We start from the raw sequence: 72089 nt of genomic DNA, 5'->3' as shown, positions 1-72089 counted from the left end.
CTATATGATGTAACACTGATATCATGAAGAGATTAATGATTTCAGATAAGAATACTTATGAAAATATCTTCAGAATATGGAGGATATTTATAATGAAAAATACGATGATATATTGGGATTTCTAATATCAATGGATGATGAAGAAGATTTATCCATAAAGGTTTAGATTCGGAAGCAAGGTATTCACTAAGGATTTCATCAGAAACAGAATCATTTGGATTCTTTGACGTCAAACTTATTCTTTGCGATTTGTCCACGGCGTTCTTCATAGTTTCGCATAATCTGCTTTTCGGTACTAAATTTTCTATTGAATATTTCCAATATAATGATACACAGGAAGCACGAAGAGGTATATAATTTCGGACGAGAATATTTATGAAAATATCCTCAGAAATATCGAAGATATTGATGATGATATTTTGGAATTTCTAAGTTCGATGGTTGATGGAGAAAGATTTTCCGCAAGATTTTAACATGACTTTGGAGCAAGATATTCTCTAAAGATTTCAACGGATCAAGATTTATCTGAGTTCTATGAATTTAGGGTATGTTACTTGTATTTCTCCTTGGTTTCCTTTATGGTTAGCTCAATCCGTTTTCTAGTTCCAACTTTTCTGAGTTTTTCCAACATACTATTCTTTATCATCAGACTTCTGATGATTAAGGTCGTTTACGGTTGCCTACGGTTTTTGCTGCTTCATTCAGCTTTTTCAACATTCAGAGTATTGATTTGTAGACTGAGTGCTTTTCAGAATTTCAGAATGAAAAATCATAATTCTAAGAAATAAATGTTATACATATAACTGTTGATGTAGATATGCTGTGAGTTTTTAAAGTACTGATTTCTGATTCTCGGTTATTAGTATGGCAGTTCTAGTTACAAGATGCGGATGAGTATATGATAGGGTTTCGATGAATAAATATAATAATCTATCAGAGGGATTTAAGCCAAGAAGCAACGAGGTTACTGGTACATCTGCTGGTAATATGGTGGAATATAAAAGAATTCTCCGATATCAAAAGGGTAATTGTATATATCAGGATTATAGTAAGGTTACTTCGAATGAAAAGTCGAAGTTGACTTGCTGGAGCTGTGACAAAATTGACTACTTTAAAAAGAGATCGCAAAGTTATTTTTGCTAATAAATGCCAAAGGATCTGACGCGGCTACGTGTTAAACTTTTACTCAGTTGTCGAGAGTTTCTCAGGTGAAAAGTTATATGCATCAATCTTTTCTTCCGTAGGTGAAATGCGGTTGGTTTATCCTCTCGATTGAGGTGTTTTCAAGAATTACGAAAGGTTTGGACGCAGATTGTAATCGTCAAGATACAAATGAGGTTTTAGGGTGAAATCAAGTGGCAAACTTGAAGATTTGTTTAGTTTCATATGTTATAATCAATATTTTAATTCATTTTAATTGTCCAATGTTAGTAGTCCTCGATTGATAGTCCACAGTTAGAAATTCAACAATTTATATATAATTTAATATATAATATTCGAATTAATCAATACGTATCGTGACCCGTATTCGTCTCAGACTCGATCACAACTCAAAGTATATATATATATATATATATATATATATATAGATGGGTCGATATGATATGTCAAAACATTGTATACGTGTCCCGATATTTAAAATGCGTAAATAACAGAATGACGATAAATAAAGTGCGTAAAATAAATAACAGAAATTAAATGACGATAAATAAAATTGCGAGAATGTAAATTGCGATAATTAAATTGCGATAAATAAAATGTAACCAGTTAGCTAGGAACAGTTAGCTAGAATCTTGTTAGCGTGGTTTCTTAACAAAATTTCATATTGTTAATTAGTCTGTTTCTAATCAATTTTTATTGTGTCCATTATTTCTTCATTATGCCATTTGTTGGACTCTGATAACTCAAAATCTAAATTTGAAATTGGATGAATATGGTTATTCTGTGGTGAACGGATTTGTATATCGGTGGATGTAAATATGATAGTAAATGATTTGTTGAATCAGATTCGAAGAATGTACAGTGTAACTTATTAATGTGAAATTTAAATAATCCTCGGGTATTACCTACCCGTTAAAATATTTTTACCATTAAAAATCAGGTTCGTGAATCGACCAGTGGCCAAGTCTTACTTCCCGACGAAGTAAAAATCTGTGAAAGTGAGTTATAGTCCCACTTTTAAAATCTAATATTTTTGGGATGAGAATACATGCAGGTTTTATAAATGATTTACAAAATAGACACAAGTACGTGAAACTACATTCTATGGTTGAATTATCGAAATCGAATATGCCCCTTTTTATTAAGTCTGGTAATCTAAGAATTAGGGAACAGACACCCTAATTGACGTGAATTCTAAAGATAGATCTATGGCCTAACAAACCCCATCCAAAGTACCGGATGCTTTAGTACTTCGAAATTTATATCATATCCGAAGGGTGTCCAGGAATGATGGAGATATTCTTATATATGCATCTTGTTAATGTCGGTTACCAGGTGTTCACCATATGAATGATTTTTATCTCTATGTATGGGATGTATATTGAAATATGAAATCTTGTGGTCTATTGTTACGATTTGATATATATAGGTTAAACATATAACTCACCAACATTTTTGTTGACGTTTAAAGCATGTTTATTCTCAGGTGAATATTAAGAGCTTCCGCTGTTGTATACTAAAATAAGGACAAGATTTGGAGTCCATGTTTGTATGATATTATGTAAAAACTGCATTCAAGAAACATATGTCGATGTAATATATTTCTATTATAAACCATTATGTAATGGTTGTGTGTAAACAGTATATTTTATATTATCATTATTTGATAATCTACGTAATGCTTTTGAAACCTTTATTGATAAAATAAAGGTTATGGTCGTTTTAAAAATGAATGCAGTCTTTGAAAAACGTCTCATATAGAGGTCAAAATCTCGCAACGAAATCAATTAATATGGAACGTTTATAATCAATATGAACGGGACATTTCACCTTCGGACCATCAAAGTCCCGTCGTTACACTGGACTATCCCAAAACCCCCCAAGTACCCGAGCCCCACCATTGGACTCATCACTACAACACCGTACACTATACATATAATATAATAACTAGTTTTCGAACCCTCGCTTCGCGCCGGGGGTTCATCGTGTAGTGACCCGAACTTTTCCATGTTTATATATATTAATTGAGATTGATATTTACATGATTAAATGTTTCCAACATGTTAAGCAATCAAACTTGTTAAGACTTGATTAATTGAAATAGGTTTCATATAGACAATTGACCACCCAAGTTGACCGGTGATTCACGAACGTTAAAACTTGTAAAAAACTATATGATGAAATATATATGGTTATATATATAGTTAACATGATATTATGATAAATAAACATATCAATAATTATATTAACAATGAACTACATATGTAAAAACAAGACTACTAACTTAATGATTTTGAAACGAGACATATATGTAACGTTTATCGTTGTAACGACATTTAATGTATATATAGGAGATATTCGTACATCATAATATCATGATAATATAATAATTTAAAATCTCTTTTGATATTATAAACATTGGGTTAACAACATTTAACAAGATCGTTAACCTAAAGGTTTCAAAACAACACTTACATGTAACGACTAACGATGACTTAACGACTCAGTTAAAATGTATATACATGTAGTGTTTTAATATGTATTTATACACTTTTGGAAGACTTCAATACACTTATCAAAATACTTCTACTTAACAAAAATGCTTACAATTACATCCTCGTTCAGTTTCATCAACAATTCTACTCGTATGCACCCGTATTCGTACTCGTACAATACACAGCTTTTAGATGTATGTACTATTGGTATATACACTCCAATGATCAGCTCTTAGCAGCCCATGTGAGTCACCTAACACATGTGGGAACCATCATTTGGCAACTAGCATGAAATATCTCATAAAATTACAAAAATATGAGTAATCATTCATGACTTATTTACATGAAAACAAAATAACATATCCTTTATATCTAATCCATACACCAACGACCAAAAACACCTACAAACACTTTCATTCTTCAATTTTCTTCATCTAATTGATCTCTCTCAAGTTCTATCTTCAAGTTCTAAGTGTTCTTCATAAATTCTAAAAGTTCTAGTTTCATAAAATCAAGAATACTTTCAAGTTTGCTAGCTCACTTCCAATCTTGTAAGGTGATCATCCAACCTCAAGAAATCTTTGTTTCTTACAGTAGGTTATCATTCTAATACAAGGTAATAATCATATTCAAACTTTGGTTCAATTTCTATAACTATAACAATCTTATTTCAAGTGATGATCTTACTTGAACTTGTTTTCGTGTCATGATTCTGCTTCAAGAACTTCGAGCCATCCAAGGATCCATTGAAGCTAGATCCATTTTTCTCTTTTCCAGTAGGTTTATCCAAGGAACTTAAGGTAGTAATGATGTTCATAACATCATTCGATTCATACATATAAAGCTATCTTATTCGAAGGTTTAAACTTGTAATCACTAGAACATAGTTTAGTTAATTCTAAACTTGTTCGCAAACAAAAGTTAATCCTTCTAACTTGACTTTTAAAATCAACTAAACACATGTTCTATATCTATATGATATGCTAACTTAATGATTTAAAACCTGGAAACACGAAAAACACCGTAAAACCGGATTTACGCCGTCGTAGTAACACCGCGGGCTGTTTTGGGTTAGTTAATTAAAAACTATGATAAACTTTGATTTAAAAGTTGTTATTCTGAGAAAATGATTTTTATTATGAACATGAAACTATATCCAAAAATTATGGTTAAACTCAAAGTGGAAGTATGTTTTCTAAAATGGTCATCTAGACGTCGTTCTTTCGACTGAAATGACTACCTTTACAAAAACGACTTGTAACTTATTTTTCCGACTATAAACCTATACTTTTTCTGTTTAGATTCATAAAATAGAGTTCAATATGAAACCATAGCAATTTGATTCACTCAAAACGGATTTAAAATGAAGAAGTTATGGGTAAAACAAGATTGGATAATTTTTCTCATTTTAGCTACGTGAAAATTGGTAACAAATCTATTCCAACCATAACTTAATCAACTTGTATTGTATATTATGTAATCTTGAGATACCATAGACACGTATACAATGTTTCGACCTATCATGTCGACACATCTATATATATTTCGGAACAACCATAGACACTCTATATGTGAATGTTGGAGTTAGCTATACAGGGTTGAGGTTGATTCCAAAATATATATAGTTTGAGTTGTGATCAATACTGAGATACGTATACACTGGGTCGTGGATTGATTCAAGATAATATTTATCGATTTATTTCTGTACATCTAACTGTGGACAACTAGTTATAGGTTACTAACGAGGACAGCTGACTTAATAAACTTAAAACATCAAAATATATTAAAAGTGTTATAAATATATTTTGAACATACTTTGATATATATGTATATATTGTTATAGGTTCGTGAATCAACCAGTGGCCAAGTCTTACTTCCCGACGAAGTAAAAATCTGTGAAAGTGAGTTATAGTCCCACTTTTAAAATCTAATATTTTTGGGATGAGAATACATGCAGGTTTTATAAATGATTTACAAAATAGACACAAGTACGTGAAACTACATTCTATGGTTGAATTATCGAAATCGAATATGCCCCTTTTTATTAAGTCTGGTAATCTAAGAATTAGGGAACAGACACCCTAATTGACGCGAATCCTAAAGATAGATCTATTGGGCCTAACAAACCCCATCCAAAGTACCGGATGCTTTAGTACTTCGAAATTTATATCATATCCGAAGGGTGTCCCGGAATGATGGGGATATTCTTATATATGCATCTTGTTATTGTCGGTTACCAGGTGTTCACCATATGAATGATTTTTATCTCTATGTATGGGATGTGTATTGAAATATGAAATCTTGTGGTCTATTGTTATGATTTGATATATATAGGTTAAACCTATAACTCACCAACATTTTTGTTGACGTTTAAAGCATGTTTATTCTCAGGTGAATATTAAGAGCTTCCGCTGTTGCATACTAAAATAAGGACAAGATTTGGAGTCCATGTTTGTATGATATTGTGTAAAAACTGCATTCAAGAAACTGATTTCGATGTAACATATTTGTATTGTAAACCATTATGTAATGGTCGTGTGTAAACAGGATATTTTAGATTATCATTATTTGATAATCTACGTAAAGCTTTTTAAACCTTTATTTATGAAATAAAGGTTATGGTTTGTTTTAAAAAGGAATGCAGTCTTTGAAAAACGTCTTATATAGAGGTCAAAACCTCGCAACGAAATCAATTAATATGGAACGTTTTTAATCAATAAGAACGGGACATTTCAGTTGGTATCCGAGCGTTGGTCTTAGAGAACCAGAAAATTTGCATTAGTGTGTCTTATCGAGTTTGTTAGGATGCATTAGTGAGTCTGGACTTCGACCGTGTTTTCTTTAAAAATGATTGCTTAACATTTTTGTTGGAAACTATATATTTTTAACATATGAATATTATGTGATATATTAATCTCTTAACGTGTTTGATATTATGTGATAGATGTCTACCTCTAGAACAAGTTCCATTGACTCACCTAATAATAATGAAGAGTCAAATGTAACTTGGAATGATTTGTGGACTGATTCACAAGTTCCCGAAGAAGAACCGGAAGAAGAGTCGGAACCGGAAGAAGAATCGGAACCGGAAGAAGAATCGGAACCGGATGAAGAAATAGAACCGGTGGGGGAAATAATAAAACGGTTAAGTAAAAGAAAATCCTCAACCAACCGACCAAAGTTAATTATGGTCAATGGTGTTTCCGCCAAGGAAGCAAAATATTGGGAGGATTACCAATTCTCCGATGAATCGGATTCCGACGAGAATTCCGATGATGTTATAGAAATTACCCCAACTGAATTTAAAAAGGCAAAAGAAAATAATAAGGGAAAGGGCATAAAAATAGAGAAATCTAATTCCAACCCCGATGAACTTTATATGTATCGTCAACCCCCGAAGTCCTTAAGTTGTAACAATGACCCGGGAACCTCTAAACCACCAGGTTTTTCTAAACCAATGTGGACAACGACGGCTCGTATTAGGGGAACATCATATATCCCTAGAAACTTGGCAAAACGAACCAAAACCGAAGAAGAAGAAACGAGCGAGTCGGAATAAGATAGTTGTATTCGTGTGGTGTAATATATGTAATATAGTGTTCTTATGCTTTATGATATATGTAAAAATTGCTTGTATTAATAAGTATTTTTTTTATGAATCTAACTCTTGTCTATTTTACAGTTTAAAAACACAAAATGGATAGACAACCCAATATTTTAAGAGACCTACCCGGAGACATGATTGATGAAATCTTGTCTAGAGTCGGCCAGAATTCTTCGGCACAACTATTTAAGGCGAGATCAGTTTGTAAGACATTCGAAGAACGTTCCAAGAATGTCTTGGTTTATAAGAGACTTTCGTTTGAAAGATGGGGGATATCACATTGGGAAACCCATAAGTTACGATGTGTTTACTTTGACGCATATATTGCGGGGAACCCAAATGCTATTTTACGCAACGGGTTAAGAAATTATTTTGACTCAATATATCCGAATATTGGACTTCCTGATTTAGAAAAAGTGGCTAACATGCAACATAAAGAAGCATGCTATGCTTACGGATTAGTAATGTTCGCTTCTCACCAAAGTGAGAACAAGAACATCGGGCTACAACTATTAAACAAAACGTTTCCACAAGTAACGGAGTCGGTAATTGGGGTAAGAAATGAGGTTTTTAGATTATTACGGGACTGTTGGACATTACGTAACCCTCGTCCCTTTGATGACGTTACAACACGCTGTCTTATCAACGGCCATAACGGTTATGTTGCACAAGACCAAGGATGGGAAGTAGTCCTAGTAAAACCAGAATGCATGACTTGTTTCTGGACGTATGAATTACGTGTCTTTATTGCCTTTGCTGAACGACTTGTGTACTAGCTAGAATTGTCTTCACAACTATCTTGTATCAAAGTTATTGTGTGCTATATTTCATGCTTTATGTAAAATAAGCGGTATTGTAAGTTTGTAAAATATTGTATAAAAGTTTGAACGCAAAATATTATTATAATCAGTTTTTCATATAGAATTGTAGTAGTTGAATTGTATATTAGCTACTAAGTATGAACTTAACGGGTAGGTACTACCCGAATTTAAACTTATAAAACGCTAATATGAAGAAAAAGCTTTTATAAATGAGTTCATATTATGCTACGAAATACTATTAACTACTCTTAATATTCTGTATGATTAACTTGTTCCATTTAACTATTTTGAAGGAAATGGCACCGACTACTCGACACACCGTGAATATGAATGAAGAGGAATTCCGTACTTTTCTAGCTTCAAACATAGCCGCAGTACAGGCTGCGCTACATACCAACAATAACCTTGGATCTGGCAGTACAGGAAATCGTGTAGGATGCACCTACAAAGAATTCACTGCCTGCAAACCTTTGGAATTTGATGGAACCGAAGGACCGATCGGATTGAAACGGTGGACCGAGAAGGTTGAATCGGTGTTTGCCATAAGTAAGTGTACTGAAGAGGACAAAGTGAAGTACGCTACGCATACCTTCACAGGTTCTGCGTTAACATGGTGGAATACCTATCTAGAGCAAGTAGGACAAGATGATGCGTACGCACTACCGTGGTCAGCATTCAAGCACTTGATGAACGAGAAGTACCGTCCCAGAACCGAGGTCAATAAGCTCAAGACAGAACTTAGAGGGTTACGAACCCAAGGATTTGATATTACCACGTACGAAAGACGATTCACAGAATTGTGCCTATTGTGTCCGGGAGCATTCGAAGATGAGGAAGAGAAGATCGACGCGTTTGTGAAAGGATTACCGGAAAGAATCCAAGAAGATATAAGTTCACACGAGCCCGCCTCCATACAACAGGCATGTAGAATGGCTCACAAACTAGTGAACCAGATTGAAGAAAGAATTAAAGAACAGACTGCTGAAGAGGCCAATGTGAAGCAAGTCAAAAGAAAGTGGGAGGAAAACGGTGATAAGAATCATCAATACAACAACAACAGCAATTACAACAATAATCGCAACAATTATCCCAACAATCGCAACATCAATCACAACTACAACAAACGGCCCAACAACAACAACAACAACAACAACAACAACAACAACAGCAACTACAACAATCATCCCAACAACAATAATAATCGCAACAACAACAACAATCAGAAGCAGCTATGCCAAAGGTGTGAAAAGAATCACTCGGGGTTCTGCACCAAATTTTGCAATAAGTGTAAAAGAAATGGTCATAGCGCGGCGAAGTGTGAGGTCTACGGACCAGGGGTTAATAGAACGAAAGGAACAAATGGTGTCGGAACGAGTAATGGCGGAGCAAGTAGTGTTGGAGCAAGTTATGCCAATGTAGTTTGTTATAAATGTGGAAAACCAGGCCACATTATTAGAAATTGCCCGAACCAGGAGAACACGAATGGACAAGGCCGTGGAAGAGTTTTCAATATTAATGCGGTAGAGGCACAGGAAGACCCGGAGCTTGTTACAGGTACGTTTCCTATTGACAATAAATCTGCTTACGTTTTATTTGATTCGGGTGCGGATAGAAGCTATATGAGTAGAGATTTTTGTGCTAAATTAAGTTGTCCATTGACGCCTTTGGATAGTAAATTTTTACTCGAATTAGCAAATGGTAAATTAATTTCAGCAGATAATATATGTCGGAATCGAGAAATTAAACTGGTTAGCGAAACATTTAAGATTGATTTGATACCAGTAGAGTTAGGGAGTTTTGATGTGATAATCGGTATGGACTGGTTGAAAGAAGTGAAAGCGGAGATCGTTTGTTACAAAAATGCAATTCGCATTATACGAGAAAAAGGAAAACCCTTAATGGTGTACGGAGAAAAGGGCAACACGAAGCTACATCTTATTAGTAATTTGAAGGCACAAAAACTAATAAGAAAAGGTTGCTATGCTGTTCTAGCACACGTCGAGAAAGTACAAACTGAAGAAAAGAGCATCAATGATGTTCCCATTGCAAAAGAATTTCCCGATGTATTTCCGAAAGAATTACCGGGATTACCCCCACATCGATCCGTTGAATTTCAAATAGATCTTGTACCAGGAGCTGCACCAATAGCTCGTGCTCCTTACAGACTCGCACCCAGTGAGATGAAAGAACTGCAAAGCCAATTACAAGAACTTTTAGAGCGTGGTTTCATTCGACCAAGCACATCACCGTGGGGAGCTCCTGTTTTGTTTGTCAAGAAGAAAGATGGTACATTCAGGTTGTGTATCGACTACCGAGAGTTGAACAAACTTACCATCAAGAACCGCTACCCACTACCGAGAATCGACGACTTATTTGATCAACTACAAGGCTCGTCTGTTTATTCAAAGATTGACTTACGTTCCGGGTATCATCAAATGCGGGTGAAAGAAGATGATATTCCAAAGACTGCTTTCAGAACACGTTACGGTCATTACGAGTTTATGGTCATGCCGTTTGGTTTAACTAATGCACCAGCTGTGTTCATGGACCTTATGAACCGAGTGTGTGGACCATACCTTGACAAGTTTGTCATTGTTTTCATTGATGACATACTTATTTACTCAAAGAATGACCAAGAACACGGTGAACATTTGAGAAAGGTGTTAGAAGTATTGAGGAAGGAAGAATTGTACGCTAAGTTTTCAAAGTGTGCATTTTGGTTGGAAGAAGTTCAATTCCTCGGTCACATAGTGAACAAAGAAGGTATTAAGGTGGATCCGGCAAAGATAGAAACTGTTGAAAAGTGGGAAACCCCGAAAACTCCGAAACACATACGCCAGTTTTTAGGACTAGCTGGTTACTACAGAAGGTTCATCCAAGACTTTTCCAGAATAGCAAAACCCTTGACTGCATTAACGCATAAAGGGAAGAAATTTGAATGGAATGATGAACAAGAGAAAGCGTTTCAGTTATTGAAGAAAAAGCTAACTACGGCACCTATATTGTCATTGCCTGAAGGGAATGATGATTTTGTGATTTATTGTGATGCATCAAAGCAAGGTCTCGGTTGTGTATTAATGCAACGAACGAAGGTGATTGCTTATGCGTCTAGACAATTGAAGATTCACGAACAAAATTATACGACGCATGATTTGGAATTAGGCGCGGTTGTTTTTGCATTAAAGACTTGGAGGCACTACTTATATGGGGTCAAAAGTATTATATATACCGACCACAAAAGTCTTCAACACATATTTAATCAGAAACAACTGAATATGAGGCAGCGTAGGTGGATTGAATTATTGAATGATTACGACTTTGAGATTCGTTACCACCCGGGGAAGGCAAATGTGGTAGCCGATGCCTTGAGCAGGAAGGACAGAGAACCCATTCGAGTAAAATCTATGAATATAATGATTCATAATAACATTACTACTCAAATAAAGGAGGCGCAACAAGGAGTTTTAAAAGAGGGAAATTTAAAGGATGAAATACCCAAAGGATCGGAGAAGCATCTTAATATTCGGGAAGACGGAACCCGGTATAGGGCTGAAAGGATTTGGGTACCAAAATTTGGAGATATGAGAGAAATGGTACTTAGAGAAGCTCATAAAACCAGATACTCAATACATCCTGGAACGGGGAAGATGTACAAGGATCTCAAGAAACATTTTTGGTGGCCGGGTATGAAAGCCGATGTTGCTAAATACGTAGGAGAATGTTTGACGTGTTCTAAGGTCAAAGCTGAGCATCAGAAACCATCAGGTCTACTTCAACAACCCGAAATCCCGGAATGGAAATGGGAAAACATTACCATGGATTTCATCACTAAATTGCCAAGGACTGCAAGTGGTTTTGATACTATTTGGGTAATAGTTGATCGTCTCACCAAATCAGCACACTTCCTACCAATAAGAGAAGATGACAAGATGGAGAAGTTAGCACGACTGTATTTGAAGGAAGTCGTCTCCAGACATGGAATACCAATCTCTATTATCTCTGATAGGGATGGCAGATTTATTTCAAGATTCTGGCAGACATTACAGCAAGCATTAGGAACTCGTCTAGACATGAGTACTTCCTATCATCCACAAACTGATGGGCAGAGCGAAAGGACGATACAAACGCTTGAAGACATGCTACGAGCATGTGTTATTGATTTCGGAAACAGTTGGGATCGACATCTACCGTTAGCAGAATTTTCCTACAACAACAGCTACCATTCAAGCATTGAGATGGCGCCGTTTGAAGCACTTTATGGTAGAAAGTGCAGGTCTCCGATTTGTTGGAGTGAAGTGGGGGATAGACAGATTACGGGTCCGGAGATTATACAAGAAACTACCGAGAAGATCATCCAAATTCAACAACGGTTGAAAACCGCCCAAAGTCTACAAAAGAGCTACGCTGACATTAAAAGAAAAGATATAGAATTTGAAATTGGAGAGATGGTCATGCTTAAAGTTGCACCTTGGAAAGGCGTTGTTCGATTTGGTAAACGAGGGAAATTAAATCCAAGGTATATTGGACCATTCAAGATTATTGATCGTGTCGGACCAGTAGCTTACCGACTAGAGTTACCTCAACAACTCGCGGCTGTACATAACACTTTCCACGTCTCGAATTTAAAGAAATGTTTTGCTAAAGAAGATCTCACTATTCCGTTAGATGAAATCCAAATCAACGAAAAACTTCAATTCATCGAAGAACCCGTCGAAATAATGGATCGTGAGGTTAAAAGACTTAAGCAAAACAAGATACCAATTGTTAAGGTTCGATGGAATGCTCGTAGAGGACCCGAGTTCACCTGGGAGCGTGAAGATCAGATGAAGAAGAAATACCCGCATCTATTTCCAGAAGATTCGTCAACACCTTCAACAGCTTAAAATTTCGGGACGAAATTTATTTAACGGGTAGGTACTGTAGTGACCCGAACTTTTCCATGTTTATATATATTAATTGAGATTGATATTTACATGATTAAATGTTTCCAACATGTTAAGCAATCAAACTTGTTAAGACTTGATTAATTGAAATAGGTTTCATATAGACAATTGACCACCCAAGTTGACCGGTGATTCACGAACGTTAAAACTTGTAAAAAACTATATGATGAAATATATATGGTTATATATATAGTTAACATGATATTATGATAAATAAACATATCAATAATTATATTAACAATGAACTACATATGTAAAAACAAGACTACTAACTTAATGATTTTGAAACGAGACATATATGTAACGTTTATCGTTGTAACGACATTTAATGTATATATAGGAGATATTCGTACATCATAATATCATGATAATATAATAATTTAAAATCTCTTTTGATATTATAAACATTGGGTTAACAACATTTAACAAGATCGTTAACCTAAAGGTTTCAAAACAACACTTACATGTAACGACTAACGATGACTTAACGACTCAGTTAAAATGTATATACATGTAGTGTTTTAATATGTATTTATACACTTTTGGAAGACTTCAATACACTTATCAAAATACTTCTACTTAACAAAAATGCTTACAATTACATCCTCGTTCAGTTTCATCAACAATTCTACTCGTATGCACCCGTATTCGTACTCGTACAATACACAGCTTTTAGATGTATGTACTATTGGTATATACACTCCAATGATCAGCTCTTAGCAGCCCATGTGAGTCACCTAACACATGTGGGAACCATCATTTGGCAACTAGCATGAAATATCTCATAAAATTACAAAAATATGAGTAATCATTCATGACTTATTTACATGAAAACAAAATAACATATCCTTTATATCTAATCCATACACCAACGACCAAAAACACCTACAAACACTTTCATTCTTCAATTTTCTTCATCTAATTGATCTCTCTCAAGTTCTATCTTCAAGTTCTAAGTGTTCTTCATAAATTCTAAAAGTTCTAGTTTCATAAAATCAAGAATACTTTCAAGTTTGCTAGCTCACTTCCAATCTTGTAAGGTGATCATCCAACCTCAAGAAATCTTTGTTTCTTACAGTAGGTTATCATTCTAATACAAGGTAATAATCATATTCAAACTTTGGTTCAATTTCTATAACTATAACAATCTTATTTCAAGTGATGATCTTACTTGAACTTGTTTTCGTGTCATGATTCTGCTTCAAGAACTTCGAGCCATCCAAGGATCCATTGAAGCTAGATCCATTTTTCTCTTTTCCAGTAGGTTTATCCAAGGAACTTAAGGTAGTAATGATGTTCATAACATCATTCGATTCATACATATAAAGCTATCTTATTCGAAGGTTTAAACTTGTAATCACTAGAACATAGTTTAGTTAATTCTAAACTTGTTCGCAAACAAAAGTTAATCCTTCTAACTTGACTTTTAAAATCAACTAAACACATGTTCTATATCTATATGATATGCTAACTTAATGATTTAAAACCTGGAAACACGAAAAACACCGTAAAACCGGATTTACGCCGTCGTAGTAACACCGCGGGCTGTTTTGGGTTAGTTAATTAAAAACTATGATAAACTTTGATTTAAAAGTTGTTATTCTGAGAAAATGATTTTTATTATGAACATGAAACTATATCCAAAAATTATGGTTAAACTCAAAGTGGAAGTATGTTTTCTAAAATGGTCATCTAGACGTCGTTCTTTCGACTGAAATGACTACCTTTACAAAAACGACTTGTAACTTATTTTTCCGACTATAAACCTATACTTTTTCTGTTTAGATTCATAAAATAGAGTTCAATATGAAACCATAGCAATTTGATTCACTCAAAACGGATTTAAAATGAAGAAGTTATGGGTAAAACAAGATTGGATAATTTTTCTCATTTTAGCTACGTGAAAATTGGTAACAAATCTATTCCAACCATAACTTAATCAACTTGTATTGTATATTATGTAATCTTGAGATACCATAGACACGTATACAATGTTTCGACCTATCATGTCGACACATCTATATATATTTCGGAACAACCATAGACACTCTATATGTGAATGTTGGAGTTAGCTATACAGGGTTGAGGTTGATTCCAAAATATATATAGTTTGAGTTGTGATCAATACTGAGATACGTATACACTGGGTCGTGGATTGATTCAAGATAATATTTATCGATTTATTTCTGTACATCTAACTGTGGACAACTAGTTATAGGTTACTAACGAGGACAGCTGACTTAATAAACTTAAAACATCAAAATATATTAAAAGTGTTATAAATATATTTTGAACATACTTTGATATATATGTATATATTGTTATAGGTTCGTGAATCAACCAGTGGCCAAGTCTTACTTCCCGACGAAGTAAAAATCTGTGAAAGTGAGTTATAGTCCCACTTTTAAAATCTAATATTTTTGGGATGAGAATACATGCAGGTTTTATAAATGATTTACAAAATAGACACAAGTACGTGAAACTACATTCTATGGTTGAATTATCGAAATCGAATATGCCCCTTTTTATTAAGTCTGGTAATCTAAGAATTAGGGAACAGACACCCTAATTGACGCGAATCCTAAAGATAGATCTATTGGGCCTAACAAACCCCATCCAAAGTACCGGATGCTTTAGTACTTCGAAATTTATATCATATCCGAAGGGTGTCCCGGAATGATGGGGATATTCTTATATATGCATCTTGTTATTGTCGGTTACCAGGTGTTCACCATATGAATGATTTTTATCTCTATGTATGGGATGTGTATTGAAATATGAAATCTTGTGGTCTATTGTTATGATTTGATATATATAGGTTAAACCTATAACTCACCAACATTTTTGTTGACGTTTAAAGCATGTTTATTCTCAGGTGAATATTAAGAGCTTCCGCTGTTGCATACTAAAATAAGGACAAGATTTGGAGTCCATGTTTGTATGATATTGTGTAAAAACTGCATTCAAGAAACTGATTTCGATGTAACATATTTGTATTGTAAACCATTATGTAATGGTCGTGTGTAAACAGGATATTTTAGATTATCATTATTTGATAATCTACGTAAAGCTTTTTAAACCTTTATTTATGAAATAAAGGTTATGGTTTGTTTTAAAAAGGAATGCAGTCTTTGAAAAACGTCTTATATAGAGGTCAAAACCTCGCAACGAAATCAATTAATATGGAACGTTTTTAATCAATAAGAACGGGACATTTCACATCGGAGGTTCGGTTTTCAATGTATTTTATTGCGTTTAGTTTGTAAAATTATTTCGTGGCTAACGATGATGTCGTTCAAGCGCAACTCGAGTCGAACTAAAGGTATAACCCATGAAAGATTTAAATGTTATTTTAAATTAACAATATATGTGCATCTCCGCGTTTCGCTATGGAATTGTCGACTTTTAAAAATTTAACGCAAAATCAATGTGTATGAAAAGTAACCCAAATATTTAGCATTTTTTAAAAAGCGTCCGTTTTGCGTATAGTTAGTGACATTGTGTTCCTAAAATTATTTTGAGTTTAACGATGGTGTCAGAAAAATTTAACTTGTTGCGAGCGAGAATATATGACCCGTTGAATATTTGGGTGGAGTTTATTTAAGATTTTTTTATGAAAATGATTATTTGACACTTTATCCCCCCTGTTTGGGGGGTCGATTTGAATTTTTGAAAAATTTGTGGGGAGCTTTGTTGGTGAAATGAAATTTAGTTAAAATTTAAAAGGAAAAGAAGCTGAAAAGTAAAAATACCCCTAATTACTATTCATAACTTTTGTCTATTAGATATATGTATAATATAATATGCATATATGTACGACACAATAACAAGTCAACCTACTCCCTAGGTGACTAGTAGCAAAACAACGTCCAAGCCTGCCTACTTACATGAGGCACTAACTATCTAAGGCAATAATTTACACACGAAATAAGGCCCCGCATAATCACACTTGGACAAACACAAGTCCTAGTTAGTTCACCTATTTGCTAAGGAACTAACTGTTCCAAGTCCGACCCGTATTCCTACAAGTCTCGCACACAATATGTCCACAATTCAGTCTAAGTCTATGCACCTATCTCAAAGTCACGTAGATTCCTTAGACCATGCTCTGATACCACTTGTAACAACCTCAACCCGTAACACGAGAAAACACACATATCTTTTTTTTTAAACAGTTTAGAGCCAGACACATTTACGCGGCGAGCAAATGTCCGCGCGGCGCGCCTTATAACACAAAACAGGATCAACAACATTTTAAGGCAACCGCCAAATTTTCCAACAAAGAAAATTTCATTAAACCAATACTAGTTTAACGACGTACAAAGTCAACGTACAGCAAATGTATATAAATTTACAAAACGGTTCCGACAACCCATACAACCAAACAGTGTATATTCGACCCAAATATACATTTAGACGAGTTAGGACTTTATAACCCAACCCGATACCTAGAGCATAATTTCGGGGATTTACCAAGTCCCCAATCTACGTCCGAATATCCAAAAGCTACCCCATCAAGCTCAAGCAACCCAAAAGCAACTAGTCTAGCAACTAGTAGTCTTCTCCTTAACAAATGGTACCTATGAAAAGGTAACAACAACGAGGGATAAGCTTACGCTTAGTAAATGCAATAATTATACATATACATATATAATCTACTTACTTGCAAACACTTACACAATACTACTTACACGCTAGCAATTTATTTAGCATACCATCACAAAGTATAAGGCTAAAAGTGTCCAATACACCGCAACCTAGCATAACCAATAGCATATAACCAATAAAATATAATATGCTAATACTATTAACACATAACCATGGTTAACCATAACACACACACACACACACAAGGGAACGGCACTCGCACAATGACCGTTGGTACTTGCACAATGACCGTTAGTTTACACTAACCCCCATAGGTGGACGATCACACTTACTGAACCACCCTTCACGCACATGTGGTCTCCATTGCACAAAAGAGTAGTGAATCCACATGAATGGATAACACTATAGTGAATCCTCACGCTCGAAATACACTAATCACGAGCCCGCAAACAAATAAACTAGTGAACCCTCACGCTCGGGTAACACTAACCACGCAACCCGCAAGTAAACAAACTATATGCACACACACACACACACACACACACACACACACACACACACACACATATATATATATATATATATATATATATATATATATATATATATATATATATATATATATATATATATAATCATTCCATTCACCTTGGAATGCCCGCACAAGTCATGCATAACATGATCTTCGTCCTCATATCCAAGCAAGCAACCACCTATATCACACATAAGCACAATATACACGTAAATATACATTCGCTAAAAGAGAATCCGACACAATCATCCCTTAGCCGAGGGATCACACATTGCTCGCCAAAACCAGACCATTTAACACCTAATGGACACAAACCAATTACCACTTCGGGTGGTAATTCAAATCCACTCTACAAAGTACAATTTAACCCAAATTATACTTTACACCAATTAGACCAACCTGGGTCCCGACACTACATTACTACTTAGGTAGTGATCATTTCAAACCGTCATTTACACCAAAACTACAACACTTGCAATATTGACCAATATTACACTTGACCTCCTTTGACTTATGTCAAATTCAACCCAAAATCACTAATGGCTAGTGATTAGGCCTTAATCCACTAATTAATAACATAAACCAAGTACTTAAGTACTTATTACACCAACACTATCCTCAAACTCTAGTTTGACACCAAATCAAGGTCAACACCCATTTTGACCAACAAACATATTCTTAAGAACATCTAAATCACTAACACTTACAACCTAGTGATTAACACCTAAACCATGAAAAATATTTTCAAATTCGTAATTTAACCCTAAACCCACAATAATCGGGTTTACTTGCACAATACATACAACGAAACCCCCAATTTCATAAGAAATGGGGTTTATAACCCAACACTAACTCAAACCCTAACTAAAATGGAAATTAAACAACACAATTCGGATTAGGGTTTACCTCAAGCATCAATAAGAAGCCTAGAGGCTAGACACACTAAAATGAACTTCAATTTGGGTAGACATCACCATCTTCATCTTCCATTAAAGCTTTCTCTCTCTAGAAACCCTTATCTCTCTCTCTAGAGTTTGATTGGTGAAAAATGGGATCTAGATCAGTTTTGGGGTATAAAACCCGTCCACAGGTGAAAAGACCAAGGTACCCTCTTTAAATCATTAAAATAACGAATGCTAGCTACTATTGCGCGCCGCGCAAAAATCCGCGCGCCACATGCTACAAAGTGAAATGAAGACAACGCGTTACAATATGCACACACACACACACACACACACATATATATACCCCGTCGTCATGTAATGACGTAAATGTTGCGCGGCACGTTACTAATACATATGCGGGCGTATCTTTGTTCTGTGGTCCACACCACCTACATACGAATTAAATTGTATAAATAAATATATATTATAAGAAATATATAATTACAAATACCTAATTTATAGAGTAAAAATAATATACCTCGCACCATACGGTGTAGTAAGCCGAGCATCCGATTGAAAGTCTATATCTCTACGGAGAGTTGGCACAAGGGTTGAAATTCTTGCATACTGTCAATGTTGTACAAAAAGCATCGCACCATTTTTTACCTTGTTGTCCTTATTCTCATCGGCACGAGACAAATTTCTATAAACTTGTGCGAAAACTGCACTACCCCAACTCAAACGGCCCTCGAGACTAAAGTAGAGGAGGTTATACATAAAGCTCAACGGGATATTGGTGGAATTAGTGTCAAGAAATAGAACGCCACCAATTAGAACAAACATGTATACTCTAGCCGGTTGTTGGTGAGACTCGACATTGTCTTTAATGGGCTGATACAACTCAGTGATTAAAGTGTATACTTTTATTTTTCCAGTTTTTTAAATCCGCCTCACCAATATGGATCCCTAAATAGTGTACAACTAGAGGAACCCATTTCAGATCACTCATATGGACATCATGCAACATTTTAGTTGCTTCTTCTACCCAAATTTACAAATTAATATTAATATAAATATATATACCGAATTAATTAATATATAATATACAATTAATAAATAATATACGGAATTTAATAACAATAATAATAATAATAATAATAACATACAATTAATATATAATATATTGATTTGATAAAAATAATAATATACATAATTGTAAGTTCTGCGTTTTTTAGTAGTCGGTAAGTGGAATGTATGCGTCTCCAGGCACCACCTTTCAGCAAAAGCTGAAATAAGTGCGTGATCTACTTTATGGTACCCGATTTTAAAAACTAAACCTAAAATCGTTGCTTGAATGTAATGGTGGACCCGTAAATCTATATCTTCGTTTCGAAGACTTTTGATATGATCCCAAAAACCCTGATCACATCTTCCTGGTCTATTTTGTTCACCCGTAATCTCACCTGTAAAAATCCAACAGGTCCTATGACTATGAGACTGTTGTGATTGTCAAAAAAGCGAATCGTTGACCGAGACCGATATAGCGTTAACGAAATCCATTGATTTTTGAAAATTCGGAAGGAAATTTAAGTTGAAATTGGTTTGATAATGTGTTTAACCGAGCTTCAGAAGGCTGGTTTATGTTTTGTAGCAAACCGGCATTAGGAACGCCGGCCTGCAACGTTGCCTTTTTTTATTGGTTCGTATTTCGAATATGGATCACTATGATCAGTGCTATTAAAGGGAACGGTCGGACAACCTTTTGTGAGGAAGCTGCCATTATGAACGCCGGTTATCCAGTGGCATATCCAGTGGCAACTGAAAAAGTATAGCCGAGTGTGCGAGTCGGCATTTCAAATGCTGGTTTGGGGTGACAAGTGGCGAACCGGTATTTGGAATGCCTATTATACTATGTTTATAAATTATTTTTTTCCAAATACTATTTTTGTTAATCATATTCGACTTTATACCAATAGGTAATTAGAACAATCGGACTACAATATTGAAAAAAACAAATTACATAATACTTGACACACTAAGCCCGCGCGACAAATAGATGAATCAGAAAGAAAATAGATGAATCAGAAAGAAAAAAAATCTTTTTTTTTGGTGTTCTTGGGTTCTGTTAAGGAGAAAAAAAAGGAAAGAAGTAAAAATTTTAGTCTAGTGAAAGTTTTGTCTAACTTTTTTCTTGAGAAGTTCAGTTCCTTTCAAATCGAAAGAATCTCGCTTCCTTCCTTCCTTTACATTTTTTCACCGAATTTCTTTTAGTTTCTAATTTTTTTTTTTTTTTACTCTGGAACAGAGCTTTAGGTCATGTTTGGTTGCAAGAATGTTTTTTGAAAGGAATGGAATATGTCAAAGAGAATTGGAATCTGAAGGAATTAGATTTGATAAATTTCATGGAATGTGAAGATGTGTTTTTATTGACTTGGAATGAAATTGAATTGAATTGAATTTTATAAAATAACTAAAAAGTTATACATAAAATTTTACATTTTCAATTTTCGTTTTCATTTTCAGACTCGCGTTTCCAATTATAGTGTTTAAAGATTAGCAAATAGAAAATGCGCGACGAAAATGCTCAACGAAAACGTGCGTCGAACACGCATGTCAAAAACGTGTGGCGAAAACGTGCGACTGAAAACGCGGGTTGAAAAAACGCGACGAAGACGCGCTTAAAAAACGCACTACGAAATGCTCTTCGAGAACGCACGACGAAAAGCGAGTTGACATGTACGTAAAATATAAACGTAAATACATGTGAATATTTTGAATTTTCATAAATTCAATGTTAGAAGGAATTTACATCACATCTAGAAGGAGTGAACATTCCACATACGAAAGAATATCTAGATTTCAAGAAGTTAAATTCTTTTAAAAATATGTCAACTAACTTAACGGAATGATCTAAAGAATTTAATTTCAATTCCATCAAACTTCCTTAATAATTTCCTTAATATTCCGTGAACTAAACAGCCTTAATTTATCAATTGTTTTGTATTTCTTCAGTCCCCTTATTTACTTTCTAAAAAACTGAAAGAGGCTGCTCTATTTAATTTTTAATTGCTTTACTCTCATCTCATCCCAAAAGAAAACTCAGAGAATTCATTGTTCAAAATACAGTTTTCTAATGATGTCTTTTAGATTTATATAAGGCCCTCTTCACATTAAAAAAAAAAGGTGAAAAAGACAATCTAATGTTATTTCCAATGTAACTACTTTTCAATTATTAGATGCTACAATATTTTTTTACTCGGTACAAGTCAAGACTCCCAGGAAAAAAACATTCCACTTTGGGTTTCATTTTTATCAATGTGTTTTTCATCAACCAAACTAATAAAATTATTTTTCTTGATTATAACATTTTAAACCAAGTGTATGTATATGTAATTAGGGTTTATTGAAATCTTGTGAGATGGGAAAGAACAAGTATTTGGATTGGACAAGCAGATCAATTATGTCTTCTGGAGCTGACAGAGTTCCCTTAATTAAAAAAGATGTAAGCTTTAATCTTTCTTTATTCATTCTTCATCTTTGCATTTCTTGCTCTAACCCTAATTTCTTAAAAAAAAATCATGTGTGTTGTTAAGTTGTACTTAAATTCCGTCTATTTTTTGAGTTGGGTTCATGTTGAATTGTAGAAATTTCTAAGTGGAATCTCAGTTATTGGTTTTTGTTTTACAGAATTGAAGTAGTAAACTAATATAAGTATAAGTTCAATGAAGCTGCAAATGTAGGATTTTTAATAACGGTGTTAAAAAGATAACACAATGTATTTCAAGTACCTTTTGAGTTGCATTCTGCTAATATTTGTATATGATCAGCAGTTTGTTCTTGAATGAACATTTTTTTAGTTTGTTCTTGAATGAACATTTTTTCTTACAGCTAGATTTCAGTTTGGGAAAATTTGTTAGTATGTGTCTGTGAAGTTAGTGTATCATATTTATGATTGTAGGTAAAACGAAAGGATAACGATATCGGGCCGTCAAATGGTCCAGCAAATGATCTCGAGTATGGAGATGCTGTACAGGTAACAATTGTTATAATATTATGTTTTGTTTCTTTTGCCAATCAATATCTAACGAAAAATGATATTAATTTTCTTATCTAGGCTGCAAATGTTGGATTTACAAGGGTTATACTTCTGGTAAGTAAATAATTTTGTAAAACGAGCAAGGTTGCAAAAACTCCTACTCAGGGAATACTCGGTTGGGACTTTTTAAGGAGTAATCGGAAACTGGGGAAGTACTCGGATGTTGACCAATTTTGACTTTGACCGATTTTGACTGAGTTTTGACTAATTTTCCCACTAATTCCGAGTTTTGGACGATTTTCCGAGTAATCCTGAGTTTTGACCGAGTTTGACCAAGTGTTTTCCGAGTACTCCCTGAATTGCAAAAACCAAGTACTCGCCGAGTAATTCCGTGAAAACGATGAGTATTATATCTATACGTGCCCACGTTAATAAATCGTTTTGTAAGATTTAGTAACTGTTCTTGTTCATACATTACAGGCAAAGCCTGATGCAGGGACCCTCATTGTTGCCACCATCGCGTTATTGATCGCTTCCACCTCCAGCCTCCTCATTGTACGCATTTTCTCATTTAGCAGATTCATTTTTCGAAAACTGTATATTTAGTATTATTGAATTATATAGCTTATAGAACTTGATATTAATAGATTATAGTTTTCGTTACCAGCCATCGTTCGGTGGGAAAATTATCGACATTGTTTCAAGAGATATAAAGACTCCCGAAGACCAAAGTGATGCTTTGAATGCCGTCAAGGACACCATATTAGCCATCGTGTTGGTGGTGGTCGTTGGGTATGTTTCTTCTTATGTAAAAACTGTTATGCATATCATTCGGTCAAACTCGGTCAAACACGGTCAATCTTGTTTGAAAATCGGTCAAAACTCGGTCAATACTCGGTAAATAGTCAACAATTGGTCAAAACTAGGTCAAAATCTTTCAAAGTTAAACTTGGTCAACATCCGTGTATTCCCTAAAAAGTCCCGACCGAGTACTCCCAGAGTAGCAATTTTTTGCAACCTTGATTTTATGATTGTTTATATAACCTTTTGGTGATAGTTCATTGTCAACAGCACTCAGGGCATGGTTATTTTCGTCCGCTAGTGAACGTGTTGTTGCTCGTTTGAGAAAGGATTTGTTCGGCCACCTTATGCAGCAGGTAAGTTACTTCATGGTTGTTGTGTGTGTGTGAATATAGTATTATCTTAATGTTGCTTAAAAAAAAAGGTTGATCAATATTACCCGTTACCAACCCGCCCATTTTGCACCTGTTTGTGCAGGAAATAGCTTTTTATGATGTCACTCGAACAGGGGAATTACTGAGTAGATTATCTGAAGACACACAAATAATAAAGAATGCTGCAACCACTAATCTATCTGAGGCACTACGAAACGTGACGACTGCTTTTATTGGTCTCGGCTTTATGTTTTCATCTTCTTGGAAGCTAACACGTAAGTTTCATTTGCATTATGATTTATATAATGATGTAAAGTAATTTAATTTAACGATTATATATTTCGTTTTTGGTTCATGTTTTATGTAGTGCTGGCTTTGGTTGTTGTGCCAATAATATCTGTAGCAGTGCGCTATTTCGGAAGGTATCTTCGAGAACTATCCCATGCAACACAAGCTGCAGCTGCAGTTGCTGCATCAATTGCAGAGGTTAGTGTCTTTTTAATCAACCTCTCTTTTTTTTTTTTTTTTGTTAAGTCTAGAAATTTTAATATGGGCGGGTTGGGTAACGGTACAAAACGATAAATTTTTATAGTATGGCTCAGAATAAACCAGGTTACGTTGTCCGGCAAGCATGTAGTTCTCACTTTCTGGTAATTTTTCATAGTCATTTAACGTGTTATAACGATTATAAAAAACAATGTATTACAGTAACTATATAAATTTATGATTTGGGAGGTTGTATAGATTTTAAATTACTTTTGGGCTACTTTCACCACATTTGACTTGTTCAACCCACTTGACCCGCATTACAGTTAACTACGTCCCACTCAATGAATATTTATATGCAGGAATCTTTTGGGGCCATTAGAACAGTGAGATCGTTTGCACAAGAATCATATGCGATTTCGAACTACTCTGAAAAAGTTGACGAGACGTTAAATCTCGGGCTCCGTCAAGCAGTGAGTCTTATTTAACCATATTCCATCTTTTAGTTTTGTACTTTAATCAAAGTCCTAATTTTAAAAAAATTTATATTTATATTTACATGACAGAAACTTACGGGTATCTTTTCGGGTGGTATGAGTGGTGCATCAACGTTATCAGTAATCACCGTCGTAATTTACGGAGCTTACTTGACTATAACCGGCTCAATGACAGCTGGCTCTCTAACATCTTTCATTCTCTACAGTCTCACGGGTTGGTAGTTTTAATATTATAACTTCCAAGTTGAATTTTCTTTATTCTTTTTTTTTTTTTTTTAATTTCTAATGATACATTAATTGAGCATGTGATTTGCAGTTGGATCTTCGATATCTTCGTTATCGGGTTTATATACAACCGCTATGAAAGCTGCCGGTGCAAGTAGGAGAGTTTTTCAGCTTCTAGACCGCGTATCGAGCATGACTAAAGCTGGGGACAAATGCCCCCTGGGGTTGGTCTTCTCTTTTTCTATTTCTTGTATTAAATTACTCGACGAGTACTCGGTCAAACTGTGTCAATTCGGTTAAATCTCGGTCAAACTTGGCCAAAGCTAGTGATTACTCGGAAAATCAGTCCAAACTAGTGATTACTCAGAAATTCGGTCAAAATCAGTCAAAAATTGGTCAAAGTCAAACTTGGTCAACCACCCCGGTACTCCTCAAGTTGAGATTTTTGCAAACTTATCATATGATTGGTTTCTCACTGTTTTCAATAACTTTTTTAAATTTCAGTAATCCAGATGGCGATGTTGAACTAGATGATGTTTGGTTTGCTTACCCGTCTCGCCCTAATCATATGGTACTTAAGGTAAACAAATTCATAAAATTTCATGTCATATTCTCGGTCAAAGTCAACACAGTTGATATCCGATTGTTGACCTAATGAAATAAATTGTTGTCGTGTTCTAGGGGATAACGTTGAAACTGAGACCCGGTTCAAAAGTGGCACTGGTTGGACCAAGTGGTGGTGGAAAGGTAATGCAGAAATCGTTACTTTTGTCTCGTTTATTCTTTAAGCCATTAAATTTTGATGACTGATGTGTTTTTGCACAGACCACCATAGCTAATTTGATCGAAAGATTTTATGATCCGGTGAACGGAAAGGTTTTGCTGAATGGGGTTCCGTTACCAGAAATATCACACGAGTTTCTTCACAAAAAGGTAACGTACCCTTCAAATATTTCATACATTAATGTAGATTCTTATCTTCAAGAGTGATTTGAACTTCGATTTTTCCGTTTATATAGATTAGTATCGTGAGCCAGGAGCCCGTTTTGTTCAACTGTTCAATAGAAGATAATATTTCTTATGGTTTTGATGGCAAAGCCAGCACTTCGGATATCGAAAATGTTGCTGTATGTTTTCTTTTCCGCCCTCTTCCATTTTAGGGTTGTTCATTGGTTTGATTTTCGGTTTCTTCAGTTTTAAAGATTTTGTAGCCAAAACCGAAAACCAAAACCGAAATCGAGTTTAAATTTCAAAACCGAAACTGAACCGAAAACCGAATCCGAATTTGAAAAAATTATAATTTAACCAAAATAATCACAACAAATTGATTATAAATTTGACTTTTGATTTTAAAATCCGATATATTAATATTAATAATATAATATATTATTAGTTGAATTCGGGGTCAGATTACTCGCCCTTCCCGGGTAACCCGTACAGGGAAAAACTTACAACTTTTTATATTATTAGTTGAATTCGGTTTTTGGTTCAATCGAATTTGAAATAAACCGAAAACCAATCCGAAAACCAAATTCAAATTTGAAACCGAAGAGAAAACCGAATTCAAATTCGGTTTTTTTTTTCCGGTTTTCGGGTCAATCGGTTTTAAACCAAATATAGAACACCCCTATTCCATTTTATCTGTTCTTAAGCTTAGTATTCGAACTCGGTACGACAGAAAATGGCGAACGCTCACGATTTTGTGTCATCATTTCCCGAAAAGTATCAAACGGTAGTAGGAGAACGTGGACTGAGATTATCGGGAGGCCAAAAACAACGAATAGCTATTGCTAGAGCACTCTTAATGAACCCTAAAGTTTTGTTGTTGGATGAAGCCACTAGTGCTTTAGATGCTGAAAGCGAATATCTTGTTCAGGTGCCCCTAAATCAACCCAAAAAGCACACACTCTCTCTCTCTCTCTCTCTCTCACACACACACACACACACACACAAACACATACACTGTTTCACGCATTTCTCGAGACGTGAATTAATTTGGGTATCTGTGTTTTTGTATGAATAGGATGCAATGGACTCTTTAATGCGAGGAAGAACAGTTCTTGTGATCGCACACAGGTTATCAACCGTAAAGAGTGCAGACACTGTAGCTGTGATATCTGATGGACAGATTGCTGAAAGTGGGACCCACGAAGAGCTTCTTAACATGAACGGAATTTACACAGCACTCGTAAGGAGACAGTTACAAGTTCCCGTAAACGCTAATTCGTAACTTCGATTGCAAGAGTTAACCCGAGTACAACTGTAAGATCCATCAAATGTATCTTATTATCATAACTTTATCCGAGGGCTCAATGTAATCTCTTGCTTTACACACACACACACACACACCATATACAACGATCGTGTCAAAGGGGGTTTGTACAATATACAATTTAATGATTAAAGATTCATCCTTTATAAGTTAATCCGATTAAAGTTTACATCTTTTTGGAAACTGAATTACTATAATTTGATTTTGCTGATTCTTGATATTGTGCTGCAAGTTTAAGGCTTTTAATGACGTCGCCCATGGATGGTCGTTCGGTGCTTTTGTCAGCCAAACATTGTTGAGCTATCTTGATGAACCCTTTCAAGCTTTCGGTTACTATTTTCCCCTTTAACGTTGGATCAATTACCTTTTGTAATGTCCCTCTCGTAACGTTGCTCTTTACCCAACTTCGTAAAAACACTTGATCTCTTTTAAGCGTGTGATCTTCGAGTTTTCGACCACATAGTACTTCAAGCAACACTAGACCGAACGAGTAGACGTCAGATTTGTCTGTCGGGTTGGTCCCGTTTGCAAACATACATTCGGGATCCAAGTAACCTAAACAGTTCCCGAGAACCGCGGTCAGATTATCCGAAACCGCATATAACGGGCCAACCTTCGAGAGCCCGTAATCGGAAACTTTTGCGACCCATTTCTCGTCCAAAAGAATGTTTCCCGGGTTGACGTCTCGGTGAAGGATACTTGACCCGCAACCCGTTTGAAGATACTCCAAACCTTGTGCTGCGTCGATGCATATTTGCAGCCTTTGATTCCAAGTCATCGGGTTAGCATTTTGGCTGTCGTAAAGATGACTACGTAAACTACCGTTTACCATGTGTTCGTAAACAAGAATGATCTCGGTTTTTTGGTAGCAGTACCCTATTAACGAAACTAAATTAGGGTTTCGGAGCTGAGACAACATCTCAATCTCTTTACAAAAATCAGACGAAAAGTCTGTTTTTTTCGACCAATTCTCGATCATAAACTTCTTAAATCGCTTCATGATCACAACTTTATTCCCCGAATCGATGTAACCTTTGTACACAATGCTGAAATCACCAGTTCCCACTATCAGATTCTCATCGAAATCGTTTGTGGCTGCTTGAATCTCTGAAAGAAGAAACTTTCGACAATAGTCTTCGTACGTTTTTGAACTACTTATCGAAACGAATGAGTCCGTTTTTGTGCTTTTTACGCCATTCCAAAGCAAATCCCATCTCCAACTTTTCAATCTTTTCGGCTTCAGACTCTTTTTACTCGAATTCGTTGTCTCTTTCGGAGACGTTAAAAATTGTTGATCTGATCTTTGTGAATAAGACATTGTAGATTCTTCAGGTAGTACCCAGTCTCCTTTTTCTTGCAGCTCAAGTGCAAATTCAAGGCCCGAGATTACGCTTGCCATGCTAGGTCTTCTTTTCGGTAGATTCTCCAAACATTTTTCCGCTAATTCCGTAAATACATTCAAACAACGACGAGAGATTTCACCTTGTAAACATGGATCGATAATTTGATCAAGTTTGCCCTCTCGAATACTCTGTCTTGCCCATATCGCAAGACTACGTTGTTCTTCCTCAAGCCCAGGATCAACTGCGGGCCGTCCACATAAAACTTCAAACAACACCACACCGAATGCATACACATCGGATTTTCTCGAAAGTTTACGTGACAAAAAGTAGTCCGGATCCAAATATCCAACCGTGCCTTTTATGTTTGTACTAACATAAGATTTCACTAACATTTGTGTCGTGTTCTCCACTTTCGACAGTCCAAAATCCGAAATCTTACCGACAAAATTCTCATCCACTAAAATGTTAGACGTTTTGACGTCCCGATGAATGACTCCGTGATTAGTTCCCGTATGTAAGTAGTCTAGCCCACGGGCTGCACCGATGCAAATCTTGACCCGTTGGTCCCACGAGAGTGGTGGGAAGTTTCTACTATCGGTCCCACCGAGCCTAAAAAGATGCTCGGCGAGCGTCCCATTTGGCATGTACTCGTAAACAAGGATCATTTCGGTTCCATCATCGCAATAACCGATTAGAGAAACGAGATGATTATGTCGAAGCCTCCAAATCATTTGAATCTCCATCCAAAACTCAAGAGCTCCTTCGTGTGATCTTGAACTCATTCGTTTTATGGCAACCGTTCTTTTACCATCATCAATCACACCTTTATACACCTTCGCAAATCCTCCCATACCTATCACCATTGACTTATCGAAATTGCGGGTTGCTGCAAGAATTTCGGAAATTGAGAAACAACGACAAGAATCATCCGATGATGATTGTGATTGTGACGATGATGTCATGTTCTTCTTCTTACCGAGCTTTTCTTCCCAAAACCATCGTTGAATGTACACAATGATGTTCAACGCAGTGATTAAAACAATAAGTTTTGTTGCAATTGCATTCAGAGTGCCTAAAGCTGGAAACTTTGGCATCCAAGAAGATGACTTTTTTCGTTCTATATACGGGTTTGAACCCGCAAGACTATCGTCAGGGTTGCTTAGTTTAAACACTTCTAACCCGTTTAACTTTCCTTCGATTAACCCGTTATTCGAATACATAACGATCGAAAGATCAACTTTACCATTCCTTTTATCGCCTCTCATCGGTACTACATAATCTTTATAAACTGCAACCCCATACCCGCCAGCCCATTTGGCGATATCAACGTTTTTCTCAACTATCTGATCGTTGAACATGATCTCGAATTCGTTATGACTAATCTTACTTTTCGTAACGGGTTCATGTTGACAGAAATGGAGCCTCATTAGGTACCTAAATCCTAAATCAACAGGCAATCTCCAAGTAAACGATGTTGATTTCTTGATGTAAGATGATCTTGTGGACCAGGATGTTTGATAAACTTTAAGAGGTGCCAAAAATGTTGAAATGTTTGTGTATTTAATCATACTTGTAGCATGATACACCTGAAAGTTTTTGTTTTTCTCCAAATGGTAATCCGAATCTTTTGACCATCGTCTGTACATGCCTGTATCTTCGATTGGTGAAACCGAACTTCCCCCGATGTTCAACCGATGAACTGTCTCGAGCGCCGTATTGTTGTCAATATAAAACTTATACTTTTGAGGGTTAACAACATTAGCTCCTGGCTCATCTGCAGGTGTGTAATAGAGACCAGATGGCATCGAAATAATTTCGATTCCATTCACAAATGCGTATGCATTACTATAAGACGGAGAGATATTTATGGTCAGTTGTTGACCATATTCGACGCTCACACAAAACTCTTTAGAGAAAGAGATAACGCCTAGTGATCGGGCAGTTAACGAAGCACTGAAGTTGTGTAAGAGTTTATATGAGCCGGCTTGTACGGTAAAGAAATCGATAGATGTTTCAAACCCAATGTAAAAAGCTGGGTTGAAGTGTAACCGGATGAATTTCGGGCCGGGCTGGACTTGAAAAGTGTAGAAAAATGGAGAATGAGAAGCTCGAGCCGTTAAGTATGGAACTGGATCACCCGAAAGTGATGTATGGACCGCTCTCGTGCTCATCGAGTTTCCAGCTTGCTTTCTTGAAAGGCCAAATTCGGGACCCACGTCACCTGTCCATTCTCGTCCGTCGAGTGCAGACGAATTCCCACTCGAACCACAGTTAACCGCAATGTCTTCTGTTGGGTAATAAGGAGCTGGTAAGTTCCCATTAACACTCAAAACAAAATGGATGCACACTAAAATGAAATGGTAATAAGACATTTTATTTTATGTCTGTGTAGGATGATTGAAGTTTTTGAGATTATGAAGTTACATTATTGAAATTTGAAAATAGATCAAAATAAGGAATATAAATTCTAGTAAGGTAATGTGAAACTGTCAATAGAATCAATTGGTCAACAAACTAGTTGAATAAAACAGACATGTCAAGCACAACTACATAAATAATGTCTTACACATTCACAAATTACACGTTTGTTTGAAAGTTTGCAAGAAAAATGCATGTATCCAGAATTCCAGATGCAGCATGTTTTTAGTGGGGGCACTGTAATTCAAATTTAAGGATAGGATATGAAACAAGGAGGCGATTTGGGAGTTTAATTATGTTAAATTTCATGAAATATTAATTCCAATATCTGGTCCAATCAGGCACGGAGCTTGAAGATTGACACGAAGAAGGCCAAATTAAATCAAGTAAAATATGTAGTGTTGTACGAGCCTTATCATGTTCATCTTTTGTACTTCTCGCTGAATAGTTTTCTTTACGAAAACGTTTTTCGTTTTTATAAAGTTCTCATTATATATATATATATATATATATATATATATATATATATATATATATATATATATATATAGTGAAAGGATCCCTGAAGAACTCTCCTATGGAGAGAACCCAGCGAACCACTGTGATTTTACCAAACATCAAAATCAATAAAATTGAAAGTTAAAATCGATTGAAACAAGATCCTAAGGCAGCGATTATCAACTTCCTTGAAGGATTATACTCCAAATCATCATCGAATTCCTCAATTTCATGATGAACAGTGTCGAATGATGAAGATGAACTGCAACTTTGATTTTTACGATTCAGTTGTTTTCAGACCTTGAATCCTTCACAAAATCTTCTAGCCGCTGCTAATGGAACAAGGTAACATCAATTTCAAACATTAATTCGATTGATTTAAGAATCTGCACATTCGATTGAGTAGGTGAATTTTGTAGATGAACTCAATCTCTGTGCAGATTGAACTCAATCTGTGTGCAGATTGGGTTCAATCTGTACGAAGATTGAGTTCAATCTGCATACAGATTGAAGATCAACCTGCAACAGATTGAATGTCATATGTTGATTTCATATGGTCGATCAATGCACATTAAATAAGCTCAATCTGCAAGCAGATTGACTCAATCTGCACGCAGATTGACTCCATCTGCACGCAGATTGAAGGTTAGTCTGTGCAGATTGAACTCGATCTTCGCTGGTTCTCTTGGTTCTCTACTACCTTTAGTTCTCCATGGATCCTCACCCTATATATATATATATATATATATATATATATATATATATATATATATATATATATATATATATATATAAAATGAGAACATGGGTAGTTATGTAATTTTACCATGCTACATTTTAGGCTCTGAAGTTTTATAATTATTTAGCCCAAAAATTCATCCCCCTTTATCACCATCTGTTTAAACATATATAGTTGAATCTAAAATTTCATCCGTGAAATTTGTTATCAATCATGTTTGCATTTCAATTTAAAATTTTAACGAAGCAAATGAAGCATATTAATCAAATCGGCCATTACAATTAATTCTTGGAAAATAAGGATGCATGAATGACATTGTACGTTATTTACCCATGGTTATAAACAAGGATGATAATCAAGAAACAAATATTATTACGAGGATGCTCATTTACGTACATCTGTTCCATTACAAACAACCTCGCTTCTTTTTTACATCACAAATTCACAATCGCGACTTCTTTTTAGATTTCTATAATTTGAGGATGCTAAAAAAGATATCCTAAAAAAGATAGATAGGGTTATGGTTAATGAGCATTTTTTAACTGACTACACAAATGCTTATGCTATTTTCCAGCCCTATAGAATATCTGACCATAGTCCCGCGGTTTAGTAACTATATTGTTCACAAAGATAATTTTAAAAGGTGTGTTGCTGATGGGTGGAGGATGCATATAGTGGGTCATAAGATGTACTGTGTTGTGAAGAAGCTAAAAGCTTTAAAGAAGCCTATTAGAAAGCTTATGTGGGAAAATGGAAATATTCATGCTAGAGTTAAGATGTTACGTAAAGATTTAGATGCATATCAGTTGGCCCTCGACTCTAATCCCATCTCTGTCCAAGCTCGTGAGAATGCTAGTCGAGCTCTAAAGGACTTTAATGATGCTAGTTTAGACGAGGAAAGATTCTTAAAACAAAAATCAAAGGTGGAATGGTTGCGTGTGGGTGATAGTAACACTAGTTACTTTCACAAAGTGGTTAAGGGAAGACGAAATAGAAGTAGAATTCAAGCTGTCATGGACAGCTTCGATAAGCTTATTGAAGGGCCTGATGTGGCCAACATATTTGTGCAACATTATGAGCAATTTTTGGGTAGCCAACACGTTTGCGAGCTGATTCCAGATCCTGTTTCCTTATTTACGAATAAGTTATCTCCTAATATTGCAGCCATGATGGTCACACCGATCTCAGATCAGGAGGTTAAGCATGCCATGTTTGATATTAGCGAAGGAAAGTCCCCGGGACCGGATGGTTATACATCGGCATTTTTCAAAAACGCCTGGGATATCGTAGGGCCGGAGGTCACTGAAGCAGTTAAAGAATTCTTTTATAATGGTCAGTTACTTACCGAAATTAATCACACGGTAATCGCCCTTCTCCCGAAAATTCAAACTCCTTGTAAGGTAAATGACTACCGCCCGATCTCGTGTTGTAATGTAATCTACAAATGCATCAGTAAGATAATTACCATGAGGATTAAAGATGGCCTGGATGAAATTGTGAGTGAAAATCAGTCAGCGTTTGTTCCAGGTAGGCGCATATCTGACAATATTCTAATCACTCAGGAGATAATGCGCAACTACCATCTTGCCACAGGTACTCCTCGGTGCGCGTTTAAAGTTGATATTCAAAAGGCGTACGACACGGTAGATTGGAAATTTCTTGAAGTAATTCTTAATCATTTTGGTTTCCATAAAACAATGATTATGTGGATTATGAAATGTGTCACCACTACCTCTTTTTCTATCAATATAAATGGTGATATGCATGGGTTCTTTAAAGGAAAACGAGGGTTAAGACAAGGTGATCCTTTGTCTCCATACTTGTTTACTTTGGTGATGGAAACTTTAACACTTTTACTGAAGCGGAATATCAGTAATTCTGAGGAATTTCGGTATCATCCAAGATGTGAGCAGCAAAGAATTATTAGTGTATGTTTCGCTGATGACCTATTCATCTTCTCGCATGCTAGTAAAGGTTCTGTTAATATTATAGCTAAAGCTTTAGATGTGTTCAAGAAATGTTCGGGCTTGACTCCTAGTTTTACGAAGAGCACTGCATTTTTTTGTAATGTGCCGACGAGGAGTAAGAATGAAATCATGTCTCTTCTTCCGTTCGAAGAAGGAACTCTTCCCGTGAAGTATTTAGGAGTGCCATTGATCTCTTCTAGACTTATGTCGAGGGATTGTAATATTTTGGTTGATAGGGTGAAAGCTAAAATAGAAGATTGGAAGAACAAGGCTCTTTCTTTTGCAGGTCGAGTTCAGCTTATTGTCTCGGTTTTATCTTCAATGCAGGTGTATTGGTCTTCTGTGTTTATTTTGCCAGATAAAACTATCAAAGAGATTGAGAAACTGCTTCGAGGGTTCCTTTGGTGTCAAGGGTCTATGAAAAGTGGTAAAGCTAAAGTTTAATGGAAAGATGTATGTATGCCAAAGAATGAAGGTGGGCTTGGCATTAAAAGTTTAAAAGTTTGGAACATTGCTCTCATGTCGTACCATGCTTGGAGTTTGATCACTAGAAAGCAATCGTTATGGGTAAAGTGGATTCACTCTTATCGTTTAAAATCAAGGAACTTTTGGGATATAAATGCAGTGGCGGGTTCAAGTTGGGGTTGGAGGAAAGTGTTGAGTATTCGTGAACTGATCAGAAAACATATCATTCATAAAGTTGGCGATGGCTTAAGCACTTCAGCTTGGTTTGACACGTGGAGTGATTATGGCCCATTGATTAATATTCTATCGCGTAATGATTTATCTCGAGCTGGTTTTAATGACAGATTTTCTGTCTCTATGTTACATAGCTCATCAGGATGGCTGTGGCCGATCTCATGGGTTGCTAGATTACCTATTCTGATGAATATTCCTACGCTTGAACATGATAAAAAAGATGTAGTTTGGTGGAAAGGATATGATGGTAACCTTTATGAGTACTCTGTTCGAATTGCATGTGAATCAGTTCGCCCCCGCGCAGATCTAGTGGATTGGTATTCGATGGTCTGGTACCCTATTGGTATCCCGAGACATTGTTTTGTGGTTTGGTTGCTTATTAAAGAAAAGCTGAAAACGCAAGACCATCTTAACTCTTGGGACGCGAGTTCTAATGGAGGGGGCAGAGCAATGGTGTGCCCTCTTTGTAAGCTTGTTTCGGATTCTCAATCTCACCTCTTCTTTGAATGTCAATTTTCAAAACAGGTTTGGAAGAAAGCTAAGGAATTCATCCCGTTGCCGATTGCTGGTGACTCTTGGCAACATGTAATAGCAAGCTTATCTCCTGTTGCCCATCGCAAGGTTGCTAGAGTGGTTGTTACAAAGCTTGTATTTGCAGCAACCGTTTATTTTATATGGCAGGAGAGGAACTCTCGGTTATTCAACAATAAATTGAGACCAGATGATAAATTATTCCAGGTTATATATTCGACAGTGCGGCTAAAGCTTATGTCGTTGAGGTTCAAGGGGTCCGCTCATGTTCAACTTCTAAAAAATAAATGGAAGATTTTATGAAGAAACAATTCAAGCGGTTTTCTGATTTGGTTGAGGATCGTTATAATCCTTTGTGGTTGTGTCTAGCTTTTGTTAAATTTGGTTATTTTGGTTTGTATTTAGACTATAGAGCTCTTCTATAGTCACAAAACTTCTATGTATTATGTTTGCGTTTTAATCCAATTTGCCGGGTGAAACACCCTTTACCCAAAAAAAAAAAAAAAAAAAAAAAATAATAATTTGAGGATGCAAATTATGCAATATATATCATTCCATTGGGTTCGTACATTACGACTTTAGAAAGGACCATGCATCCGGCCACGTCCTAGCTGTTTACCATTGTTTTTTTTTTTTTTTTTTTTTGCAAGGAATGACTGTATATGATTAATATTTCGTCAAGAATAATATATAGTTGAATTGAAAGTGGATGCATGATGCTAAGTAAATAATTTATTAGAAAAGTCCATAGCTTATGAGATTCATGATTCATCCATTAGTAGAAAAACATGAACTTAGAGTAACTGCCGTGAGAGAGAGATAAAAATTATCTAGGAGGGAATATGGAGATACATAGTAACGGGCGTGAAAATCAGATTGGGAGTTACACTACTACACAGTTACAATTACACCCTTTTCTATATTATTTAATTTATAAATGGAAGAAAATATTATAACCATTGATTTAATTGTTAGATGGTCTAGATTTGTTCTCAACAATATTTAAAATGAGAATGTTCTCGAAGAAGCGGAGGGAGGCAAAAAAATTTTTTTTCGTTTTTTGAAAAAACTTTGTTCACGAACATTATAGATGGGATGAAAATATGAACATTTAATAAAGACACTTTTTAATAAATGTTTTTATTTTGGCGGGAAAACGCTCGAAGAAGTAATATATATAACAATTATCGTGTTTTTCGAGCGTATGTTGAGGTTTTAGCTATTAGGGTTTAGCTAATAGGGTTTAGATATTAGGGTTTATAGGGTTTAGATATTAGAGTTTAGAAATTTAGGGTTTAGGGTTTAGATTTAGGGTTTAGATTTAGAATTTAGATTGAGTTTTTAACACGAACGGTTTAGAGTTTAGGGTTTAGGGTTTGGTGTTTTGGGTTTACGGAATAAACCCAAAACACCAAACCCTAAACCCTAAACTCTAAATCGGGCTAAATTTTACTTCACAAAACATGAAGAAAAAAAACGTTCACATTCTTCAAGAACAATATTATCTTGAATATATTTTTGTCGATCGTTTTCCCGCCTAAATAATAACATTCATCACGAAGTGTCTTTTCTAAATGTTCATATTTTCGTGTGATATTGATGCCGGAAAAAAAATTCCAAAAAAAACGAATTTTTTTTTTTTGCTTCCCCCAGCTTCCCCCCGATTGGTTACTTCCCCATTGATCCTGCCCCTATATATATATATATATATATATATATATATATATATATATATATATATATATATATATATATATAGGGTGAGGATCCACAGAGAACCAAAGTTGGTAGAGAACTAAGAGAACCATCGAACTGACCTTCAGACTTGCGTGCAGATTGAAACTTTTTTTTTTTACAAAAAAAAATCAGTCTGTGTGTTCAATCTATGTACAGATTGAACTCAATCTTCGTACAGATTGAACCCAATCTGCCACAGATTGAGTTCAATCTACACACAGATTGAACAGTCGCTATTTGCTTCTCATGAACATATAATCGAATTTTATGATCTAGATGTTTTCAGCGTATGATTTCTTCATGAAATGTTCTCCAAATCATCCAAAAAACACTCGACATCTGTTGATAACATCTAAATTCAACAGAATCTCGCCAATTAATTTGTTAACCAGAAGAACATCAACGTTGACTTTTCTAATTCGAAAGTAAATCTTCATGTTTGGATCTGTAATGTTGCAGATAGTGTCACGATAAGAATTAGATCATATCTACACTTATACATTTCCTCAACTCGTGCCAATGTGATCAAGAGACCTACTCAGCTCAAATTTATGAAGAACGAAGAGCATGGATCTAAAATCACTGAATCTATTGTTGTTGATGTAATATGTTGAAGAACGAGTGTTAGGATTCATGTAAGGATCACAGTTTTGTTCTCAATTTGTGGTTATAATCATCAATTGATGATTCTGAAAATTAGTCTTGAGGATAAACGATGGGTATTTGAGTGAAATAACATGGTGCTATGGGTTCTCTCCCTAGTCAAGTTCTCTCGAAATCCTTTCACTATATATATATATAAAGCATTCATACATGGCGACCCTTAAAATTCTTAAACTCATAAATTACAGACTCTGAATTAAACATTTGTGCAATTTCTCTTTCAATTTCTCTTTCAATGTAAATTATCAAGTTAGATGAAAATGGAGTTAGTTTTTTTAAGTTGTGACTTTTTAGCTACTGCAAAATAAAATAAGTACACATAACTATTCTTGTAGTTTAATTAACCATTCAGTTAATTAGTGAGTACATAGATATTCAAAGCGTAAACTTTGTAACATAAAGACTATTCAATTTCAAGATAGTTATAACAATAAAGACTATTAAATGTATAAAATTAGCCGCATATAGTGATTTATTCATTGGTTTTGATAAACATAAATGTTGCATACAAGATTTGATGTCAAAAAACACCTTGGTGACTAGTAGTAATATTAGGGGTTTGTATGTGTTTAACAAACTTTAAGGTGATAATCTAACTTGTAATAGTTTTTGTTTTGAGTCTGCTGTTCTTTAGCATTGTAGATTAGGTCACCCTTCAAGTCCAGTAATGCATGTTCTTAAGCATAAACTTATTATAAATGAAAAGGATTTTGATTTTCCTTGTGAAATTTGTTTAGAAGCTAAACAAACTAGAGATGCTTTTCAAATAACTGAACATAAATCTACACAACTTGATGATTTAATGCATTTGGAATTGTGGAGCCCTTATAGGGTTACTAGCAAAGAAGGGGTTTACCTGTTCCAGTTCACTGTGATGATAGGTCTGCAATTCTACTTGCAGCCAATCATGTTTTCCATGAGAGCTCAAAACACTTTGAAATTGACTTACATCTTGTAAGAAACAAATGAACTTATGATGTTATTGATATTATTCAAATTGAATCTGAAGAACAAACTGCTGATAGTTTGACAAAGGGGTTGGGTATTAATCAACACAATTATCTTTGTGATAAACTTCATCTTGTTAACACGTTTCATGCCTAGATTGAGGGGAAATGTTAAATTTAGTAATCTAGCATGAATCACAAATTTGTACTTTTTAGTTATTGTGTTGGTGTTTTGTACGTCTTTTGGTGTATCTTCTTGCTAAGTTCAGGGTGTTTCTGGTCTTAAAATGTAACACCCTCAGACTGGGCCTAGCTGGAATTGACTATTTTTCCCTTATGTGGTATTATATGTTATTTTAATAATTACGTGTTTATAATTATGTAATTATATAGTTGAGACCAGTTCCTGATCAGGGTCATGGAACAGGTTTGTTTATTTAAATTGGACCTCGTTTGGACCACTTAATGAGGTGTTTCGTATTTCAGATAACTGGTAAATACCCGTGTGGGATACGGAAGAGGTTTCCTCACCATGAAGAAACCCCTTAGTCATATATACTTCTGTATTTGTTTTAGTTTCCATTTTTGAAAACCTTTGTACACAAACACGTACACAAATGCATCCTTAATCCAAAACCCTAGTTCTTGATTCTCGTTTTTGTGTTAAATCTTTTGGAGTATTTGTTATCAGTGATTTCGTGATCATTACAAGGTATTTTACATGTCAAATTCGTGCTTTAATCTGTGTTTAATTTGAGTTTTATCAAAGTTTCATATCAAATGGGTTTTTGAACAAATCTTGATCTAAAAGTGTTTTTTGTGTCAAATTGATGTTAGTAAATGTTTGTATATGAGTTATGTATGTTTCCTAAGTGATTTGTAGTGTCAAAATAGTGCAAAAACGAGATTTGGGGCTCAAAATGACTAAAACAGCGACCTAGTGCTGATGAACAGCTCCCGTACGGTTGCAGGATGCATCCGTACGGTTACGGGGTGTATCCGGGCCATTTTGGGTGCAACCGGGCGGTTGTAGGGTGCAATCGGGCGGTTGCAGGTGCAACCAGGCGGTTGCAAGTGCTCCCGCGCGGTTGCAGTCTGTCAGCTTTTTGGGAAACTTGTTTTGGCCGTAACTTTCAAATCGTAACTCCGTTTTTGATTAATCAAATATCGTTGAAAACGTAATGAAGTCTACTTCCAATGGTAAGGCTTTAAAATAATAATTCAGATTTATTTGGGGTCAAAAGGCTGTGATAGCTTGTATGCTTCGTTTTACACGCGTATAAGAGTTATTTTCGTATGGAAACTTATGTAGCCTTGTCAAATAATGAATTTAGAGTTATATGATGTAGTTTATAGTGAGAATTGATGATTATCATTGAGTGGAAAAGTATACTAACTCAATATATAATGTTCTCAAGTGATAAAGGAACGGAGAAGACTCAGTAACATTAGACCACCGAGTTCTTGCTGGTAATCAGTGAGTGGAACTATCCTTATGGATATTGGTATTTAGTAACAAGTGTAGTTACTACCCACTGTTATGCTAGTAAAGATTATGATAATCTATATATGCATGTTGATTACTGTTTTATTTATAAGTAGTAGGTGATACTGCTGTTATCAGGTTGCCCTATTAGATTGAAACTATAGCATGCCTGATTAGGGTGTCCTGTGTTTATTAGTTATGTGACCTACCATGAGGTTATAGGTGGTATATGTGCATATGTGAGAACTGTCCATGTATAGAAGGGACAGAAGAGGTTAACCGTGTATAGAAGGGTTGGGCTTAATGGTTATTGTAATGGCAGTATATTGCAATCGACGTATGTAAACATCAGGAGAGGTATACTGTGTGACAATAACAATGGCTATTGGTACACCTCTAGCTTGATCAACTAGTAGTTGTAGACCTGGCAGGGTCAACGATCCTCTTGTATTTATAGTTTTTAGTGCTATGTATAGCTGTTAGTGCTATGAGAGTGAATAGTTATGTAGAGCTATTGATACTTAGTGAATAGCTGTGTAGAGCTATTGATACCCTTATTGTATAGCTATGTGAGGCTATGTTAGTGTAGTACCTTTAGTGCCTTTAGTGAATAGCTTGTTGATGCTATTGCTGCTCTGATTGTTGGCCTAGCTCTATATGATACAGATGTGTAATGCTCTATTATATGATAGCTATGTAACGCTATGTCCACATGACCATGACCAGATGCATGATCTTAAAAAGCTAGGCTTGGTACTTGATAGTAATATCTGTTGGGATATCTCATTCACTTAGCGTTGTGCTGCTAATCCCTCACATTTTCTCCCCTGCAGGATATATTGTTTTACATGCTAGGGACGGGAGAAAATAGCCGTGTTTGGGTTATGTTTGACACACTGAAGAACTCTGATATTTAATATAACTATGTATAACTGTTTTGAAAAGTAACACCAGTTGTATAGTAATATTGTAAGACCCAAATATTTATTGTACATAATGTATTTATGGTGTACGATGCGTGTATGAAGTGTACGAAGCATGTACGTGTTGCTTGCTCGAACTTCGAAGAAAATTGGACATTGTCTGAAGTGACAAGGTGTGTATATATCTTTTCAACCCCAAATAAAGTTTGAGTTGATGTTTCAAAGCCTTACCATTGGAAAGAAAATCTTATTACGTTTCCAACGATATTTGATTCATCGAAAACGGAGCTACGGTCAAAAAGTTATGGCCAAAACAAGTTACTGAAAACTGACCTGAAGGTTGGAGCGGCGCTCCGATCCCGTCTGATGCAATTTTCAGCTTTTTTAAAAGGTTTAAATGAGGGGTACTTTGGTCTTTTCACTAGGGGTCGGTTTGGGGTCATCAAAACTGATCCATTGATCATTGTGGATTACATTTCACCCACACAAACACTCTCTTCAAACCCTAGTAAGAGAAACCCACTTTTAGTGAGAGAGAGAGAGCTTGATTTGAAAAAGAAGGAGTTGGATTCTCACCAAAGCTCGGGTTTTAAAGTTGTTCTACTCGTCAACGGCATCATTTTGGTGGTATTGGTAAGTTCAAACTCCGAATTACATTTGTTAGATTTGATATTCAAGTTAGGGTTTGAGTTTGATTTGTAGTGAAACCCTTTTAGATGATGAAATGGGTTTATGGTGACTAGTTATTCTTGTCACTTGGCGGGTTTTGAGTTGGTTGACGATTTGGCCTTGATTAGGCTTTAATCTTGAGTTTAATCACTAGGTTTAGTAATTATGGAAGTGTTGGAACCACTTTAGGTGAATTTGAGTTGACTAATTTTGACTAGAGTCAAAATTTGGGTTTGGTCATGATTATGACCCAATTGTCGATTTAATAAGGTTTATAAACTTAAAATGGATTAAGTTGAAGCATAGAACCGAGTTAAATATGTTTTGGTGTCAAAACTTGCTAATGGCGTGATATTGACTTCTTATGGGTCAAATTAGGGTTTAAATGTCATTTTGGGTAAGATAGGTGTTTAACACCTATGATTGGGTTTAATTGGTGTATTAGGACCATTCTCACTTGTGTTAGTGATTATTGATTAGTTTGGGCGCGATTTGTGCTTGGAAGTGCATTTGGGTCGAAATTGCACTAGTAGTCAATTTGGGTTGATTTGTATATCCACCCTAATTGTGTTACTTGTTATGTGATAAATGGAATATGTACATTCCATCGGCGATTGCGGATTATTCGGTGACATTCGTCAAGGCGACAAGGTGAGTGTTAATATTCTATGTGCATATGTATGTGTAGGATGGGTGCGGGTCGGGTGAAGTGGTTCTCGGTTATAGAACTCACTTAACATATAGGTGGATTTGATGGACTTGTGTATAGGCCCAATTAGCACGGATGTGCGTTTTGACCGACCACCTTTGGCAAGGTACACGTTTTGTGTGTACATTATCACACGTGGTTGTGAATTGGATAACTCCAATGGAGAAGGGTTGATATTGAATTGTGATGTGTTTATTTTATGAATGGATATGTGTTGTCCAAGTTAGTGATATATGTGTTGTACGCTAACGGTTTTATGAATGGATAAGTGTTGTCCAAGTTAGTGATATATGCGTTGTACGCTAACGGTTTCATGAACAGATATGTGTTGTCCAAGGATTAGTTATATATGTGTTGTACATTAACGGTTGTTATGAACACCGATGGGAAATTCGAGTACCATTCCTTTGTACGATTGGTTAACCTTGGGCGGTTTTACGCTCTGTTATATATATATAAATTAATGTATTATTGTGATGTAGCTAACCCTCCGGGTGTAGCTTATTGGCGTTGTTCACATCGTCGTTGGTGACTTACTTTATGGTTGTTGTTACTAGCTTGTTGCTTAGTGATTATATGGTATGCTTAGCTTAGCTTGACTTTATGCTTGGATGCTCTGGTATGCGGTATTTGATTATTTGTGTGGCGTGTCTATTTTATGCATATATATGTATGTAGTATATTCTCACTCACTAAGCGTTAGCTTACCCTCTCGTTGTTTATATTTTTTTTTATAGATTTGCTTGGATGAGGTGGCTCGGGTAAGCATGGGAACTAGTGGCTCGCGTAGTTGCTTTAGAAGGCTTGCTTTTGGACTAATTAGGATTGGGTAGCGTATCCCCAATCGCCATGCTCGGCTCTTATTTTGTGTTTAAAATTGTCGGGTCGAAACTTGTATTTTGTATGTAAAGGGTAATTTGGGTCGATGTGGGCCCCGCTTCGTAAAACTTATCTTATTAATGGAACGTGTTAGTTTTACATATATGAATGTGTTGTGAAAAGCGTTTTGCCCAAATACGTCGGGAAGTGGTCAAACATTTCATGTTTTTGACTTTTTGGGACAGCAGCCTGTCCAGGCCTTTTTGCGCGCCGCGCAGAAGGTTGGCGCGCTGCGCCAATAGCTGTGCAACAAAATAAATTTTTTTTTGTGATACTTTAAGCGGGTTCGAACGTGGTTTGGTTTGGGTTGTTACAAGTGGTATCAGAGCATGGTCTAAGGGATTTAGGCGACTTGAGATAGGTGCCTAGACTTAGACTTTTGAGTGTGCTTAATTTGTTGCGGGACTTGTAGGATTACGGGTCGGAATGGGTTATAGTTAGTGCCTTGTTTGTAAGTGGACTAACGTTTATAATAGTAATGCGGATATTATTAATATATTATTGTGTTGTGATAATAATTCTCGCGTGTGTCGTTGTCGCGTAGAATTTGTTTGTGTTTGTTTATGACATCAAGCGAGGCGGTCGTTGTACTAACAAGTTGATACAGCGTGTATGCGTAATAAGGACTTGCAAACCTTATTACGGGTGCAAATCATGTCTAACAAGTGATGTACGACGAGTGTTTAGCAAGATGGGACGGTGTTGTGCGTGTGGTCTATACGTTCGTGATCTAATCGTTTGTATCCCTTAGAATGAAAACGGAAGATGGATGCGGAACGAGTGAGCCTATTCACGAAGGGAAGGATGAGTTAACGTTAAAGATTGAGGCCGTGTTTGAGCAATATGTCTCAGTTTTCACCGGCAAAGTTAGAGAAGTAACCAAGGAGTTGGTCGAAGGACAAATGACGGAAATGGTCCGAGACCAAGTGACTAAAGCTGTAAAGGAAGAGTTTGAAAAGAGGTTTCCCAAACCTCGAGGTAGCGATGATGAAGATGTACTTGCAAGGTTAGGATTACATGGTGCTCATGGTAAGAGGGCACGAAGTACGCCTGAAGGCGTCGGGAATGTGAAGAAGAAGAGTAAGAAGGGTTACAAGCTTACGTGCTTTAAGTGTGGGGAACGGGGTCATTTGGCACAAGATTGTACGGTGGTGCCTTTAGGCTCAATCAAGTGTGTCATTTGCCGGATGGAGGGACACCGGAAGTCAGAGTGTTCCGAATCGCATGACGATCGGGTTAGGAGGTTAGAGTGCGAATACATGATGGGTAGTGGAGCACGGAAGCCCAACAGCGCTACATCAGGTACCTTTAGTACGAAATTATATGTTGTTCGTTTGTAATAACATGCGGTATGTGTGTAAGTCTTAGCTAAACTTTATTCTCCGTTGGAGATAATTCGTAGCGAGCGGGCGGTTTACGTTTATGGTTCCGGTTTGCTCTCAGTAGAGTGTATAAGTGGTGTGTTGTGCCTTGACCCTATGGTGCGAATCCTTGGGTGCTTAGGCATTTTGGTTGGTATCGGGTCGTTAAGCTCGTTCGAGTGAGACCCTTAAGGTCTCAATTGTGTTGTGCATATTATTGATATGGGTGACGTTCCTAATGGAAGTACCCTATGGTGACTTTGGATTGTCGGGCGAAGGGTGTAAGACTTGGTGCAACCAAGCATCCCTTAGTATTGGGAAATGTTTCTACCAAACCATGAAAATGGGATTTGGTGTTCGGTCGTTAAGCGCGTGTTCGCTTCCGCGTTGAAATTGATGAACCATGAGGTTCGTCGGGTGGATTGAAATTCTTGAAATCGAGTGTTGATCTCGATGTATGTTGGTAAAGGAGTCTACGTGACGCTACATTAGGTGCCTTTTTATACTTACTAGCGTGGTGTTCGACTCCGATTGTGTTGCGGTTACATTGTACTTAGGGTACCGAAGTGAAACCCTTAGGTACATGAGTGATCGGGTGAAATTCGACAAACTAAAGCAGTTGGACGATTGCGAGTGTATAGTTCGTGTAATTTGTGGTACACTATTTGTTCGAAGTGTTTAAGGATAAGTTAGGATCCTTGGTATGCTCAAAGTTGAAGCAAGACATGGTGATGGGCCGTGTGAACCCAATTGTTGGTAAAGTCTACTTTTGGTAGCATTGTACGGTTGTACGAGTTGTGATATTGGAATGTAGTTCCAAGTAGGGGAGTTACACTCCCGCACGAGGAGGTTTTAGTGTGAGATTTCGGACAATGCTTTTGGTAGATCCGAAATTTGTGTCGGGACCTAGATTTGGTCGATTCGTGGTAGGGTACAATTTCGGTTAAATTGTACTTATGATTTTGGATTTGAAATATCACCAAGGTAGTAATGTGGTAAATCTCGTTGAAAGATAATGGACGGGTATGGTGAGCAAGGTGAAATCCCTCGGTTAAGGGATGTGCGTATCGGATCCTCTTTTAGAGAATTATTGTTTTGTGACTATGTTTGATATAGGCGGTTCTTGCTCAATTGTGTGAATGGTTAGTGATATCCGTTAGGATTCACTATGGCGTAGCAGAGCGCGATGTTACGCTACTCGTCGTTCGAGGCCAAAAGGGCGTTGATTGATGAAGCATGACCTTCGGGGTCCGCTGACTTCATCATGGTATTGGTGATTGATGAAGCATGACCTTCGGGGTCCGCTGACTTCATCATGAGATCGTTGATTGGTGAAGCATGACCTTCGGGGTCCGCTGACTTCATCATGGGTGTAGTGTTATATCGGTGAAGCATGACCGTTAACGGGGTTCGCTGACTTCATCCGGTGTTGAGATTTGGGAAGTGGGTCGCGTGTAGTTTTCTGCCAGCCTTCATGTTGTTGGATGTGCGATCTATTGGTTGTTTTATACGCCAATGGTGGGGTCGTAAGGACCACGTTGTGTGAACTAACGGTGGTTTTATACGCCGATGGTGGGGTCGTGAGGACCACGTCGTGGGATTAGTGAGGTGATAGCCGTGTTTCGCTCACATGTTGTTACGGGTGTAACAATAGTAGATTTTTGTGCACCTTGGGTTTAGCGTTGCGATAGTCATTTTGGACGCTATCGGTCTTAGCCGTTGCTTATGATGTTATGTTAGTGGCGTATTGGTGGTATTGCACGCTACAAAGGATGTTTAGTGGTAAGTGTAATCCGTAAGGATTTTTGTGGTTCGATCTTCAACGTTCGGATTGTTGACTTTAGGTTGAGACTTGGTCGCTTTTAGCGTTGCCCTTGGTAAAGGTACGCTAAGGAATTGATATCTCGGTACGAGATTGGTTGAGTTTCTCCCGATATGGGGAAAAGAGCAGGTTTTAGTGCTCGGATGGTGATTTTGTTAAATCACGGGTGACGATTTAGTTGTTAAAGGCGATTCATTGGGAAGGATTGCCTAAGAAAGTCGGATTGGAACATATGTTGAGGACCTTTGAGTGTAGGTCCGGATGGTTAAGTGACGAGGATCACGAGGACGTGATCGAGTTTAAGTAGGGGAGAGTTGTAAGACCCAAATATTTATTGTACATAATGTATTTATGGTGTACGATGCGTGTATGAAGTGTACAAAGCATGTACGTGTTGCTTGCTCGAACGTCGAAGAAAACTAGACGTTGTCTGAAGTGACAAGGTGTGTACGTATCTTTTCAACCCCAAATAAATTTGAGTTGATGTTTCAAAGCCTTGCCATTGGAAAGAAAATCTTATTACGTTTCCAACGATATTTCATTCATCGAAAACGGAGCTACGGTCAAAAAGTTATGGCCAAAACAAGTTACTGAAAACTGACCTGAAGGTTGGAGCGGCGCTCCACCTTATGGAGCAGCGCTCCGATCCCATCTGATGCAATTTTCAGCTTTTTTAAAAGGTTTAAATGAAGGGTACTTTGGTCTTTTCACTAGGGGTCAGTTTGGGGTCATCAAAACTTATCCATTGACCATTGTGGATCACATTTCACCCACACAAACACTCTCTTCAAACCCTAGTGAGAGAAACCCACTTTTAGTGAGAGAGAGCTTGATTTGAAGAAGAAGGAGTTGGATTCTCACCAAGGCTCGGGATTTAAAGTTGTTCTACTCGTCAACGGCATCATTTTGGTGGTATTGGTAAGTTCAAACTCCGAATTACATTTGTTAGATTTGATATTCAAGTTAGGGTTTGAGTTTGATTTGTAGTGAAACCCTCTTAGATGATGAAATGGGTTTATGGTGACTAGTTATTCTTGTCACTTGGCGGGTTTTGGGTTGGTTGACGATTTGGCCTTGATTATGCTTTAATCTTGAGTTTAATCACTAGGTTTAGTGATTATGGAAGTGTTGGAACCACTTTAAGTGAATTTGGGTTGACTAATTTTTGACTAGAGTCAAAATTTGGGTTTGGTGATGATTATGACCCAATTGTCGATTTAATAAGGTTTATAAACTTAAAATGGATTAAGTTGAAGCAAAGAACCGAGTTAAATATGTTTTGGTGTCAAAACTTGCTAATGGCGTGATATTGACTTCTTATGGGTCAAATTAGGGTTTAAGTGTCATTTTGGGCAAGATAGGTGTTTAACACATATGATTGGGTTTAATTGGCGTATTAGGATCATTCTCACTTGTGTTAGTGATTATTGATTAGTTTGGGCGAGATTTGTGCTTGGAAGTGCATTTGGGTCGAAATTGCACTAGTAGTCAATTTGGGTTGATTTGTATATCCACCCTAATTGTGTTACTTGTTATGTGATAAATGGAATAGGTACATTCCATCGGCGATTGCGGATTATTTGGTGGCATTCTTCAAGGCGACAACGTGAGTGTTAATATCCTATGTGCATACGTATGTGTAGGATGGGTGCGAGTCGGGTGAAGTGGTTCTCGGTTATAGAACTCACTTCACATATAGGTGGATTTGATGGACTTGTGTATAGACCCAATTAGCACGGATGTGCATTTTGGCTGACCACCTTTGGCGAGGTACACGTTTTGTGTGTACATTATCACACGTGGTTGTGAATTGGATAACCCCAATTGTGAAGGGTTGATATTGAATTGTGATGTGTTTATTTTATGAATGGATATGTGTTGTCCAAGTTAGTGATATATGTGTTGTACGCTAACGGTTTTATGAATGGATATGCGTTGTCCAAGTTAGTGATATATGAGTTGTACGCTAACGGTTTCATGAACGGATATGTGTTGTCCAAGGATTAGTGATATATGTGTTGTACACTAACAGTTGTTATGAACACCGATGGGAAATTCGAGTACCATTCCTTTGTACGATTGGTTAACCTTGGGCGGTTTTACGCTCTGTTATATATATATATATATATATATATATATATATATATATATATATATATATATATATATATATATATATATATATATATATATATATATATATATATATATATATATATATATATATATATATATATATATTAATGTATTGTTGTGATGTAGCTAACCCTCCGGGTGTAGCTTATTGGCGTTGTTCACATCGTCGTTGGTGACTTACTTTATGGTTGTTGTTACTAGCTTGTTGCTTAGTGATTATACGGTATGCTTAGCTTAGCTTTCCTTTATGCTTGGATGACCTGGTATGCGGTATTTGATTATTTGTGTGGCGTGTCCATTTTATGCATATATGTGTATGTAGTATATTCTCACTCACTAAGCGTTAGCTTACCCTCTCGTTGTTTACATTTTTTTTTATAGATTTGCTTGGATGAGGTGGCTCGGGTAAGCGTGGGAACTAGTGGCTCGCGTAGTTGCTTTAGAAGGCTTGCTTTTGGACTAATTAGGATTGGGTAGCGTATCCCCAATCGCCATGCTCGGCTCTTATTTTGTGTTTAAAATTGTCGGGTCAAAACTTGTATTTTGTATGTAAAGGGTAATTTGGGTCGATGTGGGCCCCGCTTCGTAAAACTTATCTTATTAATGGAACGTGTTAGTTTTACATATATGAATGTGTTGTAAAAAGCGTTTTGCCCAAATACGTCAGGAAGTGGTCAAACATTTTCATGTTTTTGACTTTTTGGGACAGCAGCCTGTCCAGGCCTTTTTGGGCGCCGCGCAGAAGGTTGGCGTGCCACACCAATAGCTGTGCAACAAAATAATTTTTTTTTTGTGATACTTTAAGAGGGTTCGAACGTGGTTTGGTTTGGGTTGTTACAAATATGTAAATGGTATATGCTTTAAATACTTCCGCTGTGATATATAAAAAAAAGTATGGTGTTACAACTTGGTATCAGAGCATAGGTTTGGCAGCATGTACATTGTGATGAATGTCATGTTCCCAAATCTTGATTGGATTTGTGTCAAACATCCTATTGGGGGAAAGGGAAAGTGAATGTAGGTGGAATACGTGTTAGTTGCTAGGTACTAACCGATTATCCACTAAGCTTTTGTGAGATGTTGTGATAAGACAGGTATGGATGATCAAACTCGAGACGTTGATACCCCTTGATCCCCAGAATAATGAGAGCATCCTCAGAGGAGCATAGTGCAGAAGATGACTTGCAAAAGTATAATTTTGAGTTACATAGTCAGTTGAAAGAAATGAGGGATAGAATTCATGAACTAGAGCAACAACAGTCACAACCAGTTGATACCACTATTGCTCCAACCATAACTAATACATTAACACCGCCAGGTTTTCTGATCTCACAATATGCGATTTTGCCTGTTAGAGATGCACAACAGCAACCACAACCACAATTCCAAATTTCACCTCAGTTCAATTATTCACATTCCGACCAAATGATGTATCCATATCAGATGTTTCAGCAACACATAATGGAAACCAAGAAGAAGTGTACCTATAAACAGTTCTTAAATTGTAATACTCCTGCGTATTCGGGTAGTGCTAACCCGAATGACACATTAAATTGGTTGAGAGAAGTGGACCGGGCATTTGAAGTGTGTCAATGCGAACCAGAACTCAGAGTTACTTTTGCTTGCCATTTATTGAAGAATAAAGCTATGGTATGGTGGGATTCTGTCATTACCCATGTAACAAATGAACGATTTGGTCAAATCACTTGGGAGCAGTTTTATGAAAAAGTGTGAGAACAGTATTGTACCCCGTATGAGATTGGAAAGTTGAGGAAAGAATTTTTGGAGTTAAGAATGACCGAGCAGATGTCTGTAGACGATGCAATTGAACAGTATACTGATAAACTAAGGTTTGCGCATGAATGGGTTCCTGATGAACAATCCAAAATTGATCATTTTGTGGAGATGTTGTTGCCGGAGTATAGAACCATGGCAAGAATTGCCACCACTTTGTCTCAAGCTTTTGTTATGGCAAAAATGGCCGAGGATGATATTAAGGCTGCAATTAATCGTAGAAAGGAAAATGTAAGTGTTCAGCAGAAAAGTCAAACAATAAGTCAATCTAGTTCCAAGTCAACGAAAACTTTTTGGAATAAGATGAAAAGGAAACAGACTCAGGGTGTATCTAAGTCGAAATCAAAAACGTGGTGTGTTCATTGTAGAGCAACTCATGTTGGAAAATGTTCTGAAAGAACCTGTCGATGCTACCGTTGTGGTTTGATAGGACACACTGTTCAGTCTTGTTCGTATAAAGATAATGTGTGTTGAAATTCTCAAAGTGAAGGTCATCGATCTAATCAATGTCCATCCACGAGAAAGCTATATTTTGGGGCAAGGTCAACATCAATCGGGGGTTCGACAGGAGGATCATCAGGTTCAACGATGGGCAGAAGAGGAGGAAATCCTCTTAAATGTAAAAGGTATGTTATTAATAAATTTTATATTTATTATAGTATTGTGATTGTTGGCAAACACCTTATGTGTTTATAGTCTGTTCTGATTGACTATGATTGTTGAGATATAATTGTGTCTTCTTAATGAGGAAGAAGTAGCTGGTAATACAACAACTCAGTTATAACAACTTTGTTTAGAGTTGTTAAAGATATTATTGGGATCTTATTCCCTTCGATTGTTTACCACGTTTCTTGTGACTGCCTTGCTTTCATTTATACTTGTCAGGTATGATACGTGTGACTTGATTGTTATACATGTAGCTTGTATTGATATATATATATATATATATATATATATATATATATATATATATATATATATATATATATATATATATATATATATATATATATATATATATATATATATATATATATATATATATATATATATATATATATATATATTGGTATGCATGATTTATCTAAAGTGTGCAGGGCTTATGTAAAATCTACCCTTTTTCCTTTGATGGACTAGACACATGTAGTGGTCTGTAGGGATTGGGATTGGGTAGTATCTTATAATAGCCTTGATCCTTGACAGAAATACGATTTATTTCGAGTTGTGTGTTATGTAAAATTTTAAGCTATTATCACTCATATGCCTTTAACTTCTGTAATATGATGAAGTTTCATGTTGATTCGTTGTTTGAGCTTTTAAACTAGAATTGATTTGATCACTCTAGTTACATCAGCTGTGCTTAGAACTGCTATTGATATTACTGTGTATTGATCCCTTTGATTAGTTTTCATGATCTCTTTGGACTGTAAACTAACATGCTCTCTGAGAATTGTTAAATGTGATGCATGATATAGATTTGACATGCTTTTTATGACTGGTTAGTTATCGTATGAAACTTGTCTATTATATTTGACTTGTTATAGTGACATCCATGATTTGATAAGACTGCATAGGGCTTATGTGAATTGTGTTTCCTTTCTTTGAACTGATGGGACAAATATAGTGGCATCATAAGAATTGGAATAGAGTAGTATTTCAATTGTTTAGTGACAATGGATTCGAACCATGCATGCGGTTGCTATGCGTAGGTGAATTGCATGTTATATATGATGATAGCCCTACTGTATTATTATACTTGATTGGATTAATTGCGTGAAATATGTAGTGAAGCCTTAAGGAATTATTTTCTTTCCTTGAACTCGTTTGAGTTTGTGGTGACCCTTAGAAAGTAAATGTGGGTAGTATTCCTCGTGTTGTCATTTAGAAGATAGGGAGACCCTTGACCAGAGTGGGGATTGATACCGGGTATGTGTTATGACTAGAAGACGAAGCGAGTGTTAGACAATGTTTGGGAATTGTGACCAGTGAATCTTTAAGATAGAATGGTATGACTTGACAAATTTATATGCTGGGATGGCCGCGTGACATTTTCATTTAACGGTGGTAGGCTTTGGGAATCAGATTATAATACATGGACTATTATTGGTTTGCAAATAGTGTGACTTTCGTCAACTGAATTTGGACTACGGTGATATGTTGTAAATGATGACTTGATCGGGTTTAGTTAGATAACCATATATGAATCTTTTGATGGTTGATGACATATGACTGATGAGACTTGTTGACCAGTGATATAATAAATTTCCCTATTACTGATGCTTAACAGGAAATTGTGTGCCTTGACCAATGTGTAAATCATTTAGGATTTTTCTTGTCAAGTGACTCAGAATGAAGGTATGATTTAGAATAATATACTTGTGTCTGGCCAATAAAAGTATACTGGGATAAGTCATACAGAAATTCTGGGAAGCTGAAGGAAATATATATGACTCGAATTGTGCATGGAATGTTGACTGACTATTGGACACTGAATTGTTGAGCATGAAATGATTAACTTGGACGATTTTGATGAACCAAAGACATATTTTATGAACATTAAGTATAGAATTTATTGAAATAAATGAAATCTAGTTGCCATTACTTGGAAATTTAAGGGAATTTAACTGTATAAAAAGTCAAACTTGATAACGATCTGGTGGATTGGATAATATCGAGTGTTACAGTGTCAGGAATGGGATCTTGATTAATGAGTTGAACTCGGAAATTGTGTATGGTAATGGTTAGTTAAATGACTTACGGAGCAAATTTCATTGTTTGGACGGTGGTTTGTCATGATAATTAGCTATCCTTTGCATTTTGACTGGAATAGTGATGGTTTTGAATGACAAAAAGTTGGGATTGATTGGTGATTTGGTATTTGATTCTGTGGAATTTGTTGATTTAAAGCTTGTAGAGGGTAAGTCAACCGAGTACGTGAGCTAGAGTACAAAGGGTATTATCATTTGGATGCAAACTTGAGTTTGAAAACAGATATTGTAATGAGAACCTGTAACTTAGGTGATCGTGATTGACTAGATTCTGAGGACGGAATCTCTTTTAACGGGGGTAGATTTGTAACACCCTCAGACTGGGCCTAGCCGAAATTAACTATTTTGCCATTATGTGTTATTATATATTATTTTTATAATTATGTGTTTATAATTATGTAATTATATAGTTCAGACCAGTTCATGATAAGGGTCATGGGACAGGTTTGTTTATTTAAATTGGACCTCGTTTGGACCACTTAATGAGGTGTTTCGTATTTCAAATAACTGGTAAATACCCCTGTAGGACACGGAAGAGGTTTCCTCACCATGAAGAAACCCCTTAGTCATATATACTTATGTATTTGTTTTAGTTTCCATTTTTGGAAACCTCTGCACACAAACACATACACAAATGCATCCCTAATCCAAAACCCTAGTTCTTGAATCTCGTTTTTGTGTTAAATCGATTTGGGGTATTTGTTATCAGTGATTTCGTGATCATTACAAGGTATTTTACATGTCAAATTAGAGCTTTAATCTGTGTTTAATTTGGGTTTTTATCAAAGTTTCATATCAAATGGGTTTTTGATCAAATCTTGATCTAAAAGTGTTGTTTGTGTCAAATTGATGTTAGTAAACGTTTGTATATGAGTTATGTATGTTTCCTAAGTGATTTGTAGTGTCAAAATAGTGCAAAAATGATATTTGGGGCTCAAAATGAAGAAAACAGCGACCTGGTGCTGATGAACAGCTCCCGTACAGCTGCAGGATGCATCCGTACGGTTACGGGGTGTATCCGGGCCATTTTGGGTGCAACCGGGCGATTGCAAGTGCTCCCGCACAGTTGCAGTCTGTTGATACGATTTTTCGTATAGCGGCTGTAAGGTACCACTACAAGACAATAACTGTTCAGCGTGTGGCTTATGATGTTGATTGTTGTTTGCCCTCGAGAAATAATCTCTGCAGACCCGGAACACGGATGAGAGATCCGTAGGGTGGCCTCAATCAAACTGAGGATCAATCTGTCATTGATCCGTCTAGCGTATTGCTGCTAAGTGGCTAATGTGCATTTAGAGTGAGAAAGAACTGTGTGAGAAAGAAAGTGTACTTCTCTCTGACTGAAGTTCCGATGTGAAATGTGGTGACCCAGGGGGTCTATTTATAGGCGCAGAATGCCCGAAATTCTCGAGATACACGTGTCAATTAATGAGTGGTTCTGTTACACAAAATATCCGGAAGGTCGGTGGCGTGTGCTGACGTGGCTGCGTGCCGTTCACATGTTGAGTTAAAGGGCTTAAGCATATAAGCTGCATGCAGGGCTTACGCTTGACGCTGGGCGGCAAATACTAAAAATCGCTAAATTTCACTATCTTTTGTGCTGTTTGATCCATTTTTCTGTATAAAAATGGTGTTTTTATGCGTGTATCCCCTAGGATACACCATTAAGTCCCCCCAGTTTAATATCTTTATTTTTGTAAAAAAATAAAGTCATTAAACTAAAAAATGAAAATTGCCTTTTTCTCGGGAACATAAACCTGTCACAGCCGTCCTGTTTCTCTGCTACATCAGCTACTTTTTGATCATGACCTGCAAAAAGTGCCTTTTCGAAATTTGAATTTTATTTTCAATTAAATTTACTTCTCCCGCATATTTGTATACCCGATACGTGGCAGCATATCAACTATGCGATTAACCGTCAACTGTTCATCTTCTACTCGCTATTTATTACCCAGCTTTTACTGCGTTGTATTTAATCGATCCGAATTTATTTCCTTCATCTACCTTAAACCTCTGTCAAGAATTCCTTTCTTAACTACCTAATTAATGGCCATCTTTAATGTTGAAGATATTCCAAGCAGAATTTCCTCGACCTATCTCGATCGTGTCAGAGTTGCTTTTCCCAAATTTTTTGGTGCTGATGTTGTTCTTCCTAGTCCTCATGATCGTACATCTCGTCCTCCCTCTGGAAAAGTAGCTATTTATGGTCGTGCTTTATATTTTTCCCATCTTCGTATTCCTTTTACAAAGTTTTACTTAGACGTTTGCTGCTTTTATGGCGTTAGTGTTGGACAGTTTGAACCGATGTCCATTCGTAAAATTATGTTTTTCGAGATGTATTGTATGGCTCGAGATATTACACCTTCTGTACGTCTGTTTTCTTATCTTGCAACCATAAAACCTTATGATAAAGGATGGTTTTGTATTACTCTGGATGGGTTTTTGCTTAATTCTGGTGATACAAATGAAAACTGGCAGAGTATATTCTTCTTTATTAATAGTGAAGTTATTCCCAACGATTGTCTGGAAGCTCGTTATTGGCGTACATCACTTGATCCTCCCAAAGTTATTCATCCAAGGATATCTCCTGAGGAATGAAAATTATTAAATTCTATTAAAAAAGAGAAGATTCTAAACCGTCAATACCCAGAACATATGCTTTGTTTATGTTCCCTTAATGCTGAATGGGATGCAGAAACTCGTGGCTGCGCCATTGTTATGTTAAAAACAAAGGTATATTCTGATTAAAATTTGTTTATTTAATGTTATCATCTGTATAGTAATTGTTGTATGCAGTTTTTTTTTTTTTAGTGATTACTCCGCTCGTCGCCTTGCGTTATACCAAATTTAATGAACTGCAATTTGTATCTGAAAAATTGGTTGATGAGACGCTTTAGAAAAGTTTATGTGAAAATGAACTTGAAGATGATGATGATGTTGCTTTAACTCGAGCAAATTTAAGGAAGCGTCGTGCTGCTGGTAACCTCTCTTTTGAATCAATAGCAGAAGAAAATCTTCATTGTTTTTTCCATATGCCTAGCAATGGTGGTTATTATAATGTTGATCCTGATAAATATCCAATATTGAATTGTGATTCATCCTATCTGGATTGGAAAAACTTTTTGAATAACAATTGCTATGTTAATTCAGCCATGGCATCTGAAGAAGCAGCACAAAGAAAGCTTGCTCTTCCACCACCCGCTCAGCGTAGCAGAATAGGGGAAAGCAGTTCTCAAATTACCCTTCCTAATTTGGACACTGCTGGTTTGACATCTATTTTGGCTGGTCCTCCTGGTAGTTATGAGGATTTCATGAAATATCTTGAAGCCATGCTGTCTCCTTCACTCATTAATTTCTTTGAGAGTTTATCTGATGGTGATGCCTGAAAATGTCAAGCGCAGGGTATTATCTGGAATATTGCCTCCGAATGTAATAATCTGAAGCTTTTAAAATGTTCTGACCAAGTTCATCGTGACAAATCTGAAAAAATTGAAAAAGATGCAGAGGCATTGAAAACTGCAAAGCTTGAGGTGAAAGCTGCTGTAGCCACAAAAAATGCTGCAGAGGCTTGTTATGTGGAAATGGCAACAAAAGAGAAATGGTATCGGCATAAGATTGATACATTAAATCAGTCTAAAACATCATTGAAGGAGCAATTAGAACTAAGCAAGGGTGAGACCCAGCGACTTATAGCTGGTGTGCCAAAGATTATAAAGAATCCCTTTGCTTCTAAGAAATTAACTGAGCCTTTCGATGAATTTATAACCGCTGCGCTGGACGCTGAACGGATAAGGTTTCTGGATACCTTGAAAAAGGATTTGCCTGATTTTCCAAATGTTTTACCTGAATCACTTATATCTCAGTTGAAACCTGATGCAGAAGACAGACTTAAAGAGATAAGTGATCAAATAGAGCATCTGTCATTTCATGAGTTAGAAAATTTGTGTAATAATGCTGCTACATCGGTAGACGATGTTTTAAATTTGAAATTATAATTTGCATTGTTTGTATTATCTGTTGATGTATATTATATATGTTTTTACTTTGTTGTTAATTTTTCCAAAGCTTTATATGTTTGATTTAAACAATCAAAAATAACCCATAAGCTTTATATGTTAATTTCAAATATTTATTGTACATAATGTATTTATGGTGTACGATGCGTGTATGAAGTGTACGACGCATGTACGTGTTGCTTGCTCGAACGTCGAAGGAAACTGGATGTTGACCGAAGTGACAAGGTGTGTATGTATCTTTTCAACCCCAAATAAAGTTTGAGTTGATGTTTCAAAGCCTTACCATTGGAAAGAAAATCTTATTACGTTTCCAACGATATTTGATTCATCGAAAACGGAGCTACGGTCAAAAAGTTATGGCCAAAACAAGTTACTGAAAACTGACCTGAAGGTTGGAGCGGCGCTCCACCTTATGGAGCGGCGCTCTGATTGCGTCTGATGCAATTTTCAGCTTTTTTAAAGGTTTTAAATGAGGGGTACTTTGGTCTTTTCACTAGGGGTCGGTTTGGGGTCATCAAAACTGATCCATTGATCATTGTGGATCACATTTCACCCAAACAAACTCTCTCTTCAAACCCTAGTGAGGGAAACCCACTTTTAGTGAGAGAGAGAGCTTGATTTGGAGAAGAAGGAGTTGGATTCTCACCAAAGTTCGGGTTTTAAAGTTATTCTACTCGTCAACGGCATCATTTTGGTGGTATTGGTAAGTTCAAACTCCGAATTTCATATGTTAGACTTGATATTCAAGTTAGGGTTTGAGTTTGATTTGTTGTGAAACCCTCTTAGATGATGAAATGGGTTTATGGTGACTAGTTATTCTTATCACTTGGCGGGTTTTGGGTTGGTTAACGATTTGACCTTGATTAGGATTTAATCTTGAGTTTAATCACTAGGTTTAGTGATTATGGAAGTGTTGGAACCACTTTAGGTGAATTTGGGTTGACTAAGTTTGACTAGAGTCAAAATTAGGGTTTGTTGATGATTATGACCCAATTGTCGATTTAATAAGGTTTATAAACTTATTATTGATTAAGTTGAAGCATAGAACCGAGTTAATTATGTTTTGGTGTCAAAACTTGCTAATGGCGCGATGTTGACTCCTTATGGGTCAAAATTAGGGTTTAAGTGTCATTTTGGGCAAGATAGGTGTTTAACACTTATGATTGGGTTTAATTGGCATATTAGGACCATTCTCACTTGTGTTAGTGATTATTGGTTAGTTTGGACACGATTTATGCTTGAAAGTGCATTTGGGTCGAAATTTCACTAATTGTCAATTTGGGTTGATTTGTATATCCACCCTAATTGTGTTACTTGTTATGTGATAAATGGAATAGGTACATTCCATCGGCGATTGCGGATTATTCGGTGGCATTCTTCAAGGCGACAAGGTGAGTGTTAATATCCTATGTGCATATGTATGTGTAGGATGGGTGCGGGTCGGGTGAAGTGGTTCTCGGTCATAGAGCTCACTTCACATATAGGTGGATTGATGGACTTGTGTATAGGTCCAATTGGCACGGTTGTGCGTTTTGGTTGACCACCTTTGATGAGGTGCACACTTTGTGAGTACGTTATCACATAGGCGTGTGATGTGGATTATATAACCCCAATGGCGAAGGGTTAATATTGTGAGTGGAATAATTATGCGTTCATGTTTATGGCGTATTTGTTTGTGGATGTTATGGTATGAACCACGTGCCGGTGGTACCATGACATGTATGTGACGAGTATAAGATGTGAACCACGAGCCGGTAGCATCAAGTGTGAACCACGAGCCGGTAGCACTATAAAAATAGATGTGAACCACGAGTCGGTAGCATCGAGTGTGAACCACGAGCCGGTAGCATCGAGTGTGAACCACGAGCCGGTAGCACTATAAAACGAGGCGTGAACCACGAGCCGGTAGCGTCGAAGTGTGAACCACGAGCCGGTAGCACTATAAAAGAGTATGACTCAAATGCGTATGGTGTGAACCACGAGCCGGTAGCACCATAGCGTTTATGGTTAACCATATTGTGTTTGTGATTGTTTAGCATGTTAAATATTGTATACGTATAATGTTGTATTGTCGTGATGTAACTAACCCTCCGGGTGTAGCTTATTGTCATTTGTTCACATTGTCGTTGGTGAACTTACTCATTGTGGATGTTGTTAGCTTGTGCTTAGTGATCGTACGGTATGCTTAGATTAGCTTGCCTTTATGCTTGGATGCTTTGGTATGCGTTATTTGATTATTTGTGTGGCGTGTCCATTTTATGCATATATATGTATGTAGTATATTCTCACTCACTAAGCGTTAGCTTACCCTCTCGTTGTTTACATTTTTTATAGATTTGCTTGGATGCGGTGGCTCGGGTAAGCTCGGGGACCAGTGGACTTGCGTAGTTGCTTTAGAGGCATGCTTTTGGATTCGATTAGGATTGGGTAGCGTCCCTAATCGCCATGCTCGACTTTTATTTTGTGTTTAAAGTCATGGGGTCGAAACTTGTACCTTGTACTTAAAGGGTAATTTGGGCATATGTGGGCCCGGTGTCGTAAGACTCATTTTAGTATTGAAACGTGTTATTTTCAACTATTATAATGTGTTGTGAAAAGCATTTGGTCCAAAAGTGTCGGGAAGTATGAGATCTTTTTGCGTGAAAATGACAATTGGGACAGGGGCGCGCCGCTCCATTTGCCTGAAAAGTTGATCTTTGTTAAAAAAAAAAAAAAAAAAATCTAAGCGTGTTGAAGGTTAGATAACGGTTTGGGTCGTTACACCATCATGCACCTTTGAACGGTTGTAGGGGCATTGCAAAGTCCAAATGGCATTCGTTTGTAAGCAAAAGTACCATAAGGGCATTTGAATGTGGTTTTCTCTTGGTCCTAGGGTGCTATTGGAATTTGAAAATATCCGGAGAAACCGTCAAGAAAATAATAGTAACTGTTTCCGGCTAATCTTTCTAACATTTGATCAATGAAAGGTAAGGGAAAGTGATCTTTTCTGGTGGCGTCATTTAATTTTCTATAAACAATACAAACACGCCATCCTGTTACAGTCCTAGTAGGAATAAGCTCATTATTTCATTTGTGATGACAGTCATGCCACCCTTCTTAGGTATGCATTGAACTGGGCTTACCCATGGACTATCAGAGATTGGATAAATTAAACTTGCATCGAGCAGTTTAATAATTTCTTTCTTAACAACATCTTGCATATTAGGATTTAGTCTTCGTTGGCGTTGCACATACGTTTTATGACCTTCTTCCATAAGGATTTTATGTGTGCAATACGAAGGACTTATGCCTTTAATATCATGAATCTTCCATGCAATAGCTGGTTTATGAGCTTTTAGCACAGAAATGAGTTGAGATTTTTCATTTTCAGTAAGAGAAGACGATATTATTACAGGTAATTCAGATTCACCATGTAAATAAGCATATTCCAAATGGTTTGGAAGTGGCTTTAACTCTAATGTCGGTGGTTCTTCTATCGATAATTTGTATCGATATCTGTCTTCCTCTTTTAGCATTTGAATTTCTTCTCTTGTTGGTTCGTATTCATTAGCCATGAGTGCAGCTAACATTTCAGCTTCATCAATTGGTTCAATTCTTTCTCCTAAAGAACATTCTCCTGTTCCTTGTAATTCTGGAAATTCTTCTAACAATTCTGCATGTGAATCTATAGTTTGAATATAATAACATGTATCATCTGCAGATTGCGGTTGTTGCATGGCTCTATCAACAGAAAAGGTAACACTCTCGTCCTCTATACTTAGGGTCAGTTTCTTACCGAACACGTCTATTATTGCTTTAGCCGTGTTTAAGAATGGTCTTCCTAATATGAGAGGAACTCGAGAATCTTCTTCCATGTCCAGAATAGCAAAATCTACTGGGAATACTAAAGTACCAACTTTAACTAGCATGTTCTCCATTATCCCTCTAGGATATTTTACTGATCGATCGGCTAGTTGTATGCTTATTCGTGTTGGTTTCAATTCTCCGAGGTCTAGTTTAGTGTATAGTGAATACGGCATTAAATTTATACTAGCACCTAAGTCTGCCAATGCTTCTATTGAACTAAGACTACCCAGAAAATATGGAATTGTGAAACTTCCTGGATCTGATAATTTTTCTGGTATCTTATTTAACAGCACTGCAGAACAATTAGCATTCATAGTAATAGCCGAAAGTTCTTCCATTTTCTTTCTATTTGTGATTAGATCTTTCAATAATTTGGCATACCTAGGCATTCCTGAAATCACATCAATGAAAAGAAGATTGACATTTATTTGTTTAAACATATCCAAAAATTTGGATTGCTCGGCTTCAAGTCTTTCTTTTCTCATTTTACTCAGGTAAGGAAGTGGTGGTTGATATGGTTTAACATAAGGCTTAGCCTTAACTGTGTTATCTTCATTAACCTTTTCAACTACCGGTTCTGTTTCCTTTTCTTGCTCAGGTTGTGGTGCCTGTGGAGTAGGAATAGCATCATCAGAATATACAGGTATTTCAGGTGGGTTAAGTGTAATACCACTTCTCGTGGTAATGGCTTTAGCTGTTTCATTCCGGGAGTTAGCATTTGTATCACTAGGTAGACTTCCCGATTTTCTTTTACCTATCAACCTTGCTAGGTTACTTACTTCTTGTTCCAAATTTTGAATAGAAGCTTGTTGATTTCTAAATGCTTGAGCATTTTGTTCATTAGTTTGTTTCTGACATGTGAAAAATTGTGTTTGAGATTCAACTAGCTTCGACATCATGTCTTCTAAATTTGGTTTTTTAGCATCAATTTGTGGTGGTTTAATTGGAAAAATAGGTCTTTGCTGATTGTAAGTATTGTTGGATACTTGTTGATTGTTAGGACCTTGTTGATTGTTGTATGGAACATTTTGGTTATAATTCTGATTTTGATTGTAGATTGGTCTTGGCGGTTGATAATTATTCTGATAATTATTTCCAGGCCTTTAGTTCATGTATGAAACATTCTCTCTTTGTTCCATTGTTTGTTCAATACTGAGACACTCTTTTGTCAAATGTGGTCCTCCACACTGCTCACAACTAATTCGTATTGAGTGAATATCTTTAGTCATCTGTTCCATTCGTCTCTCGACAGCATCTATCTTTGCAGAAATGGAATCAAAGTCATGGCTAGAATCGGCTCTAGCCGCTTTAGATGATCTAACGATATCTTTTTCTTGATGCCACTCATGTGAGTGGGAAGCAGTGTTATCAATAATTTTGTAAGCTTCAGTTGCGGTTTTCTTTATAATGGAACAACCAGCTGCTATATCGATGTCTTTTCTTGTAGTGATGTCACATCCTTGGTAGAATATTTGTACTATTTGATAAGTGTCTAAACTATGTTGCGGACATCCTCTCAACAACTTTCTAAATCTTGTCCATGCCTCATACAGAGTTTCATTTGGCTTTTGCGTGAACGTAATTATTTCTCTTTGAAGTCTCACGGCTTTAGATGCCGGAAAGAATTGTTTAAGAAAATTTTCAACTAAGACATCCCATGTATCAATCGCCCCTTCAGGTAACAATTCTAACCAATCTTTGGCTTCTCCCTTTAAAGTCCAGGGAAATAACATGAGATATATCTGTTCATACTTAACTTCTCGGATTTTAAATAGAGTACAGATCCTATTAAAGGTACGAAGATCTTCGTTTGGATCTTCCTTCGGCGCACCACTAAATTGGCATTGATTAGTTACCATGTGTAGGATTTGTCCTTTTATTTCGTAATCTGGCGCATTAATGTCTGGTTGAGTAATTGCATGACCTTGGCCAGTGCGTTTAGCTCTCATTCGGTCTTCCATACTTAGAGGTTCCAGATTTTCCATGATTGAATTTGTTGAATCTGAATCACTAGAGGATTCTGATTTAATGATTTCTTCCTTGACAATCTCTGGATGAGTGATTTGTGGTTCAGGAGGAATGATTAGTGGTTCAGGATCTCTGAATTGTCCCTGAATATCCTCTGGATTCTCAATTGTGAGGTCGGGTTCAAAAAATGGATTATCGGTAATTTGAATTGGAGTACTTGGTCGACTAGATGACGATTCTAAAGAAAAATCAACTGCGACAATGTTGGCTAGATGTCTTGATCGAGTTACAGGTGGTGAACGTATAAAAGGTGGTGAACGTTTTGCTCGGTGCATTCACAGAATATCCTATTAGTTATAAAAGATAAAAATTATATAAGTTATCAAATTAATAGACTTTTCTGATTTTGCCCACGTTTCGAATAGCCAATAGATGCAGCAGGTAGCCAGGACCCTTTAAATCGGAAGCCCACAACTCGCCACTAACAAATCCAACTATTACTACGAACCAGAAAATTTTGGATGTCTATCAATTTAACCACTTAAAATAATTTTTCGTCGAAGTTTAAAGAAATTTTAGAGAAGAAATAGAAAATTCTATGTCCTAAAAAACTAGAGCGTCGCGAAATAAGAAGGACAAAGAGTGCGTCGGGAAATAAAAGGTCGAAAAAATAAACGTCGAAAAACAAAGATCGAAAAAATAATAATAAGAGAGTAGCGCGTCGAAACTTAAAAGGTACTAAATACTAAAAATTAAAACTTACGTCTAAAGATATTAAAGCTTAAAATGAATTCTATATTCAAAACGGCAATAACTTAAAAGTCACTAAAATTTTAAATACTAAAGCAATAAGCGACGTCGTAAAATTCTAAAGCACCTAAGTCTTAATCTAAAGAAAAAGCACTTAAGGGATTTTACGACAAAGCCTAAAAATCTAGAAATAAAAATTAACTACGGCAAATACTAATCTTAAACTAATTACGAACGATAAATATATCAATTACGATTAAACGACTAAAAGATACAAAATAAAAAAAAATAAAACTAAAGTTATAAAAATACAATTTTTTTAAAAAAATATTATTTTTATATTATTATTTTATAAAAGTATTAATTTATTATATTAATAAAACTAATTATAACTTAAAAATACAAAATAAATAAAACTAAAACTAATTAATATAATAATTAACCCTAATTAGGGTTTACTAATAATAATAATTAAATTATACTCCGTAATTAATGCAGTACCAGGTTCAATCCTTGCGTGTCAGACAATCTCATGCGGTCGCATGGCCCAGATATTCAGATCACAAATTGGGCTGCTACAGTGTAGCCCGAATACTTTTTATATATATATATTTTTATTCTGTTTTTAATTTATTTATATAAAATGAATAAAAACTTAATTTTTTAAAACTAAAATAGAAATAGAAAAACTTTATATTTTAAACAAACTCTTAAAAATATATATATTTCGTTTTTCTGTTTATATTTTTGTATTTTTAATATTTAAAAAGTATTTTTACAAAAAGAAATTAAAACTTAATAAAAATCTTTTTTTTTTAAAAAATAGCGTTTCGCTTCAGCGTTAAGTGATTCCCCGGCAGTGGCGCCAAAAATACTTGATGTGTGCAGAGGTGTATACGAAATAGTTATATTTTTATTGCGAAATACTATTAAATACGATACAATTTTACACAAGTTATTTATTTATTTATAGAGTGGATATACCTAAATCTTGCTACAACACTTATAGGCAGTGTACCTAATCGTACAGTAGTGTAGTTTTTAGTAAGTTCGGTTCGTCCACAGGGAACTAGCCAAGTTTAATGCTATATTTTTAAACTATATTTGTATATATATAAATATGTATATAAGTAGTATTATTATTATAAAAGGGGGTTTTTACCTTATAATGACCGGTTTGTCGATTTTAAAACTTTAGTCGCAGTTAAAACCTAATGTAAAATATTAAAAATAAATATAACTTAATTTAAGGCGTAAAGTAAATGACGATAATTAAAATGCAATAATTTAAAGTGCGATAAATAAAATGACGATAAATAAAATTGCGATAATTAAAAAGTACGATATTTAAAAAGTGCGATAAATAAAAATGCAATGAATAAAACGACAGTAAATAAAAGTGCGATGAAATATGAATTAAAGGAATTATGCTTATTTAAACTTCCGTAATCATGATGTTTGACGTGTTGATTTTAGTTTATTACCATGGGTTAATTGTCCTTTATCCTGGATTATTCGATATGTCCATCTGGTTTTTGTCCATAACAGTCCATCAGTCATAAATATAAAGTGCGAGTGTCCTCGTCAAATGATCCTTATATCCGAAGTCAAATATTCCAACTAATTGGGGACTTAAACTGTAACAAGGTCTTAATACTTTATTTAAAAATTACATCAGGATATCGACTGCGTGTAACCCAAGGTTTTAATACTTTGTTAACAATTACACCAAGTGTCCTTGTACATAATTCACCCCTGTTTTAATGAGTCCATTGACTATTAATCCATTCCCGTGTCCGGTCAAATGAACGTTTATTAATACTTATAAATATCCCACCCATTGTGTCCGATCGAGTGTATATGGTTATTTATAGGTACGTCCAATTGTAAATCTTTATATTAAATTAACGAACTATCATTCAATTAAACAAATATAAAGCCTATTAATAGCCAATAGTCTAATTTCCACAAGTGTCGGTCTTTTGTCCAAACCCCAATTATGGTACAAAGCCCAATAACCCCGTCTTTAATATTTTAGCCCAACATCACGATTACTTCAATTTAAATAAGCATAATAATAACTTAGCTATGAGACATTAATTTAAAAAGGTTGAACATAACTTACAATGATTAATAATAGCGTAGCGTTACACGGACAGAATTTCGACTTACACACTTACAACATTTGCTAACATACCCTTATTATTATTAATCTTAAATTAAAATTAAAATTATAAATTATATATATATATATATATATATTATATATATATATATATATATATATATATATATATATATATATATATATATATATATATATATATATATATATATATATATATATATATATATATATATATATATATATATATATATATATATATATATCATGAGAGAGTGTGGATAGAAAAAGATGTATTATTTTCGGCCAAAACACGCGAAATTTATAGATGTGGCCAGACTTTTGGGGCCATGCGATCGCATGGATTTTGTACTTCCAGGCCATACGATCGCATGGCCAGCTGGATCCAGCCCAAATGCTTTTGTTTTCTTGTTTGCCGACGGTTTTAATATATAATATAATATATATATAATTTTAAGAATTTATTATATATTATATTATATTCATGTGCATAGTTGACTTGTAATTTTTAGTCCGTTGCGTCTCGCGTTGAGAGTTGACTCTGGTCCCGGTTCCGGATTTTTGAACGTCCTTTCGTACTATTTAATATCTTGTACTCTGCATCTTGCGGCTCGTACTCTTGTAACTTTTAGACGTTTCTCATCAATAATTTGAACAACTTTGATTGCACTTTGTACTTTTTAGTTTTTTGGTCGTTTGCGTCTTCAATTCGTCGAATCTGTCTTTTGTCTTCACCTTTTATTATTTAAACAAATATCACTTATAAATAGAACAATTGCAACTAAAAGCTTGTCTTTCTTGAGGGATAATGCTATGAAATATATGTTCGTTTTTAGCATTATCAACGGTCATAATTCGTCTTTCTTCTAATAGATTCAGGTTTTCTCATAAGATGGATGAATTACTTTCTATATCAAATGCCAAAACTCTCTGTGTTGGAACACAAATTTCAGCTGGTATTACTGCCTCAGTGCCATATACCAAACTGAATGGTGTCTCACCCGTGCTCCGTTTTGGATTTGTACGGTGAGCCCATAAGACATATGGCACTTCATCTACCCATTTAGTCTGACTTAAACCCAACCTAGCCTTTATGCCGGCTACAATTTCTTTATTCGTTACCTCAACTTGGCCATTGGCTTGCGGGTGAGCAACTGAGGTAAACGTTTGCTTAATGTTTAATTCTTCACACCAACTTCTGAATGGATTATCTGCAAACTGCTTACCATTGTCACTTACAATTTCATTTGGTAAACAATATCTACAGACGATATCGTTCCACACAAACTTTTTTATATTTTCACCCGTTATCCGTTCTAACACCTTTGCTTCAACCCACTTACTGAAAAAATCAATTGCAACCACTAAAAACTTCGCATTTCCTACACTTCTTGGAAATGGCCCCACTATGTCAATTACCCACTTACAGAATGGCCATGCAGATGATACTGAGATTAAATCATACTTGGGTAAGCGTTGGACGGTTCCATGCCGCTGACAAGCATCACATGTTTTGATTACCTCTGCTGTATCTCTGTAAATTGTTTGCTAATAATATCCTTGTCTCATCATTCGTCCAACCACGGTTCTATAACCAGAATGTTGTGCACATAAATCTTCATGCATTTCTTTTACGACATCTATTGCTTGTTGTGGTATTAAACACCTTAAATTTGGTCCACTGAAGAATTTTCTATAAAGTACCCCATTTTCCAGGATGTAAAGCGAAGCACTTACCTTTATCCATCTTACTTCTGTGACATCGGTTGGCAGTGTTCCATCCTGTAAATATTTCATATAAGGAGTCATCCAACACGGTTCCCCTTCTTCAACTGTTGCCACTACTACTTTTTCATCAATGGATTTATCTTTTAAAACCTCTACCAAAACCTTCTTGTGCAAATGATCAAATGTTAGCATTGCTAACTTGCCCAAAACATCTGCCTTTTTATTTTTATTTCTTGATATTTGCACAACTTCCAATGTTTCAAATTTTTTTTAAATTTTCTCAATTAGTTGCAAATACTGTTTCATAGAGACATCCTTTGCTTCAAATGCTCCATTAACTTGTCCAACCACGTGGTCGTGGATTTGAGTCCCACGGATGGTGCCATTTGTTGGTACGATTTTCCGTATAGCGGCTGTAAGGTACCAGTACAAGACAATAGCTGCTCAACGTGTGGCGTATGATGTTGATTGTTGTTTGCCCTCGAGAAATAATCTCTGCAGACCTGGAACACGGATGAGAGATCCGTGGGGTGGCCTTAATCAATCTGAGGATCAATCTGTAATTGATCCGTCTAGCGTATTGCTGCTAAGCGGCTAATGTGCTTTTAGAATGAGAAAGAACTGTGTGAGAGAGAAAGTGTACTTCTCTCTGATTGAAGTTTCGATTTGAAATGTGGTGACCCAGGGGGTCTACTTATAGGCGCAGAATGCACGAAATTCTTGGGATACACGTGTCAATTAATGAGTGGTTCTGTTACACGAAATATTCGGAAGGTCGGTGGCGTGTGCTGACGTGGCTGCGTACCGTTCACGTGCTGAGTTAAAGGACTTAAGCATAGAAGCTGCCTGCAGGGCTTACGCTTGACGCTGGGGGACCTGCTAAGCGTTGGGCTGCAAATACTAAAAATCGCTAAATTTCACTATCTTTTGTGCTGTTTGATCTATTTTTCTGTATAAAAATGGTGTTTTTTTTGCGTGTATCCCCTAGGATACATCATTACAGTCTGTCAGTTTTTTGGGAAACTTGTTTTGGCCGTAACTTTTAAACCGTAACTCCGTTTTTGATGAATCAAATATCGTTGGAAACGTAATGAAGTCTAATTTCCAATGGTATGGTTTTAAAATAAAAATTCAGACTTTATTTGGGGTCAAAAAGCTGTGATAGCTTGTATGCTTCGTTTTACACGCGTATAAGAGTTATTTTCATATGGACACTTATGTAGCCTTGTCAAATAATGAATGTAGAGTTATATGATGTGGTTTATAGTATGAATTGATGATTATCATTGAGTGGAAAAGTATACTAACTCAGTATATGATGTTCTCAGGTGATAAAGGAATGGAGAAGACTCAGTAACATTAGACCACTGAGTTCTTGCTGGTAATCGGTGAGTGGGACTATCCTTATGGATATTAGTATTTAGTAACAAGTGTAATTACTACCCACTGTTATGCTAGTAAATATTATGATAATCTATATATGCATGTTGATTACTATTTTATTTATAAGTAGTAAGTGATACTGCTGTTATCAGATTGCCTTATTAGATTGAATATAGAGCATGCCTGATTAGGGTACCATGTGTTTATTAGTGATGTGACCTATCATGAGGTTGTAGGTGGTATATGTGCATAGGTGAGAACTGTCCATGTATAGAAGGGACAGAAGAGGTCAACTGTGTATAGAAGGGTTGGGCTCAATGGTTATTGTAATGGCAGTATATTGCAATCGATGTATGTAAACTTCGGGAGAGGTATACTGTGTGACAATAACAAGGGCTATCGATACAACTCTAACTTGATCAGATAGTAGTTGTAGACCTGGCAAGGTCAGCGATCTTCTTGTATTTATAGCTGTTAGTGCTATGTTGTAACATCCCGTTTTCAGTTACACGTTATTTTGGACGTCATTCGAATTACGAGGTATGTAAGCGTATATTTGGATCCCAAATAAAGTTTGATTTAATGTTCTAAAACCTTACCATTGGATAGTAAATCTTATTATGTTTCCAACGATATTTGATTCATCAAAAATGGAGTTACGGTTTGAAAGTTACGACCAAAACAAAATGATGTTTCAGTCCTAGTGCATTTGGATGCCGTCCAGCCTTTTTGGACGCCGTCCAAATGGCCTGACAGGCCAGCTGCAAAATTTTAAAGTTTTTAAAAGAGGGTATTTGAGTCTTTTCACTTGGGGGTCGGTTTTGAGCCATTAAAACTGATCCAATCTCATTCTTATCCCTATTTCACCTTCTCAAACACTCTCATCAAACCCTAGTGAGAGAGAGAGGTTATAGAGAGAGAGGTGGGGATTTGGAGAAGAAGAAGTGTGATTCGAGTCGGGTCTCAAGAGTTAAAGTTTTTCACCTCGTTCACCGGTACATTTTGGTAGTGTCGGTAAGTTCTAACTCCGAAATTCATTATTTGATTTTGATATTCAAGTTAGGGTTTGAGCTTGATTTTGTTAGAAACCCTTGAATGGTTGTAAAATGGGTTTGTTGTGGTTAGTAGATGGTTTTTAACCCGTTATTGTGGGTATAGGGTTTGAGGACGAACTTGGTCTTGGTTTAGGTGTAAATCACTAGGTTGGAAGTTTGTGTGTAAATTTGATGTTCATAAGAACTTGTGTACTAGTCAAAAGGGGTATTGACTTTGAATTGTGTCAAATAATGTTTTGGGCCAAGATTTGATGAATCGAGGATATAAGTGTTTGATTCAAGTATTAACTGGTGTCTTGAAAAGTTAATCACTAGCCATTAGTGATTAAAGATGTTTTTGGGACTTATGTCAAAATGTGTAGAGACCCGTCCTAATCCATCCGAAAAAAGTCCATATCGATTATAAACGATTCACAACAGTTGATTACATTGCGACGTACTTGACCTCTATATGATACATTTTACAAACATTGCATTTATTTTTGAAAAGACAATCTTTCATTACATCGGAAGTTGACGTCATGCATACCAATTCATAATATATCTAACTATAATTGACTTAATATTAATCTTGATGAACTCAACGACTCGAATGCAACGTCTTTTGAAATATGCCATTAATGACTCCAAGTAATATCTCTAAAATGAGCAAATGCACAACGGAAGACTTCTTTCGTACCTGAGAATAAACATGCTTTAAAGTGTCAACCAAAAGGTTGGTGAGTTCATTAGTTTAACATAAATAATCATTTCCATCATTTTAATAGACCACAAGATTTTCATTTCTCATAAATATATGTCCCATGCATAGAGACAAAAATATCATTCATCATCGGAATAATCCTCCTCGCCATCACGATCATCATCATCCTTTATTACTCATCTTCATCGCGAATCCTATCATTACCATTATCACTATTCATCTTCTTCAAGATCAAGAAACGAAAGGAAAAAAAAGTAAAGAAGAAAGAAAGCAATAACAGCAGCGGTTATGGTGACTAGTAAGGAACATAATTGGAATTATAATGAGGGTGGATTGAGGTGAACCGAAAACATAACCAAATAAATAGAAAAATATCACGGTTTCAATGGGTTTGGGTTTTCCGGCGATTGATGGCGGTTTACGGAGGTGAGGGTGACAGGTATGGTGGTTTAAGGTGGTGGTGTTCTGGTGGCAGCGAGTCTGGTGGCGGCGAGTCTCTCTTCTCCCTCTCTTACGGATATATATACATATATTACATATATATAGATATATATTATATATTATATATAATATATAATATTAATAATAATAATTATTAAAAAATAAAATAGTAACAAGTGGATTGATTAAAGTACTATACATTAATGCACAAGAATTTTCCTCTGC

The 72089-nt window shown here is 36.0% G+C and overlaps 2 protein-coding genes across 5 annotated transcripts; one reads left to right on the top strand and one right to left on the bottom strand.

Annotated features, from left to right (window-relative positions):
- The first annotated feature begins 22094 nt into the window (after positions 1-22094).
- On the top strand, positions 22095-27912 carry LOC139891887 (ABC transporter B family member 27-like). 4 transcript variants are annotated; one of them, XM_071874906.1, is made up of 18 exons: positions 22095-22229; positions 22445-22550; positions 23007-23081; positions 23163-23198; positions 23565-23639; positions 23752-23876; positions 24142-24241; positions 24363-24534; positions 24627-24745; positions 25108-25218; positions 25312-25456; positions 25559-25691; positions 25972-26047; positions 26149-26214; positions 26293-26400; positions 26487-26594; positions 27146-27343; positions 27491-27912. In XM_071874906.1, the coding sequence occupies exons 2-18, from the start codon at positions 22467-22469 to the stop codon at positions 27695-27697; spliced, it is 1938 nt and encodes a 645-aa protein (XP_071731007.1). In that variant the 5' UTR covers positions 22095-22229; positions 22445-22466; the 3' UTR covers positions 27698-27912. The 4 variants fall into 4 exon arrangements, with proteins under 4 accessions (XP_071731007.1, XP_071731009.1, XP_071731006.1 ...); XM_071874907.1 differs by lacking the exon at positions 22095-22229 and adding an exon at positions 22327-22365 and having other exon boundaries at positions 22446-22550; XM_071874908.1 differs by lacking the exon at positions 22095-22229 and having other exon boundaries at positions 22301-22550; positions 27191-27343.
- Positions 27906-31454, bottom strand: LOC139888830 (receptor-like protein kinase FERONIA). Its single transcript, XM_071871816.1, has one exon. It carries the CDS (start codon positions 31452-31454, stop codon positions 27906-27908), a length of 3549 nt encoding a protein of 1182 aa, XP_071727917.1.
- Between the last annotated feature and the right edge of the window lie 40635 nt (positions 31455-72089).

The sequence above is a fragment of the Rutidosis leptorrhynchoides genome, chromosome 2, assembly GCF_046630445.1.
Source record: "Rutidosis leptorrhynchoides isolate AG116_Rl617_1_P2 chromosome 2, CSIRO_AGI_Rlap_v1, whole genome shotgun sequence".
NCBI lineage: Eukaryota > Viridiplantae > Streptophyta > Magnoliopsida > Asterales > Asteraceae > Rutidosis > Rutidosis leptorrhynchoides.
Note: the sequence above shows the minus strand (reverse complement) of the source record. Positions and strands in the feature narration are given on the sequence as shown.

What these genes read in the sequence shown, in the direction of transcription:
- LOC139891887 (XM_071874906.1), top strand. Translation starts at nt 22,467, where the DNA reads ATGGGAAAGAACAAGTATTTGGATTGGACAAGCAGATCAATTATGTCT. An exon ending in TTACAAGGGTTATACTTCTG is followed by an intron (nt 23,199 to 23,564) that starts GTAAGTAAATAA and finishes CATACATTACAG; the next exon opens with GCAAAGCCTGATGCAGGGAC. An exon ending in CGGATATCGAAAATGTTGCT is followed by an intron (nt 26,595 to 27,145) that starts GTATGTTTTCTT and finishes TCGGTACGACAG; the next exon opens with AAAATGGCGAACGCTCACGA.
- LOC139888830 (XM_071871816.1), bottom strand. Translation starts at nt 31,454, where the DNA reads ATGTCTTATTACCATTTCATTTTAGTGTGCATCCATTTTGTTTTGAGT.